Source organism: Gossypium raimondii, chromosome 2 (assembly GCF_025698545.1).
Source record: "Gossypium raimondii isolate GPD5lz chromosome 2, ASM2569854v1, whole genome shotgun sequence".
Lineage (NCBI taxonomy): Eukaryota > Viridiplantae > Streptophyta > Magnoliopsida > Malvales > Malvaceae > Gossypium > Gossypium raimondii.
The window spans coordinates 6,561,237-6,633,325 of NC_068566.1; the positions used below are offsets into that span (position 1 = coordinate 6,561,237).

The following is a 72,089-nucleotide window of genomic DNA, read 5'->3' on the forward strand; positions in this document are numbered from 1 at the left end:
TATTTTAACTTTCTATTAAAAATGAGCAAATTAGTCCCTGTATGTTAGACCAAAGAGTAAATTGCTCCTTTCTGTTAAAAATTTAATCCCTTTGTATTGTTAAAAATTAGCTCAACTGATAGAATAACTAGACAATAACACGTGGCATATGACGTGTACCTCATATTGACGTACAAGACTTATTTTTAACAATAAAAATAAAAATAAAATTTAACAAAACTAGTTTATTTTTGATTTAACACGTGAAAACTAATTTACTAATTTTTGAGTATAAAACTAAAATACAATCTGATTTTAATATAAAAACTTTCATAGTACTTTTACCAATAAAATTAAAATATCATCATATTTTGTATTTGCACTAAAGATTACGGTTTATTTCATTTTTAAATATGTTTCTCGTTAAGATTCATCATTAATTGTGAAAATCCTAAATTAAGTAATAAAGCTAAACCCAAAATTAGTAGACTTTATGCCGTGTCAAAATGTTTAAGGGTTGGTTGGATAAAGAATCATATGTATTGATTTGATGGGTAAGATATTCATCATTAAAAGTATGATTTTTATTTGAGTCACATTAATTAGTTGATATTAAAACTCTGTTCTCTTCTTATAATTCATCGTAAAAATAAAAGATATGTTGTAGAAATAAAAATTTGATATAGGGATGTTTTAATCATTGCTACCAAGTAATAATAATACATAAATGTTTTTATATTAAATAATTTAAATAATTAAAACATGCCAAATCATATTCTAATATATTGTTTTACATTTTACTGTCGTGATTAGACTTGACCTAACTGATAGCCAGATTTATTAAATGCAGGGTTGATGCCCACCCTCAAGTTGAAAGAGAAATTGCAAAAGCATAATTTAAAAAGTTATTTGGTGGTGGGGGCAGAGTTGGGGTTGGTGGCATTGCTGACCCTCAAGCAGCCTCAGACAAACACCAGACATGTGGGCTCTAACTGAAGATAGGGCTTAGCCACTATTCACCACTCCTTCACTTTCCAAGAATATTGAAGGATTGGTTTGTACTAATTCCTAATTACTATACATAATTTATGCAAGTTCTGCATAATTTTAGTTGCAGATGACCAGCAAAACTTTGTTTCCTAAGCAATGGCAATATTATGACGTAATTTAAATTTCATTTGGATTCAACTCCTACTATACCCTTAGTTTAGTTTAATGATAGAGTTTAGATTTTAAAAATTTTGTGAACTCATATTTGAATTTCACCAATATAAATTGTGTGAATTTTTTATTTTTAATTTATTTTGGTTTTAATCATATTATGTATGAGCTATATTCATATTTATTTTATTTTATTTTAAGTTTGAATATATTTTAATTGTTTGTTGATACAAATGTCAAAATGATAGAGTTTAGGTCTCGTGCCCAATGATGTAACATCAATGAAAAATTCAAGACATAGTGATTGTGCGATCAACTAGGTGGCGAGACCATTGTACATAGGTTGTCATCGAGTGTGGTGCGACTTTGACATAGTACGAGGTTGTTATACTTGATAGTCTCCTATTGGAGATAGTGTGTTCCTACGTGACCAGTCACTGTAAAGTGGTAAACCATTTGGGTACTTTTTAAGTAAGGAGTTAAATGTTGTAAAGTGGAGAGTTATCTATAAATATTTCTTAAATACGTTTTTGTGGTGCCACGTGTCGTTATAAGATATAGGTATAATATTATAATTTTATTATATTTTATAATGTTGAATGTTGTTTAAGCTATTCGAATATACTTGTAATTATTTGTAGTTTTTTTTCTAAAAATAACACTATTGCAGCTATTTTTAATCTTGATCACCTAATTAAATGGTTTTTGAATGTCGATATACTTGAATGAATGCAGTTGTTTTTATTTGAATTTTTCTCTCATAGGATAGGCTTTTTTTATTCTTAGCCTTTAATTAATTAGGCGTATAAATCATGTTTTGGTGTATGTTGATTCAGAGGACAAGGAAGACCCCCCTTGACTTCATAATTTTAGCACCCTTCACGTGGATTTTCGTGTGTGAATGTCTCGACCACCCCTCTGAAAATGATTGGTGTCTGATTTTCTAATTCCATCAATTAATGACTTGTTTTTCGCATCATCTATTCACTCAACAATTTATTTATGATGATTTTCCCATTGCATTATGCCAAAAATTCTAATTTATTAAGGGCACTTTTATTTTTTCTTCTTTGTGCGAATTTTACCTATAGTTACATGGTTTTAGGTCTAGAATTAGATATAGCCACATATAGTTACCTTAGTATTATTTTGCTTTTGCATTTTATTTTTCGATGTTTTGACTATTTAAGTTTGTAAGATCTAATTTGTTCTTAATTTTCTTTATTTTACCGTATTTATATATCTTTTACTTTAACTACAAATATTCATGTTTGTTAAATATAAGACTCATATTTGATAGCTTGGAATAATTACTTAGAATTTAATTGTTTAATTAGTTCTAATATTTTATGATGAATAATGTGGTTGTTTTAGGTTTGAAGAAGTCTTATGGTTGTTGAATAAGTTCCTAATTATTAGGAGCATATCTTAGTTTGTTATGTTTTTGAATTAGTCTTTGTTTCAGCTTTTTAGTTTCTTGAGTTAGTGGGATACGTTAGCTTCTTTTTAACTTTTCTATTTTTGTAAGGCTATTTAAAGCCACTGCTGTTTGCTTTCAAAGTTATGAGAAATACAGATTGCATTGTGTTGCATTTCTCTGTTAAGTTCATCATTTTATTTTACATTTGGTATCAGAGTCAAGTCCAAGAGGCCTGATTGAAGAAAAGAATAGAGTTTTCTTTTGAGAAAAACACGGGAGAAGAGTGTGAAGAATGGCAGAAAGCAATTCCAACAGTGGTGTGTTTGTGCAACCTGCTGTTCCTAAGTTTGATGGGTACCATGAACACTGGGAAAAGTTGATGGAGAATTTCCTTCGAACAAAGGAATTTTGGAGCCTAGTAGAAGATGGAATAGATGAAATTCCAGTAGGGAGAGAACCATCTAAAGAAGAGGTAAAGTTGTTTGAAGAACAGCAATTGAAAAATAGGAAAGTGAAGTATTATCTCTACCAAGCAATAAGTAGAGAAATCATGGACGCCATTCTCAATAATGATACATCCAAACATATATGGGATTCAATGAAGTAGAAATTCAAAGGATCAACGAGGGTCAAGAGAGCACAACTTCAAGCCCTAAAAACTAAGTTTGAAATATTGAGAATGAAGGAAGGAGAAACTGTCAATGCTTATTTCGCAAGCACTCTCCCAATTGCCAAGAAGATAAAAGCATGCTAAGAGAATGTCAAAGAAGCTGATATTACAAGAAAGATTTTGCGATCCTTAGTTCCTAAATTTAATTATGTTGTATGCTCAATTGAGGAATCAAACAATGTTGATACTCTAAAGGTAGATGAACTTCAGAGCAGTCTGTCGATTCATGAACAAAGAATGACAAGCCCAATTGAGGAAAAGCATATCTTGAAGGTCACAAATGAAGATCGAGGTGGAAGAGGCAGAGGTTAGACTAGAGGTCGAGGAAGAGGTAGAGGCCGTGACAGACAGAGTGTAGATAAAACAATTGTAGAATGCTACAAGTGTCACAATCTGGGGCATTATCACTATGAATGTCCCAATTGGAAAAAGAAAGCTCATTATGCAGAAATTGATGATGAAAACGAGAGGCTGCTGATGGCAGAATTAGATCCGAAGCAAAACAAAAGGGAAGGAATATGGTTTCTTGATTCCAGGTGTTCAAATCACATGTCTGGAAACAAAGAATGGTTCACAAGACTTGATGAATGATTCAAGCATTTGGTAAAACTTGGGAACGACTCTAAACTGATGGTGAAAGGGAAAGGAGACATCAAACTGGAATTTGGAGGAAAAGTCCAAACAGTAAGTGATGTGTATTTTGTACCTGATTTATGCAATAATTTGCTCAGTATAGGTCAATTACAAGATCGAGGCATCACTATTCTGATCAAACATGGAGCTTGCAAGCTATACCATCCAACTTGTGGGCTTATAATGGAAAGTACAATGACTGTCAACATAATGTTTGTGGTCACCACAAATATTCTAATAGGGGGTTACGCGCGGACCAAGATAGAGTTACCAAGTCACGAGAAAAGTCCTAAGAAAGCTTTAGACAATCGGATCTGAAACGAAACAGAAAATTAACTTAGAATCAATTAGATCTGAAACGAAAATACCCAAAACACTAAAAAATCAGCCAAGAATTAAAAACACTTATGAATAGCTAATCTTGGAAGCCAAGAACACAGAATTGAATTCAAGAGAGACTCCAAACAACCGAATCTGAAAAGAAGAACCCAAAAAATAGCAAATTAAATTCAAACTCAGCAAATCATAAAAATTAATTTGAATTAGATCTAGGGTTTAGGGCGGCAAGAAAGAGGGGATTTGTGAATCAAAAACATTTCTTGTTGTCCAAGGATGGTGCCGAACAGATTCTTGAAGGTTAAAAGGGCTGGAAAGGCAACAAGAGAGTTTAAACAAGTTAGTCAATGAAATCGACACAAGATGAAAAATTGAGAAGATTGAACAGCAAGAAAAATAAAGAAAAAGTCCTAAGAAGCCTTGAAATCGAAAAAAGATTTCACAACTCCCTTCAAACGGCTCTAATCCCCCTTCCAATGTAGAACAATGGCAAGAAGAAGGCTGAAGATGGCTCCCACAATCAAAAAGATTGTTAAAACTCCTTCTAAAGAAAACTCAAGAGAAAATTCTTGGAGAACTCAAAGAGAATTTTCACTCAACAAACAAATTTGATTTCAATGTATTATTTCCAAGTGTTTTCATAAGGTGGCCGACCAAGCCTATTTATAAGCCTTCTAACTATTTTCCTAATCTTATTAGGAAACAAAAAAAACCTAATTAATAATTTAAAAGGGGAAATTCGGCCAAGGCTTTTAATGAGCTGCTTGGGCTGAATTTTTACATAAGAATTAAATCATAAAGTATAAAAAATTAAAACTAGGTACTTAAAGAATAATTTTACAAATTGGGCCACTTTGACAATTTGGCCTGATTTTCAACTAAGTTTAATTTAAATTTCTTGATTGGGCCTGGGACATCTTATTGGGCCTTGCCTTCAAGAACTTGGGCTTGTAATCTGTTTTCTACCAAAATTGGTTCGTTGATGCTCGTAACTGAGATCCAATGCGCCTTAGCTGTAAGATTCGGTTTCTTGGACCAAGATTTCTAAGATTTGAAATCTTGATTTTCTTGATTCTTGAAATCGCTCAAAACGACAAAATTGGACCAAGATTCGGTTTCTTGATTTTCTTGAAAACAAGAAAGTGAATCTTGATTTTCTTTTTCCTTCGTGTACACATCTAAGGCCTTGCTAATAAATTCTTGAATGGTTCCATTTAGTTTTGAACGCATTTGCCTGGCCTTTGACCTCGTTATTGGGTCTTGTGGTAATTTGAGCCCATCACATTCTTGAGCTTGAGTTGGGCCTTTGTGACTCGTATCATATTCTCATGACATTAGCCTTCTGCTTCAACATATACAATGAGGATTCCAAGGATATTTGACACAAACGATATGGACATCTGAGTTACAAACATTTGGCATTATTGCATAACAAGGAGATGGTTTAAGGGTTTCCCAAAATCAGAACACCAACAAATAGATGCACTAGCTGCATGGCAAAGAAACAACATAGAGAAGCTATTCCAAAGAAGAGTAAATGGATAGCAACAAAACAATTGCATCTCATCCACTTTGATATTTGTGGCCCCATTTCACCTGCATCATATAGCAAAAAGAGGTACATGTTAACTTTCATAGATGATTTTAGTCGAAAGTTGTGGGTTCATTTTCTGAATGAGAAGAGTGAGGCATTTATAACTTCCAAAAATTTAAACATAATGGTGGAAAAAGAGTATGGTTTATCATTGTGCAGTTTAAGAACAAACAGAGGAGGAAAATTCAACTCTAAGGAGTTCTCAAGTTTTTGCAAGGCACAAGGCATCAAAAGGCAACTCACAATAGCTTATACGCTTGAGCAAAATGGAGTTGCTGAGAGTAAAAATTGTACCATTCTCAACATGGTGAGATGCTTGCTTGAAAAAATAATATACCCAAAATGTTCTGGCCAGATGCTGTAAAGTGGACGTGTCATGGGTTAAACAGAAGTCCCACAACCTACTTGAAGAATAAAACCCCTGAAGAATGCTAGAGTAACCTCAAACCCAATGTTTAATACTTTCGGGTGTTTAGATGCATTGGAAATGTTTATGTACTCGAGGTAAAAAGACAAAAGCTAAATGCAAGAAGCCAAAAGCAAGTTCTGATCGGTTATAGCGAAGAATCCAAAGGTTGCAAAATGATTGATCCATTAACAAAGAAAATCACCATCAGTAAAGACGTGGTTTTTGAAGAAAATGAAAGATATGATTGGAACAATACAAAAGAAGAAACCATAAATGATGTATTAGATTTGGGAGAAGCCTATGAAGAAGCATACAATCAAAATGATGAAGATGAATCAGATTTAAACGATGAAGATTCAGCTGATGAGAACTCCACCTCAAGAGATGTAGCAAACCTCTCCAATGATGAAGCAGCAGCTCCTCAAACTCGAGAAAGAAATGCTCCAGCATATCTAGATGATTACACGAGTGGAGAAGGTCTCTCAGAAGATGAAGTACAAAACTTTATGTTATTTTTATCTACTGATGATCATTTATCCTATGAACAAGCAGTAAAATCAAAAGATTGGAGGAAGGCAGTGGATCTTGAAATTGAAGCAATAGAGAAGAATCATACATGAAAGTTGCTAAAAGCTCCCTCCGATGTGAAAGTGATTGGAGTTAAGTGGGTCTATCGGACAAAATTGAACGAAAATAGAGAAATTAATAAGTGCAAGGTGAGACTAGTGGCCAAGGGATATGTTCAAGAGAAAGGGATAAACTATAATGAGGTGTTCGCTCCTGTAGCAAGATGGGATACTATACGAATGGTATTAGCTCTTGCAGCAAGAAATGGCTGGAAAGTCTTTCAGCTCGAGGTCAAAAGTGTCTTTCTACATGGTGAACTTAGTGAAGATGTATACGTCGCTCAACCACAAGGTTATGAAGTGAAGGGAGAAGAGGACAAAGTGTAAAAATTGAAGAAGGCTCTCTACGACTAAAAACAAGCTCTGGGAGCATGGTTCAGCAGAATTGAAGGATACTTTATCAAAGAAAGTTTCAAAAAGAGCTGATGCGATCACACTTTGTTTGTCAAGAAGCGTGAGGATAACAAGATTTTGATTGTAAGTCTCTACGTTGATGATCTCATTTTTACAAGTAATGATTTGTTAATGATGCAAGGTGTCAAAAACTCAATGAAAAATAAGTTTGAAATGACTGACCTAGGTGAGATGAAGTACTTTCTGGGAATAGAAGTATATCAAGGCACTAATGGGATCTTCATCAACCAAAAGAAATATGCCAATGAAGTTCTTAAAAATTTCAAAATGGGGGCTTGCAACGGAGTCAGGAATCCAATAGTTTCTGAAGCAAATTGTTAAAGGAGGAAGAAGGAGCACAAGTCGATGGAACCTTATTCAAGCAAATCGTAAGAAGTTTGATGTACATGACAGTCATAAGACCTGATCTGATGTACAATGTATGTCTGATCAGTAGATTCATGTCAAATTCAATGGAAGCACATATGTTGGTAGCTAAAATAATTCTAAGATATGTTCAAGCTACCCCAGATTTTGGCATTCTTTACAAGAAGAATTGCACACATGAACTGATGGCATACACAGACAGTGATTATGCTGGAGATTTGAGTGATCGAAAGTGTACTTCAGACTATGTCTTTATGCTAAGTGGAGGAGCAATAGCTTGGGCATCAAAAAAGCAACCCATTATTACTCTGTCAATTACAGAAGCAAAGTATGTAGTTGTTGCCTCATGTGCTTGAAAGTGTATAGATGCAGCGAATTTGGAAGCAAATTAAAGGTACCCAAAACAAATCAGTCAAAATTCTTTGTGATAACTCCTCTACCATTAAGCTTGCAAAAAATCCAGTCTTTCATGGAATAAGTAAACATATTGATGTAAGGTTTCACTTTCTAAGAAATCTTATATCTGATGGATCAATTAGCATGGAGTACTGCGGAACTGGTGAGTAAGTAGCTGATATTATGACCAAACATTTAAAGCTCAATCAATTCGAAAAACTCAAAGAAGCACTTGGCGTTTGAAGTTGCAGTTATATAAACTAACATACAGCTGATATGTTTAGTTTAGGGGAGGGTTTTGTTAGGTTTGAAGAAGTCTTATGTTTGTTGAATAAGTTCCTAATTATTAGGAGCATATCTTAGTTTGTTATTATTTTTGAATTAGTCTTTGTTTCAATTTTTTAGTTTCCTGAGTTAGTGGGATATGTTAGCTTCTTTTTAGCTTTTCTATTTTTGTAAGGCTCTTTAAAGCCACTGCTATTTGCTTTCTAAGTTATGAGAAATACAGATTGCACTGTGTTGCATTTCTCTGTTGAGTTCATCATTTTGTTTTACAGGTTGTGTATGTGAAAATATGTAATTTATTGTTATGTGGATATGAGACCTAGTTCGAGTGAACCTTGCTTGTGTGCTTCTCGACTAGAATTGGGTCTCTTTCATGCTTAATGCTATTTGTAAATTAAATTCTATGCATTTGTTATAAGATTATTTATTGATAAAGGAAATAATTAATGAAGTTTGCCTTGGTTATCAAGAAGGTAAGAAGAAATTGGTTGCTTAACATTCACCGATAACTATAACCAATTTCATCATAGAATATTGGAATTTATGTCTGCATTGATGATCAAACCCATGAATCAAAACTGAGATTTTTCCTTTCACTAGGTTTTCATCATATTGATTTTCTTAAATTTTAATTACGATCTTTCTTTTGACAATTTTAATTGAAAATTTAGTTTTTAATTTTAAAATTCCCTTTTTACATTTATTCTACGTGTTTTTACTAAAGGAATAAAATTATCACTAGTCTTTGTGGATTTGAACTTACTCATCACTATCTACAAATATTTATATTGAGTAGGAAATTTATTTTTGTTGGTTTTGACAACCACCAAATTTTGGTGTCATTGTCAGAGACTAGTTTTAGTAGTCGTATTTATTTTTAGCATCCTTAACCTTTGATCAATATTGTAAGTTCACACCACTTCGAATACAGATAAGACTTCCTTACAAGAGTGAATGAGGTAAATATTTCCTTTCTTAAGAATTGAATTTCTGACCTAACCTCTCTTGTTCGGCAATTGGCTTTAGAAAATTTTCAACAAGTGAAGGCTTGTGGGATTTATGTTGATTATGGTTACCATACTGATATGTGTCCCACATCCCAAGAAGATTCCTATGAGTGTGTCAATGAAATTGAATGATTTTCTAGTTGGTCACAATAGAGATATGATCCCTATATCAATACTTACGATCATGAATGGATAGATTATTCAGATTTTGGCTCTGAACCAAATTTGTTTCCTCCAACACAACCATCATCTTCAAATTTAGGTATGCCTCTTGAAGAAATTGTTAAATCACTTGCAATTAATATACAACAATTTTAATAGGAGACAAGAGCGAGTATTTAGAATCTAGAGAAGTAGGTTAGTCAACTGGAGACTGTAATGAGTATATTGGAATCTCAAGAAGAAGTCAACAATGAGGTGGTTGCTCTGTAATGACCCGATTTTTAGTGGTACCATAAAATACGATTCGAGAACCCCATTTTTGTAAATTGAGTCCATAAATATTAAATATGAATATTTATGGAGTTAATATAGAAATATATTAAAGATTGGTCAAGTAATTTTGTTGAATAAATTGTAAAGTTCAATCGTTATTGAGTTCCAATTAACAAAAGGCTTGGGGAATCTAAATAGCAATTAGCCAAAAGTCTAAAATGATAATTAAATCATTTTAAAGTTGGAGTTAGTGGATAATGATGTCATTCCATTAAGTTAAATTAATAATTAAATTAATGTAAGTAAACCATGATTAAACCAAATTAAGTTAGATTAATTAGTCCCTAATTAGGACATATATAAAGTTAGTGGAGGAAAGATGTTATCATCTTCCTCATTCCACCATTGTCATCCAAAAAAAGAAGAAACCTAAGAAAATTTTCATGGCATTCGATCATTGATTGGTAAGTAAATTCAAGTCATTTTCTTGTAATTTTTATAGATTTGAGGTCATGAGAGCTTGTGTAATAGCCTATTTTTTAGTGGTGATGAAAATAGTGGTTTCGGGACTACAAATTCGACGAGTAAGTTCGTATAATTAGTATTTAATTACATGAGTCAATAGTAATTTTATAATGAATTTTGATTTGAGGAACTTTAACCAAATGAATTAAAAGTTAGTATAAGAGGTTCGGTTCAAAAGTCAAATGGTTATTGAAAATGAGGTATTAGGACCTCGTTTCCATATTTTAAAGCTGTAAATATTTTTATTAAATAATTACAGAGTCATATTATAGGTGAATTGAAGTTTGGTCCGGTAATTTTGATGATTGATTGCTTAATTTAGGTAAAATGACTAAATTGTAAAAAAAGTCAAAGTTAATCGCTATAGATTTAAAATACTAAAGGGGCCAAAATGGTGATTAGACCATGGTCAAAAAGTCCAAGCGGTGGTAACATGATTAAACCCACTAACTTTTGGACTATTTGTTCATTTAGTCCCAATTAGTTTAGGATTAAATTGAAATAAAGTTTAATTAATCATTAATTAAAAATAATTGAAGGACCAATTGTGCAATTAAACCCTCCTTAGATGGTAATTATACCATAATCTCATTTGATGGACAAATATGGACATAATTTAGTAATTTCATAAGTTATATTTAAGGGTTAATTTAGTAAATAGTTAAAAATGCAAGTTAAATTAAAGAAATTAAAAGATAAAATTAGCATTTCCTTTCTTCTTCATAAGGAGAGAACCGAAACACCATAGCTAGGGCATGGAAGCTTCGGCCAAGCTTGATTTCTTTGATTGAATGAGTAAACCTCGCATGTTTTTAGTAATTTTTATGTTTTTGAGTTCGTATTAGTTCAATCTAGCTAATCCTGTGACTAATTTGTAAAACTGTTGAATGTTGTGAATTATTTCATTGATGATTTTTGTATATTCTTGGAATTTTATGATGGATTATTAATTTTGGTTGTAAAATAGGACAATTTTGTAAAGTAGTTTTTTATGATTTTAACGTTTAAGGCCTAAAATGTTAAAATGACAAGTTACTTGTACTTGATGTGAAATAATTGCAAAAATGGGTTGTAGAAAGGCACTTTAATATTTGGAAAATTTGAAATTTGAATAAAAATGGTTAAATTGCATGTTTTGAGTTAGGGACTAAATTGCATAAAAGTAAAATATTGGGGGTAACTTTGTAAAAATATAAAAAGACTTAATTGCATAAAATGAGTTAATTTTAATTTTGGAATTCGTTGATTGAATGAAATTATTATTCTAGATCAAGTATGGGTTGAAAATCGAGGCATAAAAAAGTTACAGAATAGTCCTTGTACCTTATCGTGCTACAGTTTAGTCAGGTAAATTAGTAAAATTTCTTTTATGTTACAATGATTCCATATATATTACATGTTTATTATAATTAGATCCAATGTTCAACTTAACTATTGAATGATTTGAGAATAAATAATAAATGAATATGGTGAACACGTGATGTTTCTGAATAGCAGGCCTTGAGCTGGTGTTATCTATCAAGCTTTATGCCTAGTAGGCTTTGTGACGGTGTGTTTATCAGGCTTTGTGCCTAGCAGGCTTTGTGCTGGTGTTATCTATTTGGCGTTAAGCGGTGATTATTTAGGAGGTACTATGTACCGGTGATACAGGCCGTAGCAATGGCTTGAGATCTTGCATGTGTTTGTGGATTCCTTGTAGCTTGTGTGAGCAACATCGTGAGCCGATCAAAGTTCTGAAATTAACTCGAATGAGTGATACCCTGAAATTATCTAAAATGAGATTTTACTAAACGATGACTTTGGAATATGATTTGAATTAATGTATTGTATAATACTCACCTAATGGGAGCTGTAATTGACAGGAACTTTGTTATTTAATTTTATATTTTGATTTGTTAAGTTAAATTTGGTAAATTTTATCGTTTTATTTAACGAACTTACTAAGCTTCAAATAAGCTTACTCGTGCTTTGTCATTATTTTATAGATTACATTTTGTGGTCGGGAGATCGGATCAACTCGCGGAATCACACTATCCCGAGGACTCTTTTGGTAGATTTTGTAAACATTTGGCTTATAAGGTATATAATAGGGCAAATGGTTATTATGCTATAATTCATGGCTATGTGTGATGTTTTGTACTTGATGAATGAATAGTAGTCTTTGTGGTATGATTATTAACCTTAAGTAAACTTGAGTAGGAGGTCAAGATGGTAAGTGTCATATTAAGTTGGAATGATGTGTTTGGAATGTGTTAGTTGGTGTATATTATGGATTATAGATAGTTGTTTGATAATGAGTAGCATGAGCATTACAATGTGTTTGGTACATGATACTTTGGTTAGTTTTAGATGAATGGAAATCGCATGTTTTAGTTGATTTAAAATGTGTTTATAGACTTGTGAATATGTTAAATGAGCTGGTATAAATACCTATCCAATTGCATGAAGAATAGGCTTGGATTTGATCATTTTTACACACATACAGCCTGGGACACAGGTTGACACACAGTTGTGTGTCACACACGGGCAGCCCACATGGGCGTGTCCTGACTGTATTAGGTGTAGGGTTCACACAAGCTAGTACACGGGCTGAGACACAGGCATGTCGCCCAAGTAATTGAGTTACACGGTTGAGCACACAAGCATGTAGGGTAGACACACGGGCGTGTGGGATAGCCACACGGCCGTGTGACCCCTATAGTGAAAATTTTTAATTTTTCCCTGAATGTTCTGATTTATTCCAATTTGGTCCCTGAATGTTCCTAACCTATTTTTAAGACTTCGAAGGCTCGATTTAAGGCTATAAATGTAGGTTCTATTTCATTCTAAATCATATATGTATTTATGAAATTTATTTGATAATTGGATGTCAATTGATATGAAAAGTTTCGAGATGTACAGTAATACTCTATAACCCTATTCCAGCGACGGAAACGGGTTATGGGTGTTACAGCTTGATTTAGCTAGCTTATGTATCAATCTGTGAAACTGTTAAAATTTTAGAAAGTTTTCATTGTCGATTTCTTGAAGAATTAGGCTTGAAATTGATAGATTTTAAGCTTAGAATATGAGAAGGGTTAGATTGTAAAGTTAATTTAGCTTGTTTGTTAACTTTGTTACATTAGGGATCAAATTGAATAAATGTTACATTAGGGATCATGAAATTATGTTAGAAATAGATTTTGGAAAAATCCAGTTCAAAAATGATTTTCTTGCACATCGAAAAATTAAAATTTTAAAAATCGAGCTAATTTGTCATATTTATAATAATAAACCCTAAACTGAATTCCCACCTATGTTTTCGAATAGACGAATCCTTATCGTTCCCAATTTTTAACCAAAAAGTCTTCTCCACTATTCTCATACCACGAATGTAACAACTATCTGGCAAAGTTTCGGTATATGGTTACTATATAACGTGTTTTGGTAAAATAAGTGTTAATGTTTCATGCATGCATGTTCAGATTCGATGAAGTAATAATCTGATATGTTCAAATATCCTTATTTTTTAGCTAAAACGAGACTAAAGGTCTGAGTGACAAAGGCAAAGGACCTATTATTTAGACTTTGTTATTTTTCTGGTGAGTTCCATTTTTCTGGTGAGTTCCTTCTTTCTTCCATGGGTTGTGATTATCTTTACTTTATAATATTGTAAGGTAAATATTCTTACTCTGTAAAGGATGATAAATATATGTGTGTGTATAATGGTTGTCTGTCCAGAGTCATTAGTCCAGGTTCTGTACGTCTGGGATAAGAAGCATGAGCCATTTTCATGTTAAGCCACTACATTTGCTTTTGAAATGAATGATATGATATAAACTAATCAATGCAAATGGAGTTAAAGGAAATATGTTGTTTAGCCTTTGGTAGGGCAGATATATATTGCAAATCGGATTGGCATAACACAATTAAACATGCTACTGAATGATTCTGAAACGGGGAGCTATAAGGAGAGAATGTATATGAATGAAACGAAAACATCTAATATGAATCTAACTCTGAATTCTGGGTATATGACTGGCATGAAAATGGAATGTTTGTGTTATGATTATGTTGGCATATAGAATTCACCCATGTGACATGTCATTGGCCCATTGAGTCTATCTGAGTTTTGTATACGCTAGGAGGCATATTTTATGGTTACTAGTGATTCTTTTGCAAGATTGAAGTGTGTTATTAGTATTTTTACTTAAGATTTCCATGGAACTAACTAAGTCCTTTCAAACTTACCCAGTTACTCTTTCCTTCTCAGGCTTGCTGTTGAAGGAAGACTTTCTGTAGGACTACGAAGCCCGGGTCGGGTATGGGGTGTTACATGTATTTATTTGAATATATTTGGTAATAAAGCATGAGAAGCATATGATTACTTCGCTAGCTACACAATGAGCTTCAAAAGAAATAGTGGCCCAACTGAGTAACTAGAGACAGGTCCTTGGGTCGATATCTATCTTCACGTTAAAAGGCTCGGTATTTTATAATATGTTTGGTTGATGTAGTTATGATTAAAACCAAAGGTTGTTTAAGGATGTTACATGGGAAGCTCTGATACTAATTGTTAAAATTTATAGTTGTTAATTGATAAGAAAATAGAGTTTTTGAGTAGACGTGATGGTTGCAGTGCCTACTAAAGGTGGCACGGTAACAAGAAAGAAAAAAGAAGAACACAACAATTTATTTATGTAGTTTGGTTTCATTATGTCTGTAGAGCTTAGTTCAATGACATAATCCACTATCTTTAAACCCAATGCTACAAATGATTTAAATCCTATCACACCCTAGTATAGCAACTTCACCTTTGTACCTAAAGAACTAGATCACTCACCTCTAAGTGCTCAAACTCTTGATACAAAACCTATACAAGTCTCTTCAAATATATAAGATTTCGAGGCTTGCTAACATGCTAGATTAATTACAATCAATTCCTCTATCAAACTGCCACTAAAATAACATAGACAATATAATAATAAAGTCCAAGATAAATTAAGAATGTTTGAGATAAGTCTTCAATTCAATCCTAATCCAATTTTCATAACTCAAGAGATTTGATTTCTTAATTTGACTCGATCCGATTTTCAAGATATGCTGCTTTGAATGGATCGTTCTTCATAGATGAGCTTTCATATTTCCACAATAACATGATTCACAGCCTAAAGATTTTACTTCAAAAATTGTCTACTCCAAAAATGACAAGTTAAATTAGCTTGTCACGGTGTTAACCGTAATAACAGCTACCATTGACACTACACTACGTGAGATACTTGCCTCAATAGAGTACTTATTCCTTTTATAATCATTTTTGTATGGTTGAATGATGATGCCACTATATAATTCTTTTAATATATTTAAGGGTAAATCTACATTCGTATATGATACACGGATACTGAATATTAATACCATAGAAAAGTGAAAAATACAAGTGACAGAACCATTAATGTTGTACTTTAAGTGCATAGAAAATTAGGTACACAAACCCGTCAGTGCTAGAAGTTGTTCCCTGGTCCTTATTCCTGATGCAAGTAGAGTAAGCAAAATTGATAAGACGACACCAACAAAACAACGAAAAATTAAACCAAAGTTTCATATAATAATGTGACATTAGTGAAAAGTAAAAACAAACCATTTTATTTTGTAAGATTGGAAGTACAATATATTTTGAAGTAGTGATTGATATTTTTTTTACTTAAGATGCAAGCTTCAAACTTCAATATCGTACATTCTAGTAAATTTAATTTTTTATAAATTCTTAAAAGAAATAAATAATTTGTAAAGTCAATTCAATCAATAGCATTATATTAATATTAGATTATGGCACTCTCAACATAGGTAAAAAACGATCAATATAATAAATAAAAAATTGAAGCTTTGATTGGAATGGTAAATTTGATATTTTATAATTTGTTTGTTATGTTTGGTTATTAATGTAATACCATGAGGAATGAGGAAAAATCTTATTTAATATATATGTTTTAAAAAGTTAGACATAAAATAAAGAATAATTAATATAAATTTAAACATGTAATTAGAAATATGAATAAAAACTCTTATGAAAAGTAAAACATCTTAAATAAGCTCTCTGCCACGAACAAGTCATATGAGTGGTTAAAAATTACCAAGTATGATAAGTTTATAGCTAACCCATGAGTAAAACATGTGGAAAAATAATACTCCAACAATAGTGTCTTAAATTTATATTTGCTATTTTGTAAAAGAATGATTTTAGTTATTTCTAAATAAAATTATCATTTATTCAGTTGAAAAATAACTAAAACTTATATTTTTAAAAAGCAATTTATATTATTGTAAAGATTTTATTTTTATCTTTTATATAAATTTTATATAAAATCAATAAATAACCGATAAATAATAAATAACCTAACACTGTAATATTTAAACCTTCAACTTTATCATTACAACTAGTTTTTATACACCATGATCTCGTAAGCCTATTTACTCTTTCTTTCTTCTTCTTCGTAAGAATTATTAGAAAAATATATCAACACGATTTGCAGTAGTTTAACATCAGTCTCATGTTTAAAACCTTCATTAGTCTCATGTTTAATCTCTTAATATTTAGTATTACTTAATTAAAAATTTATTTTTAAGTAATTTTACTGATCAGTTTCAAGTTAACTCGTAAATAAGGGTGGATGTAAAATGATAAAATCCCCATTGCTTTCAATCATGAAGATGCAAACTTAAACATAACAGTCCAAATGACACCTTCAGTGCTGTTAAACTGTGGAGCCTTTCTTTTCTGAGCCTTATATTAGTATTTCATGCCAGACAGCAGGAGACATTGATGTTGACTCTAAGAGGCCACATTACTCGCTTAGCCTTACTACAAAATTTGATGTCATTTTCGATTAATGCACCACTTGTCAATCCATGTATGCAATATGTAGATAACCAGTACTAGTTTCCTTTCTATATAAGACCAACCAACTTGACCCATGTTTGTTCACACCCAAAATATTGTAATAAACCAAAGCAGAAAAAAACGAAGAAATTCTAATATGGCTAGGGTTCCTTGCAAGCATCTTATTCTTGCTGCATTTTTCCTCTTCTTCTTCATCTCCACAACTGCTACAGGTAAATCCTCAATCTCCAACTCATCAACTATCTATCTGTTTTTTTTTTCTTTTTATGATAAGGGATAGTGAGTAAGGGTTGTTAAGAGATTTAACTCCATACTGGTGTTAATTTCCTTTTTCAGCACGAAATCTACCGGTGGCCAAGGAAACTCAAAAACCCCATGATCATCAAGAGCTTACATCAACAAAAGACCATGGAGAACCTAATATTAGTGTTGATGAATTAGTATCTATGGACTACACTCCAGCAACAAGAAAGCCACCGATCCATAATTAACTGGCAAAATTTTGTAAAAACAAGTACTAGCTAGGTAGTTCAGTTCTTTCGTTCTTTTCACTTTGGACCTGCTTTTGTTTGAGTGTATACATTTATACATAGTAGAAAGGATGAAGTAATGAAAGAAATGATTTACACATATATGAGAATCAAGAATTGGTATACATATATATTTATATATTATATGCTTATATATAAGCATTCACAGTCTCTAGGGTTTAGCTTCTTTTTCTTGTTCTTTTTCTTTTTTTGTATATAAAAAGTCATGCAGGTTATCAATATGAACTAGCCATAGAGAAAGCCTTGGATTGTGTACATGTTAGTCTTCAGTAATGGATACAAAAGAATACCTATGTTTCAATATCATTAAACTGATTATAAATCTGCCTATATATTGGTGCAATAGCAGCAACAGCGACATAAGTTAAAAGTTCTTTTCCTTTTTTCTTATGAAACACATAAAATGAAAGCAGCAAATAAGAAAGATTCATATATAGTGTCAGTAAACCAAATGATAATATGACATTAAAAATGAAGTCAGTTGAATTTATTTTTTAAGTTTTTATTACATATCACCAGTTGATTCACTAGGGTTTAATGGTGGAAATGATGAGAGATTGAGCTTAGATAAAAGTGATGAGTGATACGAGTCAAGGAGGTGACACTCAAAGGGTTGTCTTTCCTAGTGGTCCAATCACTCGAAGCAAGGCACGACAATTAAAATCAAAGATGAATGCTTTTGTCCAAGACTTTGTTGCGACAAATTTAATTCATCATGTTCGTGACATTGATAAATACGGGAATGCAATTCACTGGACCAATCTTGGAATAGTAAAAGCCCATAAATTGGTGGATTAATTTTTTATGTATCTTATTATTATTATTATTATTTACTTAATTCTCATTGGTTGGGACACATCATTTATGAGTTAAGTAATTTTATTGGTTAGGTTATTATTTATTTATTTTCTTAGATAATTTTAAAGAGTTTTATTAGGATTCAATTACTCTTTAAAGAGTTTTTATTAGGATTCAATTACTCTTGAAAGAGTTTTATTAGGATTCAATTACTCTTGTAATTTGCCTATAAATAGGCTTGTTTTCTACACATTGAAGGGGGAATAAAAAGAAGAGTATTTGTTTTCTTTCAAATTTGTGTGAGGCAAATTTTTTTTAGAGTAGAGTGATTCTTCTCTTGCTATTTAGTTTGGAGTTTGTTATTTTTCGAGGGTATTTCGGAGTTGCAAATATTCAAATTTCTTTCCCGTTCATCGGTGTTTCTAGAGGTTCTTCTTCTAGGGGTTTCGTAGGGAGCCGCTCAATCATTGGCCTTTTTGGTTACAAGTTAACCAAGGGTTCCATAGGGCAAATCTATCCTTTTTATTTATTTATTTATTTATTATTTAACTAATTTTATTTATTCTCGTTTTATTTCTAATTTGTGTTTCTCTTGTATCTAGATTCGGGTTTCCGCATCAGTTGGTATCAGATTCAGGCCATTCGATGTTATTTTCGAAGCTAAAATCAAATCCGAAACGAGTCAAAATACCTAAAACACTTTTCATCGGTTTCTTTGATTCTCTTTTTTGTGAAGTTTGTGTTTATTCTCCTCTTATTCTTTAAAAAAATAAAAAAAGCAAAAAAGCGCAAAAAAAAAGCAAAAAGCAAAAAAGCGCAAAAAAAAAAAGTTGCCTACCTTTCATACGTAGGTTTCTTCTTTTCCTATTATTGTTATTATTTTTATTTTATTTTTTCCCAAAATTGATTTTTTTCCCCTTCTTTCTTGACTCAAGTATAATTAAAGCTTCAATTTTTGAAAATCTTAAGACACGAAACGTTTAGATTTTTGTTTTCCTTTAAATTGGGTAGAGTTTTCTTAATTTTCTTCTTATTAAAGCTTTTCTTTGACTCTAGAGTTAGGGATCGTTGCAGTCTACGTTTTTTTTTGTTTCTCTTACGTTTTCTAACACTTTGTTTCTTCTTGTGTTAGCAGATATTAAAGGCACGCACAATTCCTTCATCCGTAGCCTCCATTACAAACCGCTTCGTCAAGTTTATTGGCCTCTTAAAGCAATTAGGATCTTCATTGTTTCTTTGAAGTTTGCACCTCCATTATTTGATCTTGATTAGTAACCCTCTCCAAACATATTTACAAGTTTTGAATCATTCGAGAGTTATTCTTTTGAGAGCTAACGAGTGAGATTATTATTATTTTTCTTGTTCTGTTTGTGTGATTTTTCACGATACCATGCCGATCACTAGATCCCAAACTAGTAAAAATGAAGAGGATGAGCAAAAAGAGATAACGATCCTTTGGTCGAGTTGTTACAAAAGAGATGAAAAGTTGCAAACTCAAGTCGAACATCGCATGACCCGGATGATACAAGAGTAAAGGGAGTATCTTGATGCAAAACTTACAACTCAAGAGAGATACATTGCCGATAATTACAAGAAGTTGAACGAAGCCTTTATAAGTCGATCAAATTCGCGATCGAACTTTTAAACGAAGGAGGACCATGTTTTGATGATGACTTTGAGTCCGAGTATGTACCTAGAGAAAGGTGGAACGAAACAATGACACCCCAAACCAAAATTTCCTTCTTTCTCGGGGAAGAATGATCCGATGCTTACCTTGATTGGGAGGAAAAGATGGAAGCAATCTTTGCTTGTTACAATTACTCGATGAGAAAAAGGTAACATACGTCGTCATTGAGTTCATTAATTATGCACTAACATGGTGGGATCAATTATGTAAAAGCGGGATTCTTTATAGAGAGCAACTGTTACTACTTGGGTTGAAATGAAGCGCATCTTACGAAAACGGTTTGTTCCACCATACTATTATCGAGAACTCCATCAAAGACTCCAACATCTTGTTCAAGGAGATAGATCTGTGGATAACTACTACAAAGAGATGGAGACTATTCAGATTAGAGCCAATCTTGTTGAAGAGGCTGAGGTGACTATGGCTAGATTCCTTGCTGGCCTAAAGCCTGAGATTGCAAATCGAGTTGAGTTACAACACTACATGGATGTTGAAGAGATGCTTCAAACCGCACTCACCATTGAAAAGCAATTACGAAAGCATGGGACATCGAGGGGTGCTAGTTCAGTTTCTAATCCTGCTTGGAAAGGAAATTGGCAAAAACAAGATGATAGATTGTGGAATGGGAGAGATGCACGGTTCAAGCCAAATGAGCCTAAAACTTACTCCAAAGATAGAGGTATGCCTAATTCATTTAAAGGTTCTACTTCTACTAATCGAGCTCCATCTTCTTCGCTCACTTCTCCTAGTGCCATTAAGCAGCCAAAAGATATTACCTGCTTCAAATGCCAAGGAAGGGGTCACTATGCTCGAGAATGCCCTAATAAAAAGTCTTTGGTGATTCGAGAAGATGGCGAGGTTGATTTTGAGTCTGATAACGAAGATGAGATGCCTCCTTTGGAAGATGCTGATGATGTGCATACTCATGATGAATATGAAGAATACTTGGAGTATGGTGAGAAAGCACTTGTTGCTCGAAGGGCTTTAAATGTCCAGTTTAAAGAGGAAGGGCGCGAACAAAGAGATAACATTTTCCACACAAGATATCTGATTGGTGGTCAACCTAGTTCATTAATCATTGATAGTGGAAGTTGCACCAATGTGGTGAGTTCTTCCCTTGTTGAGAAACTTGGCCTACCTTGTGTGAAGCATCCAAGGCCATACCGCTTGCAATGGCTAAATGATAGTGGGAGGTAAAAGTATCTAAACAATGCTTAGTTTCATTTTCCATTGGTAGATACTCGATAAAGTTTTGTGTGATGTTGTTCCAATGCAAGTCAAGCACATATTACTTGGACGGCCATGGCGCTTTGATCGACGAGTAAATCATGATGGGTTCCTTAACCAATATACCTTTGTGTTCCTTAGAAAGAAGTTTACTTTGGCTCCACTTCCTCCTCAAGAAGTCTACAATGATCAACTCAAACTTGCTAGTGAGATGGGTAAGGGAAGTGAGGTAAAATCATTGAAAAAGGCTGAGAGTAAAGAGGCCATTAGTGTTAAAAGCCAACTTAAAGGCCCAACATTGGTGAGTGATTGCACACACAAGTCACGAGATGAGAAAGTGAGTTTATTCGCTAGGTTTCGAGATATCAAATTTGCTCTTTGTACAAAACAAACATTTGTAATAATTAGGTTTAGGGAAAACTTTGTTTTGACTAACCCTAATACACATTTGCCTAGTTGTTTTGTTGATCTTTTGCAGGATTTTGAGGATGTATTTCCTTCTGAAATGCCTAAGGGATTACCTCCTTTACGAGGGATTGAACATCAAATAGATTTTGTGCCTGGTTCGAGTATTCCGAATAGACCAGTCTATCGAAGCAATCCTGAAGAAACTAAAGAGTTGCAAAGACAAGTTGAAGATCTCTTAGAGAAAAGGTTAATTCGTGAGAGTCTAAGCCCTTGTGCGGTTCCTGTACTTCTCGTCCCAAAAAAAGATGGTTCTTAGAGAATGTGTGTTGATTGTCGTGCTATCAACAGGATTACGATAAAGTATCGATATCCAATTCCTCGATTAGATGATATGTTGGATGAGCTTAATGGTGCATGCATTTTCTCTAAAATTGACTTAAAAGTGGTTACCATCAAATAAGAATGAAACAAGGTGATGAATGGAAAACGCTTTTAAGACTAAGTATGGCTCAGATGAGTGGTTAGTCATGCCATTTGGCTTAACTAATGCTCCTAGCACATTCATGAGATTAATGAACCACATACTTAGACCTTTTTTAGGAAAATTTGCCGTTCTGTATTTTGATGATATACTGATTTATAGCAAAACTTTGAATGATCATGTTAGGCATGTTAAATTAGTATTGGATGTGTTAAGGCATGAACGACTCTTTGCTAATCTTGAAAAATGCACATTTTGTATGGATAAGCTTGTTTTTTTGGGTTTTGTGATAAGTTCTACAGGAATCCATGTGGATGAGGAGAAAGTAAAGGCAATTAAAGAATGGCCTATCCCTAAAACTATTTCTGAGGTAAGGTCTTTCCTTGGGTTAGCCGGTTTCTACCGCAGGTTTGTTCGTAACTTTTCCACAATTGCTTCGCCTTTGACTGCACTTATTAAAACGAATGTATCTTTTCATTGGACAGATAAGTAAGAATTAGCATTTAATGAACTTAAAGATAAATTGTGTATAGGTGCCGTCCTCATGCAAGATAGTAAACCACTAGCCTACTTTAGTGAGAAACTTGGTGGAGCACATTTGAACTATTCGACCTATGATAAAGAGTTGTATGCTTTGGTAAGGGCATTAGAAGTTTGGCAACATTACCTTTTACCAAAGGAGTTTGTGATTCACACTGACCATGAATCACTTAAGCACTTAAAGGGACAAGGTAAGTTGAACAAGTGACATGCGAGGTGGGTTGAATTCATTGAATCTTTTCCTTATGTTATAAGGTATAAGAAAGGTAAAGATAATATTGTGGCTGATGCTCTATCAAGGAGGTACACTTTACGTAGTACTTTGCATACTAAGTTATTAGGTTTTGAGTATCTTAAAGATTTATATGCCACTGATTCTGATTTTGCAAGCATTTATGACGCATGTGAACATGGTGCATTTCATAAATTTTATAAGCATGATGGCTATCTTTTTCGAAATAATAGACTATGCTTACCAAAGTGTTCAATGCGAGAATTGTTGGTTCGAGAGGCTCATAGTGGTGGTCTTATGGGTCATTTTGGAGTCACTAAGACTTATGATGTTTTACATGAGCATTTTTATTGGCCTAACATGCGAAAACTTGTTGAGAAAATTTGCTCTACTTGCATTACTTGTAAACAAGCTAAATCCACTGTGATGCCTCATGGTCTATATACTCCTCTTCCTGTTCCTAGTTCACCTTGGACTGACATTTCAATGGATTTTATAATAGGTTTACCAAGGACAAAGCGTGGACGAGAAAGCATCTTTGTGGTTGTGGATCGATTTTCTAAAATGGTTCATTTCATTCCATGCCATAAGACTGATGATGCAACCCATGTTGCCGGTCTATTTTTCCGTGAAGTTGTGAGATTACATGGAATCCCAAGGACTATCGTTTCCGATAGAGATGCAAAATTTCTTAGTTACTTTTGGAAGGTGTTATGGGGTAAGTTAGGTACTAAATTACTTTACTCTACTACATGCCACCCTCAAACTAATGGTCAAACCGAGGTGGTAAATCGAGTTTTGGGATCTTTGCTTAGAGCCATAATAGGTAAGAATGTTAAATCTTGGGAAGAATGGATACCCTATGTTGAGTTTGCTTATAATCGTTCTGTTCATTCTTCCACAAGTTTTACTCCTTTTAAGATTGTATATGGCTTTAATCCACTTACTGTTTTAGATTTTCTTCCTTTACCTTTGAATGAGATTGCTAATTTAGATGGTGAAAGGAAAGCTGATTTAGTGAAAGAGATCCATGAGAAGGCTCGTAAAGCCATTGAGAAAAAGAATGAGTCCAATGCACATCGAGTTAATAAAGGGCGAAAGCAAGTCTTGTTTAAACCTGGAGATTGGGTCTGGGTGCATATGAGGAAGGAACGATTTCCTTCTAAGAGAAAGAATAAACTTGAAGCACGAGGAGATGGACCATTCCAAGTACTCGAGAAAATAAATGACAATGCTTATCGCATTGATCTTCCTGGTGAGTATAGTGTTAGTGCTACTTTCAATGTTTTTGATCTTTCTCCTTTTGAATTTGATGTAGGTTCAGATTTGAGGACGAATCTTCTTGAAGAGGGGGAGAATGATACGAGCCAAGGAGGTGACACTCAAAGGGTTGTCTTTCCTAGTGGTCCAATCACTCAAGCAAGGCACGACAATTAAAATCAAAGATGAATGCTTTTGTCCAAGACTTTGTTGCGACAAATTTAATTCATCATGTTCGTGACATTGATAAATACGGAATGCAATTCAACGGACCAATCTTGGAATAGTAAAAGCCCATAAATTGGTGGATTAATTTTTTATGTATCTTATTATTATTATTATTTACTTAATTCTCATTGGTTGGGACACATCATTTATGAGTTAAGTAATTTTATTGGTTAGGTTATTATTTATTTATTTTCTTAGATAATTTTAAAGAGTTTTATTAGGATTCAATTACTCTTTAAAGAGTTTTTATTAGGATTCAATTACTCTTGAAAGAGTTTTATTAGGATTCAATTACTCTTGTAATTTGCCTATAAATAGGCTTGTTTTCTACACATTGAAGGGGGAATAAAAAGAAGAGTATTTGTTTTCTTTCAAATTTGTGTGAGGCAAATTTTTTTAGAGTAGAGTGATTCTTCTCTTGCTATTTAGTTTGGAGTTTGTTACTTTTCGAGGGTATTTCGGAGTTGCAAATATTCAAATTTCTTTCCCGTTCATCGGTGTTTCTAGAGGTTCTTCTTCTAGGGGTTTCGTAGGGAGCCGCTCAATCATTGGCCTTTTTGGTTACAAGTTAACCAAGGGTTCCATAGGGCAAATCTATCCTTTTTATTTATTTATTTATTCTCGTTTTATTTCTAATTTGTGTTTCTCTTGTGTCTAGATCCGGGTTTCCGCATCAATGAGGAAGTTTGGAACACGATAAAAGAGTATTGGACTTTGCTCATTAGACTAAGAAAATGAACCAGATATGGTTGTGCAGTGTTCAGAAGGTGGATTGAGTTTAGAGAATGACCATGAATTGTGCAATCGTAGTAGGGAACAAAGAGTGTTGATGGGCACAACGATGAAGAGAGAAGGTACGAGACTGAAGAGAAAAACGGGTAGCATCTAAAAGGATCTCAAATGGTCCATCTCAACCAATGTGTCTCCAAAGGGTCTCAATTGATATAAATTTTAAATGGAAATGTTTTGACGATGAAGCTTTGCAGATGAAATAAAAAGAGAAGAAAAAGAACTTTTTTGTGCTCATCACTAGAATTATTGCAGATTCATCTCTTTTAGTTTTAGCTTGATGGTTTACTTGGGGTTGGAAGTTTTTATGCCGCCATTGTGTTTTGACTTATGATCAGGATTGATGAGGTATAGTGATCACGTAATTTTTAAGATGTTAGAAAGATGTTTATGTCTTGGATTCATGAATACTGTTGAAGGCTCTGTTTTATAATTTGCCAAATGAACTATTATAATAAGTTGTGTTTGATGGGGGTGTTGTAACTTTTTTTATTAGGTTACAAAAAATATTATATTAATTATATATATTTATATTGAATCACTAACCTAATAACAATTAAATTTATTACCTAAAACTTAAAAATAAAAATTTTACTCAACTAAATATTCCAACCAAAATATAAAATATTAAAATTATATTTAATACAATAAAATATTTATTATATTTTTTGAGTTTTTAATAAAATAAAACATTGATTATATTTATGGTAGTATTTTTTAGTATTAATATTTTTAAAACTTTTATTTTAGTGTTCTTTTAGTGCATTACATTTTTAAATAAAACGTAATCTTAAAAAAATTAAATACAAACAGGTCCAATTGGATTCGGGTTTACATTTCTTAAATAGGATCAAACTTGAATAAAAAAGTAAACTGGGCCAAACCAAATTTGAATTTAAAACCTGACCATACTTATATATATGATTAATGAAATATCATATGTATGGTTTAATATTTCAAAAACTTTCTTTGTTATTTGGATATTAGTATTTCTTTCAAGGGCTGTTAGGTTAAGATGATCTATTTTGAAATTATAATAAATTTAATTAATTTTAGCAAACTAATATCCATTAGCATTATATTTAAACTAACTCTTAAACTTATGTTTTTTATTAAATCACTCTCAAAATAAATAAATTAATTAATGTTTAATATGAAATTCACAAAAAAACAATACGAATTCAAAGGTTAAAAATAAATGAAAAGTTAAAATATTTGATTTTTGACTGAATTATATTCAGTTTCTAATTTCTTTCACCTTCAATCTTATATTTTGATAAAATTAGGAAAAATAATCTTACAACCATAACAATAGAAATAAGATATTGAGTAGAAATAAGAAATTGAGAGAAATATCCAAATTAAAAACACCCAATATATCGTAAATCCAATTTTTTCCTCCATCTCACCATAAATTATATCAATCGAAAATAAAATAATATTATTATTAGAATCAAATTCCAGATGACTAAGCAACATTTAGGAATGAAATTCTTTTATTCTATAAACCACTTCCCATCTAACGGAGTAGATTTAGCTGAATTCCCATCTCTCTTCATCATATACAAGTAAACAAAAGGAATTAAACACGTATCACTCAAATCAGGTTATCTTATATAAATCGGGCATCCAATTACATTTGAGAACCATCAAGTAAATTTTATAAGTTTCAGACATCCATCCAAGGAATAAAGCAGCACAATCTCTCGAGCCTGGCGAAGGCGAAAGCTCTTAGGCGGCCACTGCGAATGTTTTTGAGAAACAAGCCTTTGAATTTGTCATCATCAACACATTTACATCAATTTAAAAACTCCTTTTCACCGAATATAACTGGATTTCAATCACAAATTATATTTAAAATGTGAAACAATTATAAAGGTATAATAAAAGGTCTCAGACATCCAAGGAAGGATAAAAGCAGCACAAGCTCTCAAGCCCGGCGAAAAGCGAAAGCTCTCAGGCGGCCACTGCGAATGTTTTGAGAAACAAGCCTTACAACTTATCATCATAAACCCATACACATGAAATATATTATCATTTGACTCAATTTTAAGAATATCGATTATCAATGGAACTGAAAAAAAAGGGAAAAATATACAACCAGATTTCTGAGAAAATAATTGGATTTTCACGCGCAAATAATGAAAAACAACTATATACAAGTCATACAAGGTCTCAGACATCCAAGGAAGGAATGAAGCAGCACAAGCTCTCAAGCCCGGCGAAAGGCGAAAGCTCTTAGGCGGCCACTGCGAATGTTTTGAGAAACAAGCCTTTGGATTATCATCATAAACCCATACACAACAAATATATTTTCCTTTGACTGAATTTTAAGAATATCGTTTATCAATTGAACTGAATAAAAAAAAGGGGGGAAAAATGTACAACCAGATTTCTGAGGAAGTGACTGGGTTTTCAAGCACAAATAATGAAAACAACAATCATATAGAAGTCATAAAAGGTCTCAGACATCCAAGGAAGGAAGGAAGCAGCACAAGCTCTCAAGCCCGGCGAAAGGCGAAAGCTCTTAGACGGCCACTGCGAATGTTTTGAGAAACAAGCCTTACAACTTATCATCATCGACTTTATATTTGATTTCGTAACGTAGCAAGTAAAACACTACATGGCAACTGACTTCACACAACACCCCAAAATTATGCATTCAATTATCATCTTGCAAATAAAAATATCTAAAAATAAGGCAGCAAAAGCAACAAACAAACAGAGCCTAAACAGAGATGCTCGATCATTGAAAATTTGAAACAATGAAGCATAAAATAAGTTGATGACTAGTAAAAATCAGATTTAATTAACATAAAAGAAAAACATATTCATACTACGGGGTTAAAAAAAGTCTCAGACATCCAAGGAAGGAGCAAAACAGCAGAAGCTCTCAAGCCCGGCGAAAGGCGAAAGCTCTCAGGCGGCCACTGCGAATGTTTCTGAGAAACAAGCCTTTGATTTATCATCATCGACACAATTCATTCCAAACAAACTAAGCTAAAACCATTTCCAAATAAAAAAAAATTAAAAAGGAATAAACCTATACTGAAAGGTCGATAGTTTTGGGGCTGATGCGAGAAGAGTATGAGTAGAAGGGTTTATAAAGAGGACTGGGGTTAGGGTTTGTAGCCGTTTCTATGAATTAGGGTTTTTACCTGATGGAAGGGGTTTCTCTTATTACAAGTTTCTCTAATTTGGGCTTTATTAAATTAAGAACGTTATTTTATGGGCTTCTCGAAGTTTCAGGAGATTGCTCGAAACAGGTTTCACGTTTCTTGTCCCTCTTATATCTTGGTCTACCCAAACGGAAAAAAAGAATCCTCCAAAATCTAAACCATTATTTTTTTTTTAAGTTTTTTCGTTTAGGGACATTTATTTTTAATTTTTAATTAATAATAGATATAATTAATTTATAAATTATTCATAATTTTTTAATGCAAATTTATATTATTTGTATTGATCTTTAAAATATACTTCATATTTATTATTAAACATAAAAATAAATGAAAAGAATTTCTCACTTAAGGTTGTATATGAATTATGAGTAGAACTGTCAATCAGTTAGGTTGCGGTTCAGTTCCGAAAAAAAATCAAGTTTAAGCTCATTTTTTATCCGGTTCAAACCATCTAAAAAGTTTATTTTACTATTAAAAATTTAAAAATATATAAAAAAATATTTTTAAGTGACATTTTATATATTTTTATAATTAAATTTAAATTTAAAAATATTTTTTAATTAAAATTGAATACGCTACGGAGTTGGGCCAACTCAAACTACACAAACCCTTGTCTAAGTGTGACCCAAGCCGGGCAACTCTAACATGTGCACTTATCCTTTAAATATATTATTTAAAAATAAATTTTATATTCAAGCAATAACTAAAATATGATTGCTTTACAAATAAAGGGAGGTGGCATTTTTATTTGGGATATGTGTTAACTTTTGTCAAAGATTAATACTAATAGAAGGAGATGTGTCAATTTTTATCAAGAGTTAACACAGCTAGAGGGAGTAATAAGTTTAGATAACTTTGCCATTTTCACTTTATTTGTTGATTAACCTTTTTATATTGGTATTGAAACCTCTCTTTTTTGCCGTATATTGATACTTGAAATTTACTTAAAACTCAAATGAATGTCGAGAGAAATTGTGATGACCCAATTAAAATATGTTAGGTGTTTGATGTTTTAAGTTCAAATTAATATTGATATTAATATTAAAATGATATTTTTAATTAAACGAAAATTGTTATAAAATAAAGAGAGATGGAGAGAACAAAAAATAAAAAATATATATGAAAGCAATGAAAGCAATAGAGGATGTACTTTATTGATCACAATTAAAACTTTATCTTGATCATGATAGATATCTACTTAATAATATATTTTTCTCTCTAAAGTTCTTAACCGAATTTATCAAACTTTTACAAGTTTGTGGCATTCACCTTTGTCTTATCACTTCGCTTTTCCATCCCGAAGTGTGGCGACTTCCTCATACCAAGGTTTCAGTAATTCGTCAAGTTTAAGCAGGTCGGGTTCTGTTATAACTACGGTTCCTTAAATCATTCAAGTACTTTGAGTCAAGGTTTCCACCCCGATTTGAATCTATTCAAGACAATCCATCGTTCAAGCAATTTTTTGAACTTTCTAAGTTCCGATAAATCGCATCAATCTCTAAACTCCAAGCTTTTGGAGAATAAGTTTTATCGTGGGTGCAAACGGGTTTAGACATTTAAAATAAATAAAATAAGTATTTTCATTTTTAATTTGTTCTTTTAAAATAAATAACATTAGTTGATAAAATAATTATTATGACATATGATAAAATTGTTCACATGTTAATATCTGATTGGGCCCTTTTTTTAATGTCGGTTTCAATTTTTATTAGAATGTATAAGTGAAGCAAAGTTCGGTATTAATATAGGAAAAATAAATAAATATCAATGTAGAAAAATATGTATAATTTAATAACTAACTTGTGAATATACATAAAACTCATGGCATTTTATTTTGTGTATGTCTCTAACAAAATATTTCATGTCTTATTTCTCAAACAAATAAAATGAAATTGGAGAAAAATTAAGCATCTAGGCTTCCTTTTGATCAAAGTAGTCGTTGGGGTAAAGAACGATGAAAATGATGATGATGATGATGATGATGATTATTATTATTAAAACATGTTATTTGTATTGTTTGAGGGCAAATTTAACCAAAATAATTAAAATGATAAAATTTTTATAAAAGTATTATTATAAAAAATGTAAAACACAAAATGTTAATCTTTTGTACTTATATTAATAAATAAATAATATATTTTGAAGAAAGGAATTTCATCCATTAATTTTTATTTAATTTTGTTTTAAGTTAAAATAGATTAACCTTTATTAAACTCAATAATCGCATGAGGGGGTAAATTGGTGTTTTAAAATATTTAAAAAAAGTATAACAAATAAAGGGGACTCGATAATTTATAGATTGCTTACCTCCACTACTTTAACTTACCACAACTAAAGATTTATCGAATTCACTAGATTTCAACCTTTCAAGGACAATGTTTAACATTTACAAACACTATCTTTTTAATAGGCAAGATAGAGTCACTTCCCTTAAGGTTTTCTACCCAAAAAACCTTAAGCAAACCCTTACAAAGTTGATAAATAAGAATAAGGATTAAAGACACCTCTCAAAGGAAAATATTACAATGATAAAACTCACTCAATGACAATACAACACTCGAAAGAATTAAAAAGATTGCTACTCAAGTGTGTGTAAGAAGAACAAAGAGAACATCAATGAAAAGATTTGATTTTTGTACAATTGACTTTACAAACTTGTTTATTATCTTCAATATGGAGCTATTAACTTGTATTTATGCCTTCTATCAACCTTAGAGTCGTTTGGAGACATTGGGAGTAAACTAAAGTCATTCCAGCAATAAATTCAAGCATTAACTGCATACTGTAGACTAGAGGTGATCATGGATCGGGCCGGGCCCATATAAAATTTTAGGCCCGTTTTCTAGGCTGGGCTCCGAAATATGGGCATAAAAATTTATCCAAGCCCGGCCCGAAAGAAAATTGCTAAGCCCGAGCCCGGCTTGGTCCATATTAAATTTTACAACACCAAAATAGCATATTTTAAAAAGAAAATAGCATATTAAATTTTAAAAAGTATATTTGATTAAAAATAAATATATATTTAATATATAATTCGGGCCGGGCTGAGCCCAGGCAAAAAAATTTTACCCGAGGCCCGGCCTGTTTTCTAAACAAGCCTCATTTTTTTGCTCAAACCCATATTTTGGGCCTATATTTTTACCCGAACCCTCCCATTTTTCGGGTGGGCCGTCTAGCCAGGCCGGGTAGCCCAACCCATGATCACCTCTACTATAGACCACTTGTATCGTTACAAGTGGACTTATGCCAGTAGAAGTCTTTAAAAATGTGATTGTTGGAGCCTGATCTATTGATAGAAGTTTGAGGGTTTTAAGGGTTTTGACTTGTGTCGATAGTTCTACTAATAGAAGGTACAAAAGAAACTAAAAATTCTCACTGACTTACTTGTACCGATAGTGTAACACCCCTTACCCGAGACCGTTTCCGGAGTCGAGCATGAGGCGTTACTTGACTTAACTTAAAAGTTCGGGGCATAAAAATTTACTTTTAAAAGTTATTTCACTATTCATAATAAGGTTGTCCACCTGCGCAGCAGTCACTAAATTAATTATAACTCGAGCTAAGAAACTCAAAATTGAGGTCCGTAAATTTTCCCTGAAACTAAACTCATATATATTTTCACCATAAAATTTTTAAAATTTTTTGTTTAGCCAATTAGTACAGTTTATTAATTAAAGTCTCCCTTGTTTCACCACTCGACTGTCCTGACCTCTTGCCACTAAAAATAATTTTTCTCATTGTAGGATTTTCATATGGTGTTATCAATTGTTTCTACAGAAAATAGACTCAATAAGGAATCTAGGAATATAAATTAAAATTCATAAATATTTTTTTACAATTTTTAGTGATTTTCTAAACTCAGAACAGGGGACTCCAAAAACAGTTCTGACCCTGTCTCACCAAAATTTACATATCTCAAATTATAAAATTCTTTTTGTTAAACCGTTATTTTTCCATGAAAATAGACTCAAAAAGATTTCATTATATATATAATACACCCTATAATTCATTTTATACTATCCTAAGTGATTTTTCAAAATCACATCACTGCTGCCGTTTGAAATCTGTTTCTTTGCAAATTATTACTCTTTCTTGATTTCTATGCATAATTTATCATATAGACATGTATAACATTTGTACACAATGCATTCCTAATGTTTCAACGGGGCTTGTATCACTAATTCTCTGTCATCTCATACTTGAGTCAACATTAGATAAATTCATGAATTAAATATATAATTTCTAGAAAATAACAGCATTAATAATAATTATTAAAATATTGCATTTATTTACCGTAAACTTACCTCGGCACCAAATATAGTCAAATCTATCACTTAGTCTTCAATCTTATTCTTTCCTCGATCTAACCTCGAATTCCGTTCTTCTTGATCTATAATAGCAAATTTAACTTATTTAATACTCACATTCATTAAAACAGCCCTCGACTCTAACTTTGGAAAAATTACAATTTTACCCCTAAACTTTTACATAATTACACTTTTGCCCCAAAGCTCGGAAATTAAACTTCATCTCTTATTCTTATGTTTTACAACATGCTGAACATTTTTCTCTTCTATGACAACATCAAATTCTCACTCTAACATCTACTTATGAACATTAGGTATTTTACCGATTATGGAGTTTTACTCGTTTTCGCTTAAAATCGACTAGCAAAAGTTGTTTAACATAATTTCTAGCTTCATATTATACCTTAAAACATCAAAATAAAAACTTTTCACCTATGGGTATTTTTCCAAATATAAACCCTAGGTTAAATTATTGCTAGAATAAGCTAAATTAAGCTACCAGGATCTCAAAAACGTAAAGAACATTAAAAACGGGGCTTGGAATCACTTACTATGAGCTTGAGAAAGTGTGAAAACCCTAGCTATGGTGTCCTTCAAATTTTGGCAGCAAGCTTTTTGGAGAAGATGATATTTTTGCCATCTTTTTTCCCTTTTTATTCTTTTTATTATTCAATGATTAAAATACCCTTCATTAAAACTTTAGTTATTTTTATCTATGCATGCCTATTTTTGTCCATGGAAATTTTATGGTCTAATTACTATTTAAGGACCTCTACTTTGATTATGCACTTCAAATAAATCCTTTATCATCTAAAACTCATATTTACCCACTTTTGCAATCAAGTCCTAATAGGCAATTTAGGCATGCAATCAATAAAATTTCTTATCAATACTCTAATACTTATATATAATCACTCGATAAATCATAAAAATTATTAATAATTTCTCTTTAAACTGGATTTTTGGTTACGAAACCACTATTCTGATAACCTTAAATTTGGGCCATTACAGGTAGAACTTCCCTCAAGTATCGATACAACTAAATAAGTATTAGTAGAAGAGCCCCCATGTAACACCCCTAACCCGTATCCTTATCTAGAATAGGGTTATAGAGCATTACCGGAGTTTACAAATTAATTTTCAGACATTTCATTTCATCAAGCATTCATATTTATAATCAATCAAAATCAAAACATTTATGAGCTAACATTAACCAATTTAACTTATACAAGTCATTATAACCAGAATCAAATCATCCAAAAGTACCAATAGAACTAATGAATAATGTGATATATCTCCAACAAGCTTCCAACCCAATCGAGCTTCCGATAATCATTTCAAAACATCTAATAATTATACTTATTACCAATAATAATTCAATTCCAATAATAAAACACACATATATATAATATTCATTACCAAATAGCATTCACTTCTATTAAAATTATACAAAATATAGTTCATACGAACTTACCAGGCTAAATTGCAGAAATAGCAAAATTCAGGGACATTTTGGAAAATTTCTATTTTTCTCGAATTTCCACCCAATCTTGGTCTAAATTAATATTTCATTCAATTTACTAATTTAAATAATAAAATAATTCATTTCATGCAAATTGGCCACTTTTTGACATTTTTACAAATTTACCCTTAAAGTTTCACATTTGTTCAATTTAGTCCCTGAACTTAAAACATGTAAATTGATCATTTTTAATGAAAACTCATGCTAGTTGAATAATCATACATTTTCCTCCTCCTCCTCTCCATTCCACATCCTTAATGTATATAACATGCTTATATGTAACATTATCTATAATTTCACCATTTATTTATATATTAATTCAAAGCTATCCACTTGAGTCATAGTCACTAAATTATTTATATATTGAGCTACAGAACTCCAAATTGAGATCCATTAATTTTCTCTAAAACTATACTCACATATATTCTTACCATAAAATTTTCAGAATTTTTGGTTTAGCCAATAAGTACAGTTTATTCTTTAAAGTCACCTCTTTCTCTTGTCTCGCGATTCAACCCTTCTTCACTAAAACTTAATTATCTCCTTGTACAAAATTCAGATGATATTCTTGTTTAATTCTATTGAAAATATAATATTTAAGGATTTTAAAAATATAAATTATAACCCATTAATTATTTTTTTACATTTTTTATGATTTCTAAAGTCAGAACAGGAGAACCCGAAATCATTCTGACCTTATCTTACAAAATCTATTATATCTGATGATTTACAATTCCATTACTTACACCGTTTCTTCTATGAGAAACTAGACTCAGTAAGTTTTAATTCCATATTTTTTTCATCCTCTAATTTCATTTTCATAATTTATGGTGATTTTTCAAAGTTAACCTACTGTTGTTGTCCAAAACTGTTTTAGTGCAAAATGTTAATTACTAAGTTTATAACTTCCTTATTCCCTTTCTCTATAATATTTCTCATCACTTTCACTTATTTCACTTCACTAATATATCAAAAACATAAGACTTTATATAAGAAAACTCTACTATAACATCTTTTCCATTCTATTTTAATAATATCAAACTTAAAAATATATTGAAATCTCAATGTTCTTACCTTGTCCTATTGATTTCAATCTTTAACTTGATTTTATCTCTCCTCCAGCTTCAATTTCTTGAATCCAACTTGATATTCTAGCTCCCCATAGTCTCCTTGTTATCTTTCTCTCTTGATGGATATGGAAATTCTTTTGATTTCTAGGTGAAAATGGTAAGTTTTTGGAGGAAGGACCAAATTGTAAAGAAAGCAAAACTTTCCTTCTTTCTCTCTTCTCCTCACGTTGGATGCATGGAAGATGATGAGTTGGTTGCTTTTCATATTTCTTTCCACAAATATATATACTAAATAAATTAATAATAAAATAATAAAATATCATTTAAAAATCAAATTAAAATATTAATAAACTAATATTTATTTAATTAATTAATCTAAAATATCACCAACATCATCATTGCCTTCTAGATTTCTCTCTCTTCTAATTGACCATTTTGCCCTTTATGTTCTTTTAAAACTCCATCCTTGAGTCATCACTTAATTTGGTAAATTTACGATTTAGTCCCTAAAAATTCTTCACATTTTCAATTTGGTCCTAATTCATCCATTTTCCTTGGTTTCTAGATTATTCTACCCTTAAAATATTTGCAGTATTGGTCCTTCAATTTTTTTATATTTACACTTTAACCCCTTAAATTTTAAGTATTTACTCTTGGGCCACAAAACTTTTCTCACTTTTGCGATTTAATCCTTTCTTGAATTAATATGTCATAATATACTTCTCAATGTTGACATAACTCAAAATTACCCTTTTTATCACTTTATTTTCTTATTTTACTATATCAGGAATTATCTTACTTTCTTACTGTAGTAATTTTTTTTTGGGTATTACACCCCAAATATCGGTGGAAGTCTAAAGGAAATTCTGGGGTGCTCTCTGACTTGCTTCTATCGATCCAAAATGTGAACTTGTATCGGTAGAAGTATACTAATTTGGTAAAAATGGTTCTAAATTGAGATTTTTCAAAGGCATTTTATCATTTCAAGTTTACGAATACTTCGAAAATAATTTTATGAGCTTATATCAATTGATTGCAAATTTGACTATGATCACACCACGGCGTATGAACACCAAGCAGAGAATTGACACAGAATATCAGGAACTAAAGCGGCTTAGCTGTAAGTGTGACAAGTCAATTGTAATATTTTTAAGTGTTACAATTGAACACTTAGAGCATTCCAAGGATCGAACCCAAGAGAGGTCGAGAAATAAGGTGAATAACAATGATAACGCATGCAATTTACGACAAGTCATCATTTAAGGTTAATTACACTAAATTACACCTAAGATAACTAAATTAAATAACAGTAAAAAGTACACAAATATCAATTCAATGAGATAAAGTGGTCAATTGATATCCATGTTGCTAGTTAATTCATGGATTAGGGATCTAAATTGCTCAAACTCCTAATTGGTCCAATTTTACCTTTCCGTCACCATTTTACCTAATTAGACGAATTAGCCTGGTTTATCTCTCGACCTCATTAAACTAAATCTGATCAATAAAATTGGTTCGCAATAGGATCTCGTCTCGGTCTCACCTATTTAAATGTTAACCTAGAGGCGTCAATTCTAGGTTTTGAAGCCTAATAAATTTAGTCCAATTATTACAATTTAGTGTCTGGCCTAGAAACTAACTATGCCACATTTCAATCAACCAACCACCATAAGGCTCAATGCCCACTCATCATTAACGTACAAATACCAGCCAATTTCATACTTAGATGATTCATCAAATAACCATAAATGGACAAGATTTAGAGTTTCTTAGTGACTCTTGAAGGAGTCTCTGTTGAAGAGGATGGCAACAAGAAAGATGATGAAACCACAACCAAAAATGATATTTTTATACTTTTGAAAGCTAACAAGAATAAAATCTATTGAATGCTTTACCATAAATGGACAAGATTTAGAGTTTCTTAGTGACTCTTGAAGGAGTCTTTGTTGAAAAGGATGGCAACAAGAAAGATGATGAAACCACAACCAAAGATGATATTTTTATACTTTTGAAAGCTAACAAGAATAAAATCTATTGAATGCTTTAAAGAGAACTTTAAATAACAAAAGAAAGTTTTGTATATACTTACAAGAAAACAAAAGGTACAGCAAAAATGAAGAAGAAACTAACAACCACCGATTACTAAGCTAAGAAAGGAAAACTTAAAAAACTACAAATGGTGAAAGAAATAAAAAAAATGACAAAAAGATGATAAAAGAGCTTCTCTCTTTTTTCTTTTTTCTTTTTTTTGCATTAAGTTGCCTTTACTACAACAAATTCTATAACCTTAATAGTTGACAAAATGCCCTTGAAGAGAATGATTTGACTTGAGTTGATGTTGGACACAAAATTGGCCCTGTAATATTTACACCTATTAGACTTCAGTGTCTCGACACCCAAGATTTAGTGTCGCAACATCCTTAGCAATAGGCACAATCTTGGCTTGGGGGTTATTGATGTCGTGACACCAACTAGGCTATGTCGAGACATACTCGATAATGGCACTGGGCTCCTTCACTTCAACCATCGGCTTAGAGTCGCGACCTTGAAGGCTTGAATTTGAGACATTGAGGCTCGATGTCACACACAACACTCCTAGTGTCACGACTTCCATAGTAGATAGCTCCAAGTTGGTTTTCATTGAAGTTTGCTTCCTTGAGGCAATGAAGGGCTAGTGTCGCGACACACAAAGTAATTTATGTTTTCCTCAAAGTTTGGCCTTAACTATCTCCCTAAACAAACTCAAATCAAACATTAGACTCTCAGTGGCATAGTTTTGCCAAATTAGGTCTCAAAAGGAGTAAAATGTAAGAAAAACTATCATTAACACTAGCAAACTAAAGATCAACAAAAAGCATTAAAATGACTCGTAAATTACTTGAGAATAAACTCATCAAGTGTTTGAGATAGATTAATTTGACATATCAAACTAAGTGAAAGTTTATAATTAGACTTTGTTATATCAAAACATTTGAAAAACTAGGGCTAACAACGTTATTAAAAATACCCTCAAAGCTCGACCAAAATGCAAACAAAGTAAAATATACGAAATATGAGTAGTTAGTTAATCATCATCTCAATACTTTATTGGCACGGAATAATAATGATTAATTAAAATCTTTCGCGCCTCACTTTCAAGAAAAAACACGTTTCTTAACGACGACGCTACTGTTACATAGTTGGAGAACTATGATTGTATCAACTGTTTCGTTCGACGCAGGGAACACAATAGAAAAGAAAGTTCTGAAACATTCTAACTCCTTTTGATAGAGTTGACTTGCCTCCCCACCAATGAATTTAGTCTAAACTCCAACATCTTTTATTCATTTCTTTATTATTATAGTATCTTAAATCACATAAAACAAAAACATAATTTCCAAGTAGAGTATCTTATCCAGAAATAAAGGGAAATGTGCTAAAAATACATATTTTTGGAGAGAATGCCAATAAAGAGCTTCAACCATTTTTTTATGGAATTTTATGTCTGACTTAGTAATGATTTTTTTCTTTTAATTTGTTTCATTGAAATGTTTTCTTAATATGATATGTAAAGTGTTGTTTTTAATAGTTATATATAGAGAAAATTATATGAAATTGTGATTCTACATTATTCTCATTCCTATTCAATAGAACATAAATAATCAGATTTGTCCTCTTGATATAAAACATTTTAGAAATAAAAACTGCTACTTCGGAAAACAATTATATAGATCAAATAAAATATCGAACCCTCAAAAAGAGAAGTAAGAAAAAAAACACAATAATCACATTGTTTAGGGCAAACAATGACCAAAAAGGCAAAAATCATATGACTTTATTTAGTGGTTGATGGATACTGAGAGGAATCTGATGACCAAGAATGCACCGAAAAATCTCCAATACCGCCACCTTGACTACTGTTACCCAAGTTGAACTGATAACCCGACGCTTGAAGCGGAAAAACAATAGGATATGAAGTCGGCGGCGAAGCAGGCGATGACGACGATAAGGAAGACGATTGTGCTCGAGAACTTACTGATGAAGACAAAACTGTTCGATCGTATGGATAAATGGGTTGATTTTGCCGCAGCTGCTGTAGTTGTTGCTCTCTTGGGAAACTACTGGTGGAAGAACCCAAAAAAAGCTGAGAATAATCAAGATATCCGCCGGCAACTTGAGGATTTGGGACCGAGTAATGAGACTGAGAGTGGTGAACGATTGGTTCAGTAGATGTAGGAATGGAGAAATGGGTGTTTGGGGAATCGGAAATGGGGAAATGGGTTGCTGTTTGATTGGGGGGAACTGATCGGAGCTTGACATTTTCAGGGAAGTTAAGCTTGGCTTTGTTGCCTCGGAAACGAAGGGCTGCTTCATCGTAGGCTCTGGCTGCATCCTCAGCGGTGTCAAATGTGCCTAACCAAACTCTAGCAGCTTTGAATGGGTCTCTTATCTCCGCTGCCCACTTACCCCATGGTCTCTGTCGGACTCCCCTGTATCTCCTCCTTGGTTCTTCTCTGTTGTTGTTCTCGTTGCTATTGTATTCATATGTTGGGACCAATTGCGCTGGGGTGTTTGCCTCTGTCACTGCAAAAAACAGGGGATGGCTTAACTTAATACAACATATACTATAATTGGCAAAGGTTAAAAACTTAGCATACGTGGAAAGTCTATAACTTTGACTTAGCTTAAAAAAGAACAATTAATAATAGTTTGAAATTTCTACTATGTTGCTTACCTCCTGCAACAGCAGAAGACGAGCCACCATGTGGCAAGTGGACAAATTGCGAACAAAGATTAGCAACAGACTCGACCGCCATCCGTCCGACACCACCACCACCGGTAGCACAACCGTTGACCTCTTCCCTTCCTCTCTTTATCCCACAAAATCCCAATGAAGGGTTGATATTGTTAGACCGCCAATCCAAGTATTCATTCCCTGAAAGCTCTTCATCATCAGCAGGCACATCGCCGGCTACGACATGAGTCAAAGCTGAAACCATAACGGACATCTCCCTGTCCCTACAAACATCGGACAACATCAATGACGACGACGGCACCGCCTCCGCCACCGCCGCAGACGACGACCCGTCTTCTCTCGTCATCATCAACTGATACATCAATGATCCTTGATAGTCTTGGTCTACGTCACCGGCTCCCCTGCTATTCTCACCGACCACTCTTCCTTTCTGGTTCGCCACCTCTGTAATGATTACGCAGTAATTTGCAAAAATCAAATCGTACAAAACTTAACCAAGTTCTTTTTTTTTTCAGTTCAACATAAAAATTAAAAAAACAAAAAAAAAAACAAGACTTATATAGGGGATTCGAGAATGTGTGTCGGACACTGAATCTCCTCGGAACAAAGGACAGTTTGGCTCAATATGAAAGCCGCTTTTTAAAATTTTACTAAAGGTCTGTGGATAATTTATTAAAGAAAAAGAAATGGAATTTTGTACTTTGGAAAAAAAAAGATCTGGCAAGTGGGCAAATTGAGATTTGTGTACTAGAAATTACGTTTTCAAGTGTGAAAGGGGACAAACGAACCGACTATTGATATTATTGTTTTGATTAATGGTATTAAAATTTGATAATTAATTTAAATATATTCACGCACGTGATGAAAAAGATGTGTTTAATGATGTAAGAACTAAGATGTGAGTGGGGTCTTGGAAAAGGTGAGGCATCTGATGTACGATAGCAGTGACTTGCACAAATTTACCCTAATGAACCATTTTTAAGAAATTTTAGCTCAAACTCCTTTAATTTAAATTATTACAACTCAAAAAGAAAAAACAAGTTTTGCTTTTTGTATTTCATTATCAAAAGAAAAGTTAAATTTTGTTGTCTTTTTGTCATTTCACATTGTCATATCAAACACTTGCAAAGGTTTAGTTGATGGTGTACAATGCATCCAAGTTCTTAATCCAAAGCTGAACCCACAAGTTGTAGTGATTTTTTTTTTGTTTAATTTCAATGGGAGAGGACATTGACCATTTCATCACCCAAATTTTGTTCAATTCCAATAAACCCTAAACGTGCAAACTTCCTAATTTTTGCCACACCTTTTAGTTGTAGTATATTGAAATAGGGAACGGCGTCCAAAAATGTATAGTGAGTTTTTTCACTCTTCGTCTTTTTCCTCTTACAATAGAAAAGGTCAACTACTTTGACAGATGTGGTGGCGTATTTTGATTGGATAGAACGGCGGTGGTGAGGGTCTAAAAGCTGACCCCAGGTCAAAGATTGTTATCAGAAGACGCGGTTTGTCACTAGTTGAATAGGTTAGGTGGGGGCCATCGCAGTTTCACCAAGTTGTTTGAGCGTACGTTCCTATTTTTCCCTTTGGACTACTGTCCGACATTGTTTTGTTTTTTAAGGAAATTCATTAATTTAATAATTCGTTTTTAGTGGTGAAAGATAAATTTTATTAAAGTTTTAACCTCAAAATGAGTAGAATATTATGATATATTGATAATTAACTTCATCACAGCTCGAGCACAAAAGTGATTATAAGCACATAATATAATAAGAAAATCAACTACGGATGATCCAAAGTGATGAGTAAAAATTGGTAAAAGAATCGAGCATAAGTAACACTAGAAAAGACAACGAGAAACTTATTAAACAATGAAAATAAACAAAAATATATATAATTTAAGACAATACGGGTCCAAACTAACTCGTGTTCAAAACAAAAATATATTGAGAAACCAATAAATAGCCACCTACTTTCCAAAAAAAAAAGTTGGCGGTCGATGGAGTTTAAGCGGCGACAAACCCTCACAACTTATAAATATAGCAAAGATATCCAAAAATAATAATAATAATAATACACATAGATTCCAATGCAAATAAACATCATCTAATTTCACATTGAAAGTTTTACAATTGCTGTTACTTTATTGATTTATTGGATCTTTTGTTTTTGTTTTTTTCACAAAAGGAAATGTTGCTAATAAAAAAATTTAATCACTGCATTGTTTTTTATCCACAACTATGGCGTTGTCATTTTTATGCAGTAGCAGGTAATAAAAATAAGGGTATGTTCATACATCTTTAGCAAGCGAAAGAAATATGAATTTAGGAGGGTTGAATTGAAAAAAGAACAAGTAGTTGGGAAGTTGTGGAGTAAAATAACCAAATAATTATGAGAGTGCAAACAAGAATGGCGCTTTCTAGAGGTATGTCATTCTCACTTACTTATCATTCTTTTTATTCTTCCAAACCAAAACAAAATACACCATTTATGAAAAGAAATTACTACGTATTCAATATATAATAATTTCATTCTTATGATTATTGTCATGATTTTAACGATTGATGTGTTCAAATAAATTAATTTTTAATTTCTTCTTCTTTTTTAAAACTTTCTTTTCTTTTTCGGTTAAATTTCATTATTAGTCCTTGCGCCTTATGAAAATTACGAACTTAGTCTCTATACTTTTCGAATTACACAATTTTAGTCCTAACTCAAACTGTAGTAATTAAATCCGTTCGGTTGAACACAACTGCCAGTCATGTAATTGTAGATTTAGTCTATATTCTCCAAACAAATCATTCTAAGTCCCTATACTTTTCAAATTTTGAAATTTTAGTCTTGATGCAACCGACAATCGTTAATCCATTAATTGGATTTTTAGTTAGCGATATGTGGAAATAAGAAGCTTGTATGATGTACCATTACATATATGATAATATGTTTGTCATATCAGATTTTGAAAATAGTAGAACTTAACTTAATGAATTTAACAGCTATCGTTTGATAATGACTAAAATTTTAAAATTTGAAGAGTAAAGAGACTAAGAATGACCAAATCAAAGGACAAGGACTAAATCCACAACTTGTATAAAGTACAGGGACTAATAACAGAATTTGACATTCTTTTCCTTCACAATATAAATCCCAACCTAATATAAATTCTTAGGTTAAATTATGTTGTTAATCCCTGTACTTTGCAAAAGTTACAAATTTAGTCCTTATACTTTTATTTGATCAATTTTAGTCCATGTACTTTTCAAATTGCTCACTTTTAGTCCCTATACTTTTGTAATTATGAATTTTTAGTCTTGACCCTACAATTGAATTAAACTTGTTTCGTTAAATCCAATTACTAGTCATGTGCTATGCGTACAACTATAGATTTAGCCTATTTTCTCTAATCGAATCATTCTAAGTCCCTATACTTTTTGAATTTTGGAATTTTAGTATTGACGCAAATGACAGTCGTTAATCCATTAGTGAGTAATACGTGAAAATAATAAGCTGACATGACATTACACATATGATAATATGTTTGGCGTATCAGATTTCAGAAATAACAGAACTTTACTTAATGAATTTAATAGTTACTCTTTGGTGATGACTGAAATTTTAAAATTTTTTATAGAGTACAGGAACTAAAAATGATTAAAAAAGTGCAGGGATTAAATCCATAAATCTTATAAAATACAAGGACTAATGGCAAGATTAATTAACCAAAATTTTATGTTTATGAGAGACAATCAACTTAGAATTAGTGCATTTAGATAATGTGAGATATAGTGGAGTGTTATTTACTCAGCACCGAAATTTAAATAGTAATTGATAACGTGTAGGTTGGTTTGGCAAAAAGGTGATGGACGTCGGTAAGACTTATCAAAACAAAGAACAAATAAAATTTTGTTTTCCAATCCAATAAGCCTCTTATCAACTTGCAATTTGTGGGATTCTTTTTTTAATTTGATGGTATCGGTGATTAAATTATAGGGTTAAGTACGTTTAACTTGTTGGGACAGGCCATCAAACAAAATATTCCTCCTTTTACCCAACATATTTATGTATAATTAAATCTATAATAGATTTTTTTGGGTACATAAATCCATAGTAGGTTCACATTTGAGTGGTATCAAATCAATTTAAACTTTTTTATAATTAAAAATATTCAAAACATACATAAACGAATCAAAAATTAAAATGTGGAAGATAAATCAAATAAATCGATAGATATAGATAGAGATAGTTGTCCAATTGAACCCTTTAAGATAAAAAACCTAAACAAATTCAATTAATGACTCTAATCAACCCTCCAAAAATAATTCTTGGAAATTTGAAGGATGATAATAGATTCCTACGACTTTTGAAGAAACTCAAGAAAAAAATACTTCTAAAAATTACAATAAAGAAATATTGCACAAAAAAGTAATTACAAGAGTTTAAATTTTTGTTAATGAATGAATTAATTGCTTTTAATGAATAATGAAGAGGTTAATTACATCCAAATAAAACTCGAACTATAATGAAACTTTAATTAATTTAAATTTTCTTGTTTACTAAGAAACATAAAACTCTTAAAGAACTTTAAATATTTAATATCCTAAAATTCGAATAAATGAATAAAACCTAATAGATATAATATTGAGTTCATATATAATCAAAATTAAGCCTTAAACACAAACCCAATATGATTTAAACTTGAATTGAAGCTTGAAACTCATAATTTCCCGTAATAATCTCATCCAAAAATTCTGCTAGCGCAGTCTTTAGTAAAATAGTCATAACTTGAGCTCCTGGATTCAAAATTGAGTGATTCAAAGTACGTTTCAAATATATGTGTCGAAACCATTTTTTATTTTGGAAAAAAAAAAACAAAATTAGTTGTCGACTTTAAGAAAAACAAAAATTGGGAGTCGCCACCAATCTTTTATTGAAGTGTGATTGGATCACTTAAAAAATAGCTTTGGTCTACGAGTTTTAGAAAAATGGATTCGGGAGTCGGTTACGTACGAGGAATGATTAGCACCCTCGTAACGCCCAAAATTGGTACCTAGTTAATTAATTAATGTCTTAATGTCGAGAGTTGAAAAATATAATCCCTAATTAAATTATCCATTAAGACTCCCTCATTTTGAAACAGAAATCATCACACCCAATGCGTTAGGGCACGATGTTTTATTTCCTCAAGATGAGTTTGTCTAAAAGGTTTGTGTGATAAAATTTAAAAGAATATTCAATTGTTTAAGATTTATGACGAAACCGCAGCCCAATACATTAGGGCACAATTTCTCAACGTCCCAAACATTGAATATTTCTTTTATTAATATGTATATTTTTAAATCTTTGTTTCAAGAAATCAATACGTCGCATCCAATGCGTTAGGACACAACGTATTAGATTCTCAATAACAAGTTTTTTTCATTTTATTTTTGATCAAAGAGCAATTCTCGATTATTAGATTTAACGAAGAAAATTGGAACCCAATACGTTAGGGCTCAATTTTCTTGAAAATCCTAAATATGAGTATTATCTCTATTTTGAAAATTTTCTATTTTTAAATTCGAGTAAAAAGATGACGTAATGTTATATTGAAAGTATGTATAAATGTCACAATAACAAATACAACGATAGCATAGAAACAAATAAATAAACAAAATTAATATACAAAAAACAATAATCCATTATATGCAAATTAGTATCAAATAAATGAACAAAATATAAATGAAAACATAAATCAATAAACAAATGAAGGAAATAAAAATAAAAAATACAAAATATATACATTTAAATTATGAAGAATAAAAGACAAACATATGATTTACACATAAAATTTTGGATTATAAATTTATACAAACGAAATACATAATACAATAAAGAAAAATATATAAATATATACATATAAATTATAAAATATGCATTAAAAATATAAGTATGTATTTAAGCATTTTAAAAATAAAAACATAGATATATATGTATATATATAAATATAAAAAATATTCATTAGAAAAAGTATATATAAATATATACACGTACATATATAAAATAATAATTATCTACATATATATAGATTATAAAAAGATAATTACATATATATAAAACAAATAATAATAATTACATATATTGAAATTAATTAATTTAGAAAAATATATATATATTAAAAATTATGAAGAATGATATAAGAAAACATACATATATACATATTCATCAAAGTAAAAAATATATAAAAGTGTATATATATGCATATAAAAGTTAGGAAATAAAATGTATATGTATATAAAATGTAAATGTATATATATGTATATAAAAGTTATGCAAATAGAATAATAATAATAATAATAATAATAATAATAATAATAATAATAATAATAATATATAATATATGCATGTGTTTATAAAAGTTTTTTTTAAACAAATGTATGTATATATATTATTGAAAAAAAATATGCGTATGTATATATATAGTAGTTATAATAATAATAATAACAATAATAATAATAACTTAATAACAAGAAAATTAAATTTAATAAAAATAAATAATAATAAATAAATAAATAAAAAGACTAAATCGAGCTTTGACATAAATTCTGGGCCTAAATCCGCAAATAAATGAAGTCGAAAGGACCCTATTGAACACGCCAAAGAAAATAAAAACGCAAGAGAAAGAGAAATTTGAGGGAATACTCTTAAGAATTGTTATTACTCCAAACTTCCGTCCTTTACAATGAAGGGAGAGGCCTCTATTTATAGTTGAGCCTCCCCAAATCCAACAGTACAGATCAATTACATCAACGGCCAAGATTAAAGGGTATCTACAAATTAAATCTCTAATATTACAAAATCACATCTTGTAAGATTGCATATCATATCTAAGATTGCATATATCATATCTAAGATTGCACATCCTTGAAGATTATGTTTCCACACTACACCAAAATAGGCTTTTAGCGGCGCTTTTTTAGGCCTTTAGCGGCGCTTAAAAGCGCCGGTAAAAGTAGTTGCGGCACTTTGAGAAGCGCCGCGAAAAATGCCGCTAATGACAGCGTCGCTAAATTTAGCGGCGTTTTAAGAAACAAACGCCGCTAAAGGTCATGACCTTTAGCGGCGCTTATCCAAAAAACACCGCTAAAGGTCATGGCCTTTAGCGGCGCTTATGCTACAAACGCCGCTAAAGGCCATGGCTTTTAGCGGCGCTTGTATATCAAACGCCGCTACAGACCATAACTTTTAGCGGCGCTTTTGCTACAAATGCCGCTATAGGTCATGGTCTTTAGCGGTGCTTTTTCTACAAACGCCGCTACAGACCATGACTTTTAGCGGCGCTTTTGCCACAAACGCCACTAAAGACCATGACTTTTAGTGGCGCTTTTCCCACAAACGCCGCTAAAGTTCATGACTTTTGGCAGCGCTTCTATGCCACTAATTTTGGCAGATTTTTAAAAGAAAATTTTCTATATTTCGAACCCTCATGTTAAAACAAATCAGAAGAAACCAAATCTAAACCAACCAAAAGTAATAAATCAATGTTTAAAATTAAACAAATAATATATAATAAATATCAATAAATAAAATAAAAATCGTATTATTCTTACAAAAATGTTAAAAGTTAAAATGATAATTAAAAGTGAAAATGATAAAAATATTTACACGATAGTCTAAGACGGTGGCCGCTTCATGATCTTTGAAACATATTCATCATAGTCCAAGTCGTCTTTGGAGTTCATCGTACTTTCTACTACTGGTGCGCTTTCCTCGCGCAACCTCTGCTTCTCTCGTTGCCTCCTCTTCTCTTTCTTTGCTCTGCTTTAAGTTGCAATGGAGTTCTTCATACTTCGTTGAACCTCGACTTCTCTCATTGTCATCTCGCTTTAAGTTGTAGCTGGAGTTCTTCATATCTTTTTTGAACCTCAGCTTCTCTCGATGCTGCGTCCGCCTTAAGTTGTGTAATTTGCTCAACTGTTGTCGCTTGCATCTGAGCCATCTGGTCTCTTAACCTCTGGACTTCAGCTTGAGCCTGACTCCCCGAAGGCATGTATTGTTGCAAGCTGGATCCAAAATATTGGGATGGGCTAACAAAAGATCCTTGAAACCGAACCCAACCATACCTTTCAAGACCCAAAACTTCAGTGATAATCCTGTTATCAATGTCGTCAACACTAACAGAACTATCACTGGAAGGCATCGCATCGTACTCCGCCCTTTTATCCTTTAATTTTTCTTAATAAATAAATCACATAGTTAGGAACGCAATCTATATTAAAAAAACAAATGCAACATAACTTAACAATATTTTCATTACAAGAGATGAAATAAACCATTAGAAAATAAACACTAAAAATAATTAAAAACAAGTCAAATTGTATTAAGGAAACGAACCATAATTTCTGCAGCTTCAGGAGTCATAGGGTTTCCATCTTTCTTCTTATGTGTCATGTCAAAAAGTTAAAGGCGTCCAACTTTTTGACCGGACGACAATTCCTACAATACAGTAGTAAAAATATTATCTGATAGAAAGTAATAAATATCTGACAGTATTAAAAAATTCAAAATACCTCGGCCTGAGCTACACAAGCAAAACTTCTCGAGCCAGCTGTGTGAGTGAATTTTTGTTTCTGCCTACTACTTTTTCCAACTCACTCACGATCCTACGTTATGAAATTATTAGTACGTTAATTAGTAAATAGTATAAACCAAAATAATTACAAGATATGCTTGCTGTAACACATACCTCTCCTTTCTTCGAAGTCCAAAATCTAACGACCTCTTCCCACTGGTACCTCAGCATTCCCGGCGAGACATTTTGTAATCTCTCGTCGAGTGTTGTTTTGGTCTTAAAGTAGTCTCTCTTTAAAGTGTTCTTATGGTCTCTCCATCTTTTTCCCAATGCCTTCTTTACATAAGCATTGGAGACCTCTAGAGCAAATCTCGCCTACAAAAAACACAAGTTAAGAAAGTAAATATAAATGAAACTTAAACCCAAGTACTATAAATGACACTAACGTTTTGTTACCTTAATGTGATCGAGAGCTTGGTTCTTGTTACTCTCGGGCATTTTATGCCATGACTCGTAGTTAATTGGCAACATATTTGCATTCCGTGCTAGAATGCCCAAGTACCCTGCTAGAAGGCGAGCTTCTGATCCAACAGGCTGACCAAAGCTATTAGTGCATGCTTGGACACGCTCGACTGGATCTAGTTCATATAAATCCCTCAGTAGCGTACGTCCTCGAACTCTCCACGTCCTACCACCTTCAGCTGAAAAATGTTATATTGTAATATAAGAATTTTAAAAATAAATAAACAAAAAGTCAACGCGCATGTAAATTAAATGTTAAATTACTTTAAGCTTCTATTGGTTCCTCAGGTGTAGTCGGGACATCCGAAGATCCAACAGCAGTCCGTTGTTCAGTGCTGTTTGTTCCCGCTAAGTTTGGAGTACCTTGAACAATGCTTAGCTCTCGCACTTTCCTTCTAGACATTTTATCTATAATACAAATAAAATAGTTGAAAACTTAATATACAATTACAACAATAATAACACATATAAAATAGTCGAAATATATAATAAGACCAATATTTATATTATGATATTACATATAATTAAATAATTGTAAAAGCTTACTACATTATAATTCGTAAACATCTTCATCCGTATCCTGGCGGACCCATTGAAATTGTGTACTAGTACTAGGGATGTTTTCGTTTAAGTTTTGTTCTGGAAAGGGCAAAGTTTGTGTTCTGTCGTCAATGCCATCTCTACTTCCACTGCCCATGTCAAACAAGTCTCTAGGGATGTTACAGAGTACAACGTACCAACCCTCATCAGTTGGATCTTTTGAGTAAAAAACTTGTTTGACTTGAGAAGAAAATACATAGGCTCATCAATCAATTGTTGTCCCGTGTGAATCAATCGAGCGAAGTTCACCATTGTGAAACCAAATTGATCTTGCTTAATTCCACGAGCAGTATTAACATCGGCCCAATCACCTCGAAATAAAACAACTTTCCATTTGCCATAGTAATCCAACTCAATTATGTCAGTAAGAAGTCCGAAATATTCCATATTTCCCTCGACAGGATTATTGTCCCTAGCACTAGCATAACTTATAATTGAGGAATTAACAACTATTCCACAATTTTGCGTTCTCCTCAATCTCTCGCGATATTTTGTATAAAATCTGAATCCGTTGATGAGGAACGCACTATATCTTTTAACCACCCGATTTGGACCTTGGGAAAGCCATTTCACTTCATCGGTGACGTTCTTCCCACTCCAAACCTATTGAATGGAAAGTAAACTGAGTAATTAAAAATGTTATGAGATAACATTATTATTTCGTAATGAAAGGTCCAATTGCATACCATTTGGCTTAACCATTCATGAAAAGTTTCTGTGAACATCTTATTGATATCTCAATGTTGAGTCCTTCGGGAGCGCGAACGAGATCTCAATATTTGTTTATACTCACTATGTTAAAAATATGTTCAGTTTGTTAGAATATAAAGAATTATTAATTGATGAATATTTATCAAATTTGTAGAACTTACTTGCGTAAAGGTTCCATTGATTTGTTGTGAAACAGAACATATCGATATGCTTGTACCCACGATAAATCATCTAATTTTGTAATTTCCACTTTGTCGATTGGTTCTCCAAAACTTTGGAACAAATAAGTATCGGCGAAGTTATGATCCGTGAGTCTAGCATTTCTATTTGGTCTGCTCAAGATTGTTTCAACATCTTCCAAATATCTTGAACAGAAGGTCATACATTCCTCTGCCAAGTAGCCTTCAGCAATCGATCCTTCTAGATAACGCTTGTTGTAGCAGTAAGACTTTAATTTGGAAAGGAACCTAAACACGATATACAACATTATTAAAAGTTGTAACTAAAGGTATATAGGTGATCGAAGGAAAATTTTAAAAATTGTAATTAACACCTTTCTGTGAGATACATCCATCGATAGAAAACGGGTCCGCCAAGAATTGCTTCGTGCGGGAGATGAATTATCAAGTGAACCATAATTGTGAAGAAGAAAGGTGGGAAGATTTTCTCCATGTTGCATAAAGTCAAAACAGCTCGATCCTGTACCTTCTGAAGTTCTTGAAATCCAAAAATTTGCCACAAATGGCTTTCATTATATTGGATAGTTCAATTATACAGGACGTCACCTTCTTCGACATACAACATCATAGAGCAATTGGCAGTAAATCTTGCATCAAGATGTGATAGTCATGTGATTTTAGCGAATATAGTCTTCGATCTTTAACACTAACACATCGAGATATATTTGATGCATACGCATCTGGAACCTTTATATCTTTCAACACCATGCAAAATAGTTCTTTCTCCGTCTTGGACATTGAGAAAATAGAAGGCGGCAACCGATATTTCCCATTCAGAAGTGGACTCGGATGAAGATCAGGTCGAATTCCCATCTGAACTAAATCAAGTCTACTCTGAAGATTGTCTTTTGATTTTCCGTCTACATTCAAAATTGTACCGACAATGTTCTCGCAGACATTTTTCTCAATATGCATAACATCAAGATTGTGTCGTAAAAGGTGGTGCTCCCAATAAGGCAACTCAAAAAATACTTCTTTTTTACACAAGTCCGCTTCATTAGGATCATCCTCTTCATCGGAGTCATCATCAGCTTCATCGTTTGATCTTCTATTTTTTTGGGTGTTTGTCGGTTGGTTCATCTTCCCATAACTGAAATTCATATCTTCCAACATTAACAAGATTTCAGATCCACTTGTCTGTGAAGGAGCTTCTCTGAACTCTTTAGTATCGTCAAATTTTGAACTCTGAAATCTAAATCTATGATTTTCCGATAACCACCGACGGTGCCCCATGTAAGGGAACTTCTTCCCATTGTATAACCATTGCGAACATGTTTGTGTAGCACAACAAGGACACGCATAACGACCCTTGGTACTCCAACCGGATAAATTGGCATAAGTAGGGAAGTCATTAATGGTCCACATCAAAGCTGCACATAAATTAAAGTTCTCCTTTCTCAGCACATCGTATGTCTCGACACCAGCCCATAATTGTTTTAACTCTTCAATAAGTGGCTGTAAATAAATGTCGATATCATTCCCGGGCCCTTTCTCTCCAGGGATAATCATAGATAGATAAGGGAAGATTGCTTCATGCAAATCCACGGAGGCAGATTGTAAGGAACAAACACTACTGGCCAAGTACTGTACGCAGTACTCATGATCTTGTAAGGATTAAATCCATTAGATGCTAGGTCAAGCCTCACACTCCTAGGATCACTTGCAAAGCTTGGAAATTTATTGTCAAATAATTTCCAAGATAAAAAATCTGGCGGATGCCTTAATAATCCATCATCCGTTCGTCCATCATGGTGCCACGTCATAGACTCTGCTGTCTTTGACGACATGAAAAGCCTTTGAAGCCTTGGTATCAGCGAAAAATACCGTAAAATCTTGACCGGCTTGTTTCTTGCCTGTGCATCATTTTCATCGTCGTTCCCATCTTCTGTGTTTCTATTTATCCAATGTGATTGGCTGCACACATGACAGCACTGTTGGTTTCTCCGATCGGCGCAATACAATATGCAGTCATTCGGGCAACTGTGGATTTTGGTATACCCAAGATCTAAATATTTTATCATTTTCTTCATATCTTTGCATGATTGAGCGATTTTTGCAAACGGAAACATCTCTCTCAAAAACTCCAACAGCATTGTTAAAGTGTTCCCGGTCCATCCTCCCAAACATTTTAACTGAAAAAGACGAATACAGAAAGACAATTTTGAGAATTTTGATCCCTCATACAGTTCTTCGTTCATGTTATTAAGTAGCGCGTAGAACTTCGCCGCTTCTCCATTCAGCTCTTCATGATGTACACTTCTTTCGGGTTCGGTAAAAGTATTTCCACCGAGATTACAGTCATCAGATGGCACAAAGTCAGCTGGGAACAACTGTAAACCATGATTGTGAATATTAAATGCATCCCGCAACATATCTTCCATGTCATCCCCTCCAACGGACTGATGGTAAGCAGGACCAGGATAAGATACATCCATCGTTGAAGAAGAAGTACTAGGCGGGCATTCTCTATGAAAAAGCTATTGTTTATAACCCTGAACAAACCCATCAACAATTAGATGCTCGTATACAACTTTACAATAATGCCAGTTTGTGTTGAAACACTTGTTACACGGGCAAAGAATCATGTTCTCTTGGCTTGCATATTGAAATGCAAAATTTAGAAAAGTCTGTACTCCATTTCGATAACATCGCTTACCCTTGACAAATTCATCCAAGACCGATCCATTTCTTATTTCTTGAAGTCTGATTTTCACCAGAAATTACAAGGGTAAGTTGTTCAGTGGTAAGTATAAATGAGTTATGTAAGTATATCATATGATATATATTTATGTATTAAGTAAGCTATGTAAGTTGTGTATTATGTAAGTTATGTAAGTTATCAAAGTAATGTATGTTATGTAAGTTGTAAGTTATTATGTATTATGTACGTTATGTAAGTTATGTATTATGTAGGTTATGTAAGTTGTGTAAGATATTTAAGTTACGTAAGTTTTGTATTATGTAAGTTATGTAAGTTATGTATGCTATGTATGATGTAAGTTGTTATGCTATTATGTAAGTTATGCAAGTTTATATATAAGCTTGTAGATAACTTATGTAAGTTAATATGTAAGTAAGGTATTATGTAAGTTTATATAAAATTTTATATAAGTTATGTATTATGTAAGTTTACATATAAGTTTATGTGATAGTTATGTAAGTTTATGTAAATATTAATAAGTTATGTAAGTTCTTGTACATACAAATTTTGGTTATGTAAGATATGTATGATGTAAGTATATCACTTTTATGTATCTTATTTATAATTATTTTAAAATTATAATATATTTTAACAAGTTATGTAAGATATGTATTATGATAACTAACGTCGATAATTTATTAATTGACATAAAATTGAAAATCAATAATTTGTTCACTTTAAACCGAATCCACTATTTGCCCATAATTTATTCAATTTCTCAAATATATAAAGTGATTTAAGAATTTTAATCTTTATGTAATTGTTTTTGCTTGGGTAAAAATACGTACAAGAATTACAATCATAATTTATACCTTGCGTTATGGAAAAATTTTGCAAAGTAACATGCAAATTGAGCTAGCAACATTTAAATCAAAATGATAATTAAAACCGATACCCATAGCTTTAAAAAAATTCTTAATTAAAACTCCTTTTAAAACTCAAAATAATAATTAAACTATAAAGCTAAAATATAACAAAATCCAAAATTTAAACATTTGGAGGTGTTTTTTTAAGAAAACTAAGGTGGGAAACATAGGAATAAATACCTCAATTTCCTCGACTTCGAAGCAAAGTACTGCAAAAAAAAAAGAAGGAAAACATAAGTAAATTAGTACCAAATAGAAGAGTATTTAACTAAATTACAATTTCTTAAAACAACTCTAAATTTCTTAAAACAAGCACAAGAAAGAAAATAAGTGATACACAAGAAGCACAGTTACAGGTCAGTTATGCTCAACTTATCAAACGCATAACAAAACAGTTGAATAAAAAATGGTGTTTTTCCAGATAAATAAGTTATACAAAAAATTGTTACAAATGAAGAAAAACTCCAGCAGCAGGGAGAAGAACTGAAAACATGTATCCACAACAGTAAATAGAAATTTCAGTTGAAGCAAAATAACAATCCAAAATATTTGTATATTTAATATGAATTGATTTTAAATGTGACTAAATTTTTATTGTTACTTTTCAAAACCAAATTTCTGGACTCTCCTAAACTAAACCCAAATTTCTTGTTAAATTGTATCATTTAACAAGTCTCAAATTATAAATTAACCTTGAACCACAAACATCAGATTAACAGAAGAATTTAACAAGTCCTGATATTTTGCTTTCTCCTCTTAAAATCTTCTAACACCACATGCAAGATTAAATTGGAAACAGAACCATCATATTCCAACGTGCAAAAATGGTTCAACTAAAGCCCAATTTGTCAAGGAAAAGCATTTATACCAAAATGGTTCTATTGCAGTAAAACTCGATAAAACCATAAACTCCAGATACGACCCAACACCTAAACAACCATAGACCAAGTTGCAGGGATGCCATAATTTTCATAATTTATACCAACACTCATTATGGTGATAACTATAGAAAATAATTTAACAATAAATGCCTTTAGAAGTATAACATGTACATTGTTGAACCCGGAAACCCCGAATGATTTTTGAGAAAAAAAGGAAAACCTTACCGATTTCTTCGACGGTAGAGGAGTGCGATGGTAGAGGACTGCGACGGTCGACGAATGCGATGGTAGACGATCGACGATAGAAGGGAGGTTATTTTCAAAGCAGCAGATTTGGGGAAGGTTCAGGTCGTGGAGCGCAGCAGATTTGGGGAAGGTTTAGGGTTCTTACTTTGGGGAAATTTTGGGGAAAATTTAGAGGGGAATGAAGATTTCGAGTATGGGAAAAATGAACTGGGGAATAAAATGGGAGGAGAATAAAACGACAACGTCTTTTTTGAACCAAAATGAAACGTTGCGACGTTTTCAACATAGCGCCACTAATACCGTTGAAGCAAAACGGCACTGTTTTGTTTAAAAACCCCAAAACTTTGCGGCGTTTTCACCATAGCGCCACTAATGTCGTTAATGTGCCAGGCAAAACGACACCGTTTCGTTTAAAAAACCCGAAAACTTTGCGGCGCTTTTACTATAGCGCCACTAATGCCATTAATGTGCCAGGCAAAACGACACCGTTTCATTAAAAAAACCCCGAAACTTTGCGGCGTTTTTGCCGTAGTGCCACTAATGTTGTTAATATGCCAGGAAAAACAACATCGTTTCGTTTACAAAAATGATAAAAACTTTGCGATGTTTCCATTATAGCGCCGCTAATGCACCTTTAGTGGCGTTTTCTCTAGCGCAGCTAAATCCATTAAATTCACGGCCAAAAACTTCATTGTTTCGTCTATATTATTAGCAATTTTTGCGGCGTTTAAAAACGCCGCTAATGTTAAATAAAATTCTTTATTCAAACGGCGCCGTTATGGGATATTTGAATACATAGTTTTTTTAAGTTATATTTATAAAATTAGATAAAATTAAAAAATTTTGTTTTTTAAGTAATATCTATAAAAATAGATAAAATTAAAAATTTTAGAGTTTTTATATTTCATTTTATTTTTGTACTTTAATTTTAATTTTATTTCTTAAGTAATATCTAAATTATCCATAGCAAGCTATTACTTTTTTAACTTATTTATTATTTCTATTTAAGGTTATATTTAAATATATCAAATGGTTTAGATTCAATTTTTTAAATATAAAAGCATTAATTAATTAATTGTATAAAATTCCAAATCCCAAGTAAACCTTAACCTTAACCATTGAAATAATATAAATATTTAAGTCTATATATCTCTCTCAAGGCATAATTTAAACCCGAAATTATACATCTTTTACAATTAATACATAAGAACATATATTTAAAATATAAATAAATAATAATAATCTAAACCCAAAACTCTAACCCGACCCCCCTAAAACCCTAAACCTTAAATCCCTAACTCTTAACCACTAACGTGCAACCCCTTTATAAACCCCTAACCCCTAAACCATAAATCCCGACCAACCCTTAATCCCTAATCCATAATTCCTAAATCCATATATATATATAGTACTCCCTAAACCTTAATTTAAATATGAACTCCTAAACCGACCTTAAATTTTAAATTTATCATATACCTTAAACTAATTAAAAACTCTAAACAATTTGATTATTATCTTTTACAACTACATAATAACGTATTTAAAATACAAATAAATGATAATCTAAACCCAAAACCCTAGCCCTAACTCGACCTCTGGAACCTTAAACCCTAAATCATTAACTCTTAACCCTACCATCTACCCTCTAAACCCCTAACCCCTAACCCTTAAACCTTAAATCCCAACCCTTAATTAAACCATAATCCCTAATCCATAATCCCTAAATCCATATATATTCCCTAGCTAAAACCTTAAAATATGAACTATTAAACCGACCTTAAATCTTAAATTTATCATATACCCTAAATTGAAAATCAAACTATAGTGATAATTAATTCAATATTTTAAAATTAATAATATCTCTTTTACGATTATATAAGAAATTTTTAATATATAAATTAAAAAACAATAGTAATCAAGTTTACATATAACTTTAAAATTATTTTAAATTATAATAGTCTTTTAATTTTTCCATGTCTTTTATTTCAAATTATTTCTCTGTGTTATTTTTTCTGAAGATTTTAAAAATTCAATTAGGAATAGGTTCAATTTTAAATAATTAATAAATAAACCAATTAAGGTAAACTGTTTTATCGGCGCCTTAAAAAAACGCCACTAAAACCCGTAGCATTAGCGGCGCTTTATCAAAAAACGCCGCTAAAACCCGGAGCATTAGCGGCGCTTCACACTAAAACGCCACTAAAAGAGAAGAGCTTTGGCGGCGCTTACTCTAAAACGCTGCTAAAACCCAGATCATTAGCGGCGATTGAACAAAAACGACGCTAAAAAACAAGAACATTAGCGGCGCTTCATAAAAAACGCCGCAAAAAACCAGAACATTAGCGGCGTTTTATCAAAAACGCCGCTAAAACTCATATCATTAACGGCGCTTTTCGAAAAACGCCACTAAAGCCACCGAAAGGTCTCTAAACGACGTCGTTTGTGTTTTGGTTTTTGCGGCGTTTTTATATAAGCGCCTCTAATACTCAATCTTTAGCGGCGTTTTCACTGAAGCACCGCTAATGCACGATTTTTTCCGGCGTTTTTTGTCCAAACGCCGCTAAAAGTGCCGCTAAAAGCCTGTTTTGGTGTAGTGCCATAAGCTTGTGGATGGACCTTCTACCTTTTCAAGTAATGGACCATTCCGATCGGGCCAAATGATATAATTTTGTACTGGACTTAGACTTTATTTTATTATTGTGAGCCCGAACTAAAATTGGGTATTACAATATGAAATGGCTCTTTGAACACTATGCAGACATCTTAACCCAAAAATGTTTGAATTCCATCCAAAAATTCATTTCAAATCAACTGATCTACCAAACTTGAAAATTGGCAGCTTGAATTGGCTTTAATAAATTTCACCTGATTCATGCATGTATCATTCTCAAACGAAGAAAGAAAGCTTTGGAGGAAGTTTAAGTTTCCAAATCCACATCCAATCCCCTAAAGTAGGTTGGGGAGGGTTGATAAGATTTGAAGCAATATGATAAGCCAATTTGATAGAAAAAAAACCATTCGAGGAGGCGTTCCAACACAAGGTATCAACACCATCAGGAAAGATGGATAATGGATGCACAAGAATACTGTCCCCAAAGAAATTAGGGATTTCAAACAACAAAGAACACAAACTGAATTGGAAATCTTTGACTAAGAAGTTTTCTTAGCCTGGCATAAGGGGGCCATGAATAAGAGAACGAATAGAACCCAACCCCGTCCAATCATCATGCCCAGAACTAACTCGGGAGCCATGTTTAATGATCTATTGGATACATTTCTCAACAATATGTTGCACACTCTTTAGGGCTTTCCATATAACTAAGGAGTTAACTTTGGAGTTGTCATTTTGGAGGTACTTCGCATAAAAGTTTGAGTCCATAATTCAAAGTTGGGAAGTTGAGTGAAATGAGCTTGGTTTTGAGCTTTCATCTGGCGAATTTCAAGTCTCCCATCTCATTTCGATTTTGAGATAGTTGCCCAATTTGCCAGATGAATGCGAGTGCGAGATTTTGTCCCTCCCCAAAGGAAATTATGATTAATGTAATCTATGGCATTACATATGTTGGAAGGGAGTTTTGGAGATTGCATGAAATAGGAGGGGATAGATGTTGTAGTAGATTTTATAAGAATAAGTCCCCGATAAGGGAAAAGAAATTCGGTTTCCATCTAGCAAGGTTTGAACGAATTTTTTCGACAATAAAAACATAATCCTCTTTGCTGGCTCTTTTATGGTGGATTGGATAACCAAGATAGGGACCAAGGTCAAAAGTTTGTTGAAAGCGTAATAGCAAGATCTTTAATTTTTGGATAAATCTAATAGGATAACACCTAAAGCATACTGATAAAATAAATTACGGAGCCATGTTTGTTATGGATTGTCCTATAGTGTGTAATCATTTGTCAATCTTATCATCATGGGACTTGATTGAATAAGGTAAGGAAATTATCATCTCATTTTTACTATAAATCCAAAAATAGTAATAGTCGTTGAAATATTCTGGATATCCACTCTTTGAAGAAGTAAACTATTCATTATATATAAATATGTATGTCCACAAGTTTAGTAATTCCTCCGAACTGAAAATTTCTTTTTGGATTTAAAATATAAATTTTAAATATGGGTCAACATTGAAACCTTGAATTAAGCTCAATTGAACCTATTTTTTAAATATGAAGTACTCAACACCGTCGTTATTCTTATTTCTTCTAAAAAGGAGGGTAATTGATTGCCAACATCTTTGACCAGCCAAGATGAATGAGGCAAGTCAAAGTCGACATTGGATAGTCCACAAGAAATGATACCAGGAACAAGAGGGGTTGAAAACAAACAAATCATAGCATAAGCCAAAATATAAAAAATAAAAAGATTATTTGACAATGATGAATTAAAGAAGGTTGAACCTTTCTAAACTAATGTTTGGAACCCTTGATTTTCTTAATTTTATTATTATATGTAATACATGTTGTCAACTTGAAGCATAGTCTCCAGTATATGTCATGTTTATCCTTCATCAACAAATTATCCATTTCTCTCCGCTGATTAAGTTATCGATTCGTTGATTCAATTGATTTGATTAAAAATCATTAAAATTTAAACAAATCGGTTCAATTGATTTTTAAACAGTTCAATTAGTTCGTACTGATTTTCGGTCCAACCGATTTAATAGTATTATTCGGACTGTTACTCTGACTGATTCTCGATCCAATCGATCGACCCGATTCAATTCAAACATCATTGGTTATAAATAGTAGAAGAAGAAAGTTCAAAAGCCAACAACCTCAAAACTCAAGGATAAATGAGCATTCCTTGTTGACTTAAGGTCCCTTTGGATCACCAGTGGCTCCTAGTGCGGTGAGATTTTGGCCTAAACGTACCATTTTTTCGCCTTTGGATTACATAGCATCAGCACGATTGGAGCACTCTAATCTCACTGGACCCTTATATTTTGACTGGAGGCTTATGCTGCAGTAGAGAAAATTCTCTCACCTAATTTTTAATTTTTAATATATATTTTTATTTACTTCCTATTTTAACCTTCCTTCAATTGCCGTCTTTTAATGTCTTTATTTTATTTTAAAGATTGTAGTTTTATTTATTATTTATTGGTTTTATTTAAGATCTTAAAATAAAATTTAAAATAATTTAGATAATTTCTATTTTAAATAAATCACTATACTTATTTAATACTTTTATTTTAATAATATTTAATTTTATATAATTTAATAAATATATGAAAAATAAGTAGAAATATAATTAATAAAATTACACGTAAATGAATAGATGTATGAAAATAAACAAATACATATAGTTAATAAATAAGTACAACTTTATTTTTAAAAATAGATAAAATTTTATTTTATTATATTTTAAATTGATTATATAGTTTATTAAAATATTTATAATAAAATATTGGAAGATACATTTTAATAAATTCACATATTTTAATAATTTTATAAAAGTAAAATAATTTAAAAACTTCTATTATATATCAATTCTAATATGATGTCCTTAATAGTTATTTCTTATTCTCACCTCACATTACAATTGCGTTTGAATCCAAACACACACTCCACCATTGTTTCTAATCTCACTTTCTACAAGATCCAATCTCACCGCTACAGTAACTAATCTCACCACCACCGCTGTTTTTAACATCACCGGAGCTAAACACACCGCCCATCCAAACTAAGCCTTAGTTCTTCACTCCAAATACAGTGGAAGCAAAAGAAAACTTACGCCGGTAATATTAGCGAATGATCATCAAAGTAAATAGAACGGCCTTAAAACTCTGATCAGTAAATCCATATTTATAACTTCCAATGAGTTAATTTATTATTTGAGTTTGAATTTTGCATTGATTCTCATATTAGGGTTTGAACTTTTTTATCCAATTCAGTTTTTGAACTTGACAATTGTTCTCACATTGAACTTGAACATTTTTTGTCTAAGTTAGTTCATGAAATTTCTTTAAAAAAGTTCAAGCCCAATGTAGGAACAATTATTAAGTTCAGAGACTAACTTCGACAATGCGGGAACAATTGTCAAGTTTAAGGATTAAATTAAACAAAAAAAAGTTTAGGCCCCAATATAAAACAATTGACAAATTTAGGGTTGAAATACTGCATCAACCTTATTCCAATCTTAAAGTTAATAGTCGTTATCTTGTAAGAAAAATAATTAAAATAAATAGAATCAAACCCTTTTAGCAAATGGTCCCAATCTCCCAACAAGTAGAGTCACAATCATGTCGTAGGATATCCCCATGCTCTTGTAGCTTCTTAACTATGAACTCAGAAATGATAGAGATGTTAATTGCTCAATTTTAAGTTGACTCCCACAATGCGTCCAAAATTATTAGGAAACTTGTGCCATTTATGCCATGAATTTCTTTTCAAGCAATTGAAGAAACCACCTAACCGCAAAATGATTTACTTCACAATGGTTTGACCAAGAAAATCATGTATATTATTAAATGGTAATGTCCAAATTCTAAGAGGTTACTTGCAAGTTAAGTTAAACAAAATATATCTTTTTTGTAGAAAATTTAGTATTTATGAGTATAATTTATTTAGCATAATATATTTGACTTTGATTAGAATTAGGTTTTTTTTCAACCTATAAATAGATGTAATCAAAGCTCCTCTTGTAATCATTTGAATTTGACATAGCGAATTTTCTTCTCATCCGCCCGTAATTTTTTCCGAAAGGATTTCCACGTAAAAATTCGTGTATTCTTTATTTCTCTTTTCTTTGCGATATATTATCATTATTGACGTTCTAATAATATGACTATGCCAAACTTTGAAGATGAATAATAGCCAGGTCCAATTTTTTCAGTTAAATCCATGGATCTATAACAATAAAACAAGTCAATGTTTCAAAAAAGTAAAAGTACAAACTAAATAGCAATCAAAGGTCAAAATTCGACAAACTGCATTGTCAAGAAAATAATAATTTAAATGCTTGTTCGGCTGTGTTCCATGTCACTCAATCTTTTAAAATGACTATTCAGACTTCTATTTAAGGTTGGAGGAAAAGTGGGTTACTCCATTCCATTCTCAACCACGGAATTTTGAACTTGACTTTGTGAGGTTGACCACTACTGTGAGTGTAGGGAAAATTTGTTTTCAATGTCAACTATAACACTCGGTTACAACTGTAATTGTAATTTAAGAAAAAGCTGTTAATATATTATAACTTTGGGTAATTGGAGAAGAAATTGAATCAAACAAAGTTTATAAGAGTTCTAGTGTGATATATACTTACATTATTTAAAGAAATATTGATTTTGAAGAAATTAAAATCAAGCAAGAACTCTTTTGTAGGCTTTTAACCTGTCCAAGTTTCCTCATTGAAGAGATTGTGTTTTCCTTCAAACATTACAATTAAAAGGTTTCAATATCAAAGGCTAATTCTTAAGACTTGTAACTCATTATGTGCTTATTTAAGAGAAAATTTGTACTAGATGAATAGATATCTTATTTTGTATAATAAATCGGGCTAGTCATATATGCCAAAAAGAAAAGTTAATTGGCCAAATAGGTCAGTTTTTTTTTATTTAAAAAAATATGTCATTTTTGGAGAGAGTGTGTGAAAATGCATCTAACTGGGTACACTTTCTGCACAATTGGCAGGAAAGCTCATCCAACTAGGAGAGATTTCTGCTGACATGTCAGAGAAAGCGCATCCAGTTAGACGCGTTTTCTTTAGAATTTTCAGAAGACATTTCAGTTAGACACGCTTTTTCTGACATGTCAGTAGTTGAACAAGCTTTCATATCCTTTACAAAAATAGCCCATTTCTTTAAATTTTCGAAAAAAAACAGACATATTTGACCAAGTAACAAACTTTTTTTTTTTTGACATATATAATTAATTTAACCAATAAATGGCATACTTACTACCGTTAATTGTTCTGTTTGCTCATAATGCTTCTCATTTACTATTATTTGTTGCTATTAATTTTATTCAAACCGTTTGAAGATTACAATTTTATATAAATATTGACATAAAACAACCAATATTTAATAAATAATAATTAAAGCTTTTAGGTCAAGCGGAATCAAAAATGAATTTATACTAACAAATATTCAAATTATGGCCTGACTTTGTAATTAAATTTAGTTGAAAGCAAAAATAAACATTTTAAAATAAAATTATTTTTTTTAAGTTGATGAAAATGTTAAAGCTTATTGTAATACCCTATTTTGGCCCGGGTCTAAAGGCCCCGAATTACAAACGAGCCTATGTGGCCCAAACCAAACGGAGGCCCAAAATTAATCAAGCCCAAAACAATAGACAGAAACCCTAGGGTTTCTAAGGAAATCTTCTTGCGCCGCAACCAGGATCTTCGCAACGAGCCGCGTCCCTGTACCTGCACATCAAGAAAGCAAACAGCAGTATATGGAAAGAAAAAGATTGCGAATCAAAGAAAACAGATTTGATTCCTTTATGATATTGTTTCATTCGGCTATAAAAAGCCACCAATATACTATAATGGGGATCGAAAAAAATCAATAAGAAAAAGATAACAGTATTTCACGCGAAAACTGGATATTAAATCGGAGAATCAATCAAAAACGCAAAGGTTGATATTTTTTTGTTTCAGTTATTTACTTTCTTTTATTTTTTTACATACTGATAAAATAAAGGAAAAAGGGAAAGAGTTTTACCTTCGTGTGGCCTGTCACGCCACGAGAATACCGAGGGAGCCACCCCGAGGATCGGTGGCCAGAAACCGAAGGGTTTCTTGATTTTCTTAGTATTTTTGGTTCGATTTTGGGGATTTGGAACCCGGATTTGGGTTTAGAAGGTCGCAAGGACCAGATTAGGGATTTTCCCTCTTTTCCTGCTCTCGCAGACGACGGTCTTGTCTCTTGGGAGATCACGGCCGTGCCATGGGATGATGGCCTGATCGGATGCTTGACGATTGGGTAGGGGAGAGTTTTTTTTGAAAGGTGTTCTGTTTTTTTTTTAAAAAAGAATGAAAAAATGAAAATTTTTGAATTATTTTTGGCTTAAATAGCCTTTTGGAAACGACGTCATTTCATTAGGCCTCCCCAGGTGCTAAAACGACGTCGTTTTGGGGAGGCCGACCCGAATCCGACCCGACCCGGCCTAGGATCCGCGTGTTTTTATCCGGAGGGGTAAATTGTGCTTTTAGCCCCCTCCGCCTTTTAGGTTTTTTGCAATTAAGTTTTTATTTTTTTAAATTTACCCCTTTAATTTATTTTCGATTTCAATTAGGTCCAATTTGAACGGCACCGTTTTGGAGGAGAAGGGATAATTTCCTTTCCAGCCCTCTATGTTATTCGCGTGTTCAATATGGTCCCTTTTGCCTCCAATTATTTGCAGATTTTCCCCAAACTCCTATTTCCAATTCAAATTAGTCCTTTTTGTTATTTTTTTAGAGAATTAATTAATTTCAAAATATAATTATAATTTTTATTATTTATTTATTTTTTTAATAATTTATATATGTAATTAATGTTTTCATAATTTATATATTTTATTAATTAATTTCAATAATGTAATTATTATTATTTTTATATAAATGTAATTATTTTTATAATTTATATATATGTACATGTAAATATATTTACATATTTTTAAAATGAACATTTTATATTTATCTATATACGTATATGTCTTTGTTTTATTTATTTTTCAAAATGCTCAAATACATATATATATATATTTTAACATATATTTTAATTTATATTTTTTATATATTTTCATAAATGCATTATAGATTTATATAAATTTTATAATTCAAAATTTTATATGTAAATCTTGTGTTTGTTTTTCTTCTTCATAATTTCAATAAATATATTATGTACCTTTTTATTCTTTACGTGTTTTGTTTATTTCCTTCTTTTGTTTATCGATTTATGTTTTCATTTATGTTTTAAAAGCATGTTTTTTTTGCTCATTTATTTGATATTCTTGCATTGTCATTGTTTATTTTTTATGTATATTAGTTTCGTTTATTTATTTGTTTATATTATTTCTATGTCATTGTTGTATTTATTATTGTTGTATTCAGTTATCGCGACATTTATACATACAATATAACATTACATCATCTCTTACTTGAATTTAAAAATAGAAAATTTTCAAAATAGAAATAATACTAGTATTTAGGATTTTCAAGAAAATTGAGCCCTAACGTATTGGGTTCCGATTTTCTTCGTAAAATCTAACAATCGAGGATTGCTCTTCAATCAAACAAAGTAAAACTTGTCATCGGGAATTCAATATGTTGTGTCCTAACGTATTGGATGTGACACGTTGATTTCTCGAGATAAAGATTTTTTTTAAAAATAAAGTAAATATTCAATGTTTGGGATTTTGAGAAATTGTGCCCTAACGTATTGGGCCGCGATTTCTTTATAAATTTTAAACAAATGAATATTCTCTTAAATTTTATTACACGAATATTTTGGACAAACTCATTTTTGGAGAAATAAAATGCCGTGCCCTAACGCATTGGGTGTGACCTTTTCTTTTTCAAAATGAGAGAGTCTCAATAAATAATTTAATTTAATTAAGGATCATATTTTTAACTCTCGACGTTAAGACATTAATTCATCAATTTTGTACCAATTTTTGGGCATTACGAGGGTGCTAATCCTTCCTCGAACGTAACTAACTCCCGAACCCGTTTTTCTAAAAACTCGTAGACCAAAGTCGTTTTAGATAATCCAACTACACCTTAATAAAAATTGGTGGCGACTCCAATTTTCATCAACTAATTTTTGTTTTTTTTTTAAATAAAAATGATTTCGACACTTATAATTTATGTAACGAGTCCACAAAAAAATTATTACTAATTGTTCAAAGTGAAAAGTAAAAATATTTTGATAAAGACATTCCTCGATAATATCATCATGACTCTCAAAGTCATGCGCGGTAGTAATACCAAACTAAATGCAACGAGTAATGGAGCCCTAAACTAATCCTTGACTAAACCTTAAAAATATTAATGCCATAATATCTTTCAAATCCTCTTAGCCATTATTATCCTATTGCAATAATTCTTATTAAGAATGCTCATGTTGTGACAATTCCACTCAAAAGGTACTAAATTAACTAAAACCAAAATCGAATTAAACCTTTTAAATAAAATAAGAAACAAACATTTTCTATACTATCATTTCTATCCACAACAGTCAAATACAAGACCTAACAAATGTGGATTAAATGACTGAAATAACTGGCATTTCCGGCATAATGATTGACGGTACAAAAATTGCACTTGTTGAATCTTTGGACACATTTGTAGGAGGCGAACCTTTTACCTTGCTAGAGAGAACGCTTTGATTATGACATGGAATTCATTAATTATTATTAATAATAAATTAACAATAAGCAAGCTTCAATACATAACAACCACTGATAATCTAAATTGTTGAACTTACAAAAATCACAGCTATACAAGGAAGTTAAATTAGATTAGATATTGTGAAGACAATTAAAACCCACATATAGAATCGCCATTCGTCGACACCAAATTCCCTGATTGCATGCTCTCAAAGCTTCAAAAAGGAACCACTCTTTAGCTCCCACAAGACATGCACTCTTCACGATTTGTAAGGGAACAGACCATTTGTGCCATTCTTGTTTCATCATCTTCTACTTTAGGCTTTTCCTATATTATGAACAGAAAATAATAATAAAAATTTAAAATCAATATAATTTGCAAATTTCATGACATTCTAGATGTTATGCAACTTCAACATGAATCAGAACAGTATGTCTTACCTTCAACATCGATGTATCAACGGTGAATTTAATTGCATCAGCTGCTGCACGAGATCTTAAATAATACATTCCTGTCTTCAGACCCTGTATATACAGTCAAGGGAATCAGCAACCATCATGCAGCTACTGGCATTAATGTGTTTAATCATGATAAAAGCCAAGTTTTAATACCTTGGACCAGGCATAGAAGTGTAAGGATGTAAGTTTTCCGAAATTAGGATGGTCCATATGTATATTTAAGCTTTGGCTCTGGTCTATGTAGCATCCTCGATCAACAGCCATATCAACTAACGTTTTTTGCTTAATTTCCCAAACAGTCCTAATAAATCAGAAACAAATATATACTTTAACTTCATTCTGAAGAGGTAATGAGAGAAAAGGGGACTGAGGATTGAGACGAAGATGTCAAAAAAACCCAGCAATCCATACCGGTAAATTGCTTTCAATTCATGAGGTATTTCAGGAATATTTTGAACTGAACCATCTGCATGTATTATCTTGTTCTTAACAACAGGTGTCCAAAGACTCATCTCAGTTAAGTCATGAAGAAGATGCTTATTCACCACTACAAACTCACCACTGGAGAAAAAATAGAAAATAAGTTTTAAGCAATGGACAACTAAGAAATGGAGCAAGATGCATAAGAGAAAGCCAGGACAAACCTCAGAACTCTACGACTATAGATATTGGAAGTATATGGTTCAAAGCACTCATTATTTCCAAGAATCTGGCTAGTTGATGCAGTTGGCATAGGTGCTAACAAAAGTGAATTTCTCACTCCATGCTTAGCTATGTTGTCTCTAAGAGCATTCCAGTCCCACCGATTTGAAGCAGTAACACCCCACATATCTTGCTGGAGAATACCCTGAAATTTAACAGGCAACTAAGTCATGAGCAAAACATATCAGCAAGAAATGAGCATTTAGTAAGATATTGCAATCACATCAAATATAACCAGAATACTTGTATGCATTTCAAAGAATTGCCAAAATCACATACCTTACTCACAGGACTCCCATTATATGTCTCATATGGTCCCTCTTTCTCAGCTATATTAGAAGAAGCTTTCAGAGCATGGTAGTATATGGTCTCAAATATGTCCTTGTTCAGCTGCTGAGCCTGAAATTCAAAACCAGTAAATTATCAGACAAAATAGATTCAACTTAAATGGTATATCAGATTCATATATTCATGATCAAATATACCTCAGGTGAATCAAAGGCCATGCCGAGTAAGATGAATGTATCTGCAAGCCCCTGAACTCCAATACCAATGGGTCTATGACGCAAATTTGATCTTTTTGCAGTTTCAACAGGGTAGTAATTAACATCAATTATTTTGTTAAGATTTCTTGTAACAATTTCAGTAACCTGTCACAACAGTGCAAGGAAAGACTTAACAATCATTATTAACAAATAATATCATGTGACATCATGCACCAACACAGAACTCATGATGCCATCACAATGATACACTAGATGGATGAAACACCATCTAGCAATATATGGATAAGTGCATTAGCAAAGTAAAGAATCAAACCTCAGCCAGTTTGTCAAAATCGAAATATCTATTCTGAGAACCTCTACTACCAACAAGCTTACATGGATGAGACTCCAGTGGAACCCCCTGAAGTAGATAAAAAGTCAAGGCTAATTAAATTAACATGCAGACTCAAGATAGAGCAACATGTACAACATAAGCACCATTCAACACCTACCTTTTCCCTCACGTATCTTGGCAGTGCAATAGATGCCAGATTGCAAACAGCAGTTTCTGTTGGACTTGTGTATTCAATGATCTCAGTACACAGATTAGAAGATTTAATGGTGCCAAGATTTTGCTGGTTGCTTTTTCTATTGCACGTATCCTGGATAAACAGTGGGAGGCAAAGGGTCAACAACACAATACTCATCTGAGAACAGAAATATCCCATAAAATATAAAGCTTGTTTGAACAAATCACCTTAAATAGCATGTAAGGTGTACCAGTTTCTATCTGAGATTTCAGAATCTCAAACCACAAGTTCTGTGCTTGGACAACCTTCTTTGCTTTGCCCTGAATATCAAACAAGAAGACTTTAGGAAATGAATTCTAGTTGCGAAAAATATAAAAGCATTAACCAAATATATAACAGCGCTAACCTCTCTTTCATAATGAATATACAGCTCCTCAAATTCTTCACCCCAACAATCTGCCAGTCCTGGAGATTCATTAGGACAGAATAATGACCACTGCCCATTACTCTGGACTCTTTGCATAAAAAGATCAGGCACCCATAGAGCATAAAATAGATCACGCGCCCGGTGCTCTTCCTACAACAACAAAACTTAGACATTATTGGATATGATATGATACTATACAGTATTGCATCAAATCAGCCAAAGAAAGAGCTAAACACCCAAATAACACAGCTCATGCAAACAAATTCGAACTACATAAAATACCTTTCCATGGTTCTTCCTGAGGTCCAGAAACTCAAAAATGTCAGCATGCCATGGCTCCAAATATATAGCAAAGGCACCTAAATGAATCAAAGACATCCTTTTTAATAAAAGGGCTACCAAACATTGTCAGAAAACATAGCATATAGAATTACAACAATTCAAGTATACCCTTTCTTTTCCCCCCTCCTTGATCAACATAACGAGCAGTGTCATTGAACACCCGCAGCATTGGGACAATGCCATTAGATGTACCATTTGTTCCACGAATGTAACTACTTGTAGCCCGAATATTGTGAACTGAGACACCAATTCCTCCAGCTGATTTGCTGATAATAGCACACTCCTTCAAAGTGTCATATATTCCCTCAATACTGTCATCTTTCATACACAGTAAAAAGCAGCTGCTCAACTGCCAGAACACAAGTCAAAGAACTACATATGTAAGCAAAAGAATTTAATGAACAATGACAATAAATAAGGTGCCTCAATCTAATATTTGCACACAAAACTTACTTGAGGCCTTGGAGTTCCAGCATTGAAAAGTGTGGGAGAAGCATGAGTAAACCATCTTTGAGACATCATGTGATAAGTTTTTATAGCAGAATCAATGTCATTCTTATGAATTCCAACTGCAACCCTCATTAACATGTGTTGGGGCCTTTCTATAACCTTCCCTTGAACTTTCAAGAGGTAGGACCTCTCAAGGGTTTTGAAACCAAAATAATCATAGTCAAAGTCCCGATCATATATGATCTCACTATCCAACAGAGCAGCATTCTGAAACCAACACAATAACAAAATTAAGCCTTTATACATGTAATCATTACACATAAGAGGAATTAGAAAGGATACACAATGTTGAAAATATTCATAACTAAACGACAACAAAACAAAGCAAACACTAAAAACTCCACATAACTAGAAAGGATCAGCATTTGATGCACTCACAATGTGATCATCTAATTCTGATGATGTATAAAATTATAAACAGTGAGGACATCAAATATAAATCCAGCTAAAGAAGGCTTTAAAAAGTATTAAAAAATACTGTATAAATTTTGTAAGGCCATGATTTTTGCAGTCAGTATCAAGTATCATAATATAGATAATACACAACTTGTCAACATTCATAACACAAATGGATCACTTCCAATTCTACAAGCATGACAAGCTTTTGTAGGCTTAGTCCAACACAATTTTGTCATCAACCACAAGATAAAGGGTTTACCTTTTTTTAAACTAGAAATTTCAACAGAGATCAAAAAGGCATCAGTAACTTGAGTGTAAAGCGACACTCTAGCCAAAAGATCTACCATATTTCAAACTAGAAAAGCAATAATCAAAATATGAGAGTAAAAAAGAATGAAACATAATCATAGTACCTTCATGATGATTTCATAAACATCATCAGCAATCAAAGGCGCCTTCAGTCCAGATCTCTCATTGAAATGGTTGTACATAATTTTAATCCTACATTTATAAACCACCCATCCTCAAAACATCAATCGCCTCTCTCCAAAAAAAAAAAGAAGCTTTATCAAATTACATAGAAATCGCTTACGTCTCAGAGAATGACTTCCTAGTATTCTTATGTAAATTCGAAACAACAATCCTCGCCGCCAACTGCAATTACACATTTGAATTAGTAAAAGAATTTCAAAATGTTTAGAATCATTATTTTTAAAAAGAATAAAAAGAAACAAACTCACGGAAGCATAATCAGGGTGGTTCGCAGTCATAGCAGCGGCGGTTTCAGCAGCCAACTCATCAAGCTGGCTAGTAGTGACCCCTTTATAAACACCAGCGCAGACCTTCTGAGCAACAAGGACTGGATCGCAGTGATCGATGCTAAGTCCATAGCTCAACTTCTTCAACCTCGCCGTTATCTTATCGAAATGAACGGCCTCTTGCCTCCCGTCTCTCTTAACCACATACATTGTCAATCCTTCTCTACCTCTAAGCAATTTCGTCGAACAGGTTTCAGGCTTGCAGAAAAAGAGTAACCATAAGCGCGGTTTATATAATGCGATAAAATAAAAGAACAAATGGTTTTGAAATTTGAGATTTGTTTTGCTTGGGTTTCCCTCGTTATTAAAATTTGGTTTGGGATTTTTTTGAAATTTTCGCGCCAAAAGTGGATACAATGGGAGCGCCTTTCTTTTTCTTTTTTGCTCAAAACAATGGGAGCATGTTTTATCAATGGTTTTTCCTTTCCTTATCCCGTTTGAATCGTTCGAGTTGTTGTCGCATAGGGTCCACGTTTTATTTGTTTTTGCACTCTTTAGTTTTCTTTTAGGAATAAATACAACTTTTATATATATATATATATATATATATATATATATATTTAAGATTGCTGGAAATTTAATTATTAAAGTATTTTTTATAATATCAAATAGATTTAGGGTTAGTATAGAAATA

General features: G+C 32.3%; 3 protein-coding genes, 1 long non-coding RNA gene and 5 other non-coding genes across 9 annotated transcripts; 1 reads left to right on the forward strand and 8 right to left on the reverse strand.

Annotated features, from left to right (window-relative positions):
• Nucleotides 1-17,211: 17,211 nt before the first annotated feature.
• LOC105789793 (uncharacterized) lies at nt 17,212-17,788 on the forward strand. The gene is made up of 2 exons (XM_052623307.1): nt 17,212-17,345; nt 17,470-17,788. Exons 1-2 carry the CDS (start codon nt 17,270-17,272, stop codon nt 17,622-17,624), a joined length of 231 nt encoding a protein of 76 aa, XP_052479267.1. The 5' UTR covers nt 17,212-17,269; the 3' UTR covers nt 17,625-17,788.
• An 8,961-nt stretch (nt 17,789-26,749) lies between these two features.
• On the reverse strand, nt 26,750-28,499 carry LOC128035543 (uncharacterized). Its single transcript, XR_008191943.1, has 2 exons — nt 28,172-28,499; nt 26,750-27,301 (listed from the first exon to the last, which is right to left on the reverse strand). It is a non-coding gene; the product is annotated as an uncharacterized LOC128035543 (long non-coding RNA).
• Nucleotides 27,000-27,124, reverse strand: LOC128039362 (small nucleolar RNA SNORD14). Its single transcript, XR_008193866.1, has one exon. It is a non-coding gene; the product is annotated as a small nucleolar RNA SNORD14 (small nucleolar RNA).
• On the reverse strand, nt 27,224-27,348 carry LOC128039540 (small nucleolar RNA SNORD14). Its single transcript, XR_008194040.1, has one exon. It is a non-coding gene; the product is annotated as a small nucleolar RNA SNORD14 (small nucleolar RNA).
• On the reverse strand, nt 27,506-27,629 carry LOC128039306 (small nucleolar RNA SNORD14). Its single transcript, XR_008193810.1, has one exon. It is a non-coding gene; the product is annotated as a small nucleolar RNA SNORD14 (small nucleolar RNA).
• LOC128039339 (small nucleolar RNA SNORD14) lies at nt 27,795-27,919 on the reverse strand. The gene has a single exon (XR_008193843.1). It is a non-coding gene; the product is annotated as a small nucleolar RNA SNORD14 (small nucleolar RNA).
• On the reverse strand, nt 28,187-28,311 carry LOC128039317 (small nucleolar RNA SNORD14). Its single transcript, XR_008193821.1, has one exon. It is a non-coding gene; the product is annotated as a small nucleolar RNA SNORD14 (small nucleolar RNA).
• A 10,547-nt stretch (nt 28,500-39,046) lies between the features above and the next one.
• LOC105787886 (ethylene-responsive transcription factor ABR1) lies at nt 39,047-40,762 on the reverse strand. Its single transcript, XM_012614482.2, has 2 exons — nt 40,127-40,762; nt 39,047-39,975 (listed from the first exon to the last, which is right to left on the reverse strand). Exons 1-2 carry the CDS (start codon nt 40,506-40,508, stop codon nt 39,227-39,229), a joined length of 1,131 nt encoding a protein of 376 aa, XP_012469936.1. The 5' UTR covers nt 40,509-40,762; the 3' UTR covers nt 39,047-39,226.
• Nucleotides 40,763-66,766: 26,004 nt separating this feature from the next.
• On the reverse strand, nt 66,767-71,841 carry LOC105787887 (ribonucleoside-diphosphate reductase large subunit). Its single transcript, XM_012614483.2, has 17 exons — nt 71,378-71,841; nt 71,230-71,291; nt 71,051-71,138; nt 70,182-70,445; nt 69,837-70,077; nt 69,669-69,745; nt 69,366-69,536; nt 69,187-69,279; nt 68,942-69,091; nt 68,764-68,850; nt 68,430-68,594; nt 68,224-68,343; nt 67,887-68,089; nt 67,654-67,803; nt 67,396-67,543; nt 67,225-67,308; nt 66,767-67,111 (listed from the first exon to the last, which is right to left on the reverse strand). The coding sequence occupies exons 1-17, from the start codon at nt 71,603-71,605 to the stop codon at nt 67,019-67,021; spliced, it is 2,424 nt and encodes an 807-aa protein (XP_012469937.1). The 5' UTR covers nt 71,606-71,841; the 3' UTR covers nt 66,767-67,018.
• Between the last annotated feature and the right edge of the window lie 248 nt (nt 71,842-72,089).

Bases quoted from the DNA above. Each gene is read 5' to 3' on its own strand.
- LOC105789793 (XM_052623307.1), top strand. From the start codon at position 17,270: ATGGCTAGGGTTCCTTGCAAGCATCTTATTCTTGCTGCATTTTTCCTC. The intron at 17,346-17,469 runs GTAAATCCTCAA...TTCCTTTTTCAG, and splicing joins CATCTCCACAACTGCTACAG to CACGAAATCTACCGGTGGCC.
- LOC105787886 (XM_012614482.2), bottom strand. From the start codon at position 40,508: ATGTATCAGTTGATGATGACGAGAGAAGACGGGTCGTCGTCTGCGGCG. The intron at 39,976-40,126 runs GTAAGCAACATA...TGTTTTTTGCAG, and splicing joins GTCTTCTGCTGTTGCAGGAG to TGACAGAGGCAAACACCCCA.
- LOC105787887 (XM_012614483.2), bottom strand. From the start codon at position 71,605: ATGTATGTGGTTAAGAGAGACGGGAGGCAAGAGGCCGTTCATTTCGAT. The intron at 69,537-69,668 runs GTATTTTATGTA...TTGTTGTTGTAG, and splicing joins TCAGGAAGAACCATGGAAAG to GAAGAGCACCGGGCGCGTGA. The intron at 68,090-68,223 runs GTATGTGATTTT...GTTAAATTTCAG, and splicing joins ATGGGAGTCCTGTGAGTAAG to GGTATTCTCCAGCAAGATAT.